At 32.5% G+C, this 64,330-nt stretch overlaps 1 pseudogene; it reads right to left on the bottom strand.

The window, feature by feature from the left end:
* Positions 1-18,448: 18,448 nt before the first annotated feature.
* On the bottom strand, positions 18,449-39,990 carry LOC126265970 (DNA helicase MCM8-like; annotated as a pseudogene).
* Positions 39,991-64,330: the final 24,340 nt, after the last annotated feature.

Here is a 64,330-nt window from a genome sequence, read left to right as displayed (position 1 = left end):
ACTACAATCTTAAGAGCGGTGTTTACTAGAAAAGGAATCACACTTTCGACCAGAAAAGGATGCAAAACAAAACATAGCCCAGTTCTAAAATGTTCGTCTGTAATTTTTTTTGTATGGAACAGGACCGCACTTGAGATCTCAAACATATTGTGAATTTACTGGTTGTAAATAGGTTATGAAATTTATAATAGTAATGAATTCTTAATATATTTTTATTAATTAAAATTATATAAAATTATATATAATACAATAATATATATTAAAAATATAATAATGTATACAGTTATTAACTTTTTATTAGTGCTAATAAGTTTTGTGATATTTTGTCGAATAGTTAGTTGTAAACCAATCACATTTTATTATATAAACAAATATAATAAATAAGATTACAAATATTTAACTTTAAAATCCATTATTAATTAAAAAAATGATCTCAAAGTTAATAGTGACCCTAGCTTTGAATTTGAATTCTACAAATCAGTGCATGCAGTGCAACTTGCGTATCGAAATTTAAGTGAAATGTGATAACATCAACAAAACAGATGGAATTTTTCTGTTCGGGTAGTACTTGATTTAGAAATTTTAGTTCAGTTTCGGTGGTTGAAGAAACATCAGTTTCAAGCAGAGAAACAAATTAGTCTTATTTTCATCGTCAAAGTGTAATTTGTTATAAATTCTTAAAGGTAAGTTTTTTATTCAATTTTTGTTTTTATATTGCTGTATTATTGTTTCGTATGTGTTATGTATATTTGTTAATTCATGTCATCAATTAATTAATTAATTTTTACTTGTATCTGTCACAATTTTGATATTATTTCATATTTTTGTGTCCTTTTCCATTGGAAGCGTCTTGATGGATTTGTATCGTGTTCATTGTTTGTTGTTGATTTTTCTCCCCGTGAAATTATGAATAAAGATTGATTTATTTAAAGAATGTATTATGTTCATTTCAAATCGAATTCAGTATATTTAAAATAAACATGATAGTTTTGGTTTTTTTATTTTTTTATTTAATACATATACATATATAGTTTTTGTTGTTCATAATATTGGTTCACCTAAAATATTAATATTCTTGAATTATTTCTATTATTTTTTCGTGTTATTGCATAACTTGTATTTGAACTATTTTGTATTATATAGTTAAATTAACTTAGACTTTATAAAATTGGAAAATCAAGTGACACATAATTTTAATAAGAAATTTAAAATTAAAGAAGCGTGTAACATTATACAGTAAAAGCTCTTTATTCGCGAGGTATATGTGCGAATACAGAAACCGTGAACATGGAATGGCAATAAAGAACAAATGTATAAAAAACAATTTAATTGAGGTTTGTAACCATACTGATGAATTATTATCTTCAGACTTTAGATGGCTTAAAGAATTGTAATTTATTCTTGCTTGGCAGTTTTTAGAAGCTCTTTTAATTCAGATTGATATTCAGCAGAAACGTTAGCAATGTGCCTGTTAAAAATAAGACAATTTTTATTTCATTTTTTGGTTGCGGTCTTCGATCCATTTTTTCTATTGCTGGATTACGAACAATTTTAGCTGATAGTGAAGTTGAAGCCACAGACGACCTTATTTTATCTTCGGATTTTTTTATTGATCAATTACTCGATCACAATTTTTGTAACGAATGGAAAGATGAAACTATAAATGCATATGCAATGCGGCTCTTACCAAAGAATGGAACTGTTTGTTTGAATTCTCATAAACAACCGAACGCGGCGAAGGCGGCGAAGGCGGCTTATGTCAAAGGCCGAAAAAATACAGCATCGATATTATTTAAAAACATACCTTTGGTATAGCTGTAATAAGGTCTATTTTACTTTTTTATTAGTCCATTTGTAAAGAAATCTTTAGTCGTGAATACAGAAATTGGGTCACATTTTTTTAATCCGCGTGTAGTGAAACCGAGAGTGTACGAGGCGCGAATAAAAAGCTTTTACTGTAATATAAAAAGTTTTAAAGTGTACAAAAAAGTTAAACTAAACACGAATTCACAAATGCACTGAATCCATAAAATTTCAAATTTCACAAACAACAATAAAATAACATAACATAGCTAATTAAGTATACAGGGTGTTTCCTAACTACAGTACGAAACTACATTTTAAGAACGACGTTTACTAGAAAAGAAATCACATTTCGACCAGATAAGAATGCAAAACAAAATATAGCCCGTAATGTGCTGCCGCCACAAATCTTATAAACATTCAGTTCTAAAACGTTCGCCTGCAATTTTTTTTGCATGGAACACGACCACACTTGAGATCTCATATGTATGACTGAATTTACTGGTTATAAATAGATTATGAAATTTATAATAGTAATGAATTCTTAATATATTCTCATTAACTAAAATTATATAAAATTAATATATAATACAATAATATATATTAAAAATATAATGACGTATTAGGGCTAACAAGTATTGTGATATATTGTCGTATAGTTAGTTGTAAACCAATTACATTTTATTATATAAGCAAATATAATAAATACAGTATACAAATACGGATGCCGATTTAAAAACTAATATTAATTAAAAAAAAATGATCTCAAAGTTAATAGCTCTGAATTTTTATTTACTTCATACTCTTACTTTCGCACCCTCAGAGTTATGAATTATACAAATCAGCGCATGTAACCTGCGTGTCCTTTTATGTGTCGAAATTTAAGTGAAATGTGATAACATCAACAAAATAGATGGAATTTTTCTGTTCGGGTAGCACTTGTTTTTTTATTTTTTTTTATTAAATACATATACATATGAATGTACATATATAGTTTTTTTTTGTTCATATTATTGGTTCACCTAAAATATTAATATTCTTGAATTGTTTCTATTATTTTTTCGTATTGTTACATAACTTGTCTTTGAGCTGTTTTGTATTATGTACTTAAATTAACTTAGAATTTATAAAATTGGAAAATCAAGTGATACACAATTTTAATATGAGATTTAAAATCAAAGAAGCATGCAACATTATATATTATAGTATATTAAAGTATACAATAATAAAATAAAAGCAATATTAATTTTAGAAAATTCCAAAAACCCGTAGATTTGCTTCTTGGTCTAAGAAAATAATTAAAAGTTTACATTTACTTGAACTAAGAAACAGGAAACTGAAGAAAATAGCATCATATATTGTGGATAATCTTTTAGAACGAGATGAGAAGTATAAAAATCTACGCAATGATCACAATTTATTATAAATGGATCAATTCAAGATTACTAAAAAAGAACAATTTAAATAAATGAAAAAGCAATAGCCAATTTAACAACCCAAATTAGTTTTAATAAATGCATCGTCTTACTGCTTCTAATTTTGGAGATGCTAAAATTAAAAGAATCTTGTAACAATATAATTAAAAAAATCTAAGAAGAAATAATTTTTCTACAGAAGCTACGAAGTATGAAAAAATTAATGAATCGGTAGCAATAAAAAAATTTGAAGAAGAATTCAATAAAATTATAAAGCCTGCTGGTTTATTTGTAGATGTTCTTCATGGATATTTATAAATTATATTGTGTATTTTTATAATTAAATTTTTATATTTTCAGGAATTATTTCTGAAGACGAAATTGTGGAAGTCTTCTTATGAGACGATTATAATATAGAACTTATAGAATATTTCTTTCAGATACAAGATCAATTAAATATTATTGAAACTAATCTGTGCTATTTTATTGTATATTCAGGTCCAAAAAATAAACTTCACGTTGAAGTAATTGATAAAGACGAAGATTTTTGGATCAACAAAATGCTTCCGAAATTAGATTCTATTTTAATTGTCTAGAACAAAAGATATTATTAAATAGAAGAGGGTGAAATTTAAAATGTTTAGAAGCGCAGGAAAAAAGAACAAAAAAATGTCAATTTAATAAAATATTAATTTTTAAAATAATTTGTTTCACTAAGTTAAATTCCTATAAATTCCATTCAAATTACAAAGTTTACGCATTAGTTTACTGTAATTATACATCAAAAAATATTGTATATTAAAAGTGTTTTGATTTTAATTTATCAGATAATGAAAATTGTATTGTATTATATTATATAGAACAATAAACCGAATTTTCTGTTTAGATTTCCAGGTTAAAAATTTTAACTATTTTAATAATTTGATAACTATTTTGATTAATGAGGAATAATAAATTATCAATATTTAAAAAAAAATATATATATTATTTTTGAATTTCTTGTGTGATACAGACTCACATGTCAATGGCTTTCTTACATGTGGCCTATTTGTAATTCTGAAATTAATAGTATTATGGATCAAAGAGTTTCTGAATTTTATTGATATAATAACTGGTATAAAAATGTACAAATTTCCTTGAATATGTCCAGTTAATAAGCCATCTATGAATAATGAGTGGAACACATGACATATCCCCCTTCCTATGCCACAATCAGTTATACTTACAGATTTCTGTGATTATTCGGTTTACGTATGAACTTTTATTATTTTGCTAATTTGGAGCAAATCTAAAAAACGCAATATTTTTCTTGAAAAATTGTCACTGTACAGTCTTGTTAAATATCTAAACTTTGACATGACATATTTCATTTACTAAAATAGTCTTTATTTTTTGAGTTATTTGCTGTACAAAAATCGTACAAAATGACCTAAGTTTGACCATTAATAACTTTGTTATTAAATAATATTACAACTTTAAAACTATGGCATGTTAAAGGTCAAATATTTATTAATCCACTCCCAAAATTTGAAATAGATTGATTGCGTATTTTTTGTGATTTTTTGTGTTTGTATAGGGAATTTAAAACAGGGAGACGCCGCTCTTAACTGCTGCTTCACGTTTCAATTTACCAGCTTCAATAAAAATTTCAGTAATGGTACAATAACACACATCATCCAATCCATTTTGAATTTTATGATAAAAGATTTTACTTTAAATAATTCCATTAAATGTGCGTACTAAAAAGGTTCCCTATACAGCAGCTCTATTAATTTTGCATCTCGTTTTCGGATTTTCTTTTGAAACTGATATTTCTTTGTTACAAACGTTGCATTTTAAAATAAATAATCCATATCGCACTGTACTGTATCTGATACCTGATGAATTGATTTCAGTTCTAAAATATTAATTATCATCGTTGTCAGATATGATTTCCAAAAAGATGCATTTTGCCAATTTGAATAAAAACGTGCCGTTCATATTCTTCATTTATTTCTGAAAACGATCATCTTTCACTTTTGCCTGAGGTTAAATAAGACTTAATTCTAACTGGATGTAATGGGAACGTAATAGACTAAGAGCTTCTTTGTTTGCAAGTGAATTGCATATATTACCTAACATCTCATATAAAATATGTCGCGAACATTGAGTAGTTCTCGTTCTAAAAGATTATCCACAATATACGATCCAATTTTCTCCAGTTCCCTTTTGCTTGTATATATAACTTTTGATTTTTTCCACGTTTCTTTGATCAAGAAACAAATCTATGCGTTTTTTTGCATTTTATAGAATAAAGATTTCTTTTATTTTATTATGTATACTATAATATGTAAATATACTATAATATATAATGTTGCATGCTTCTTTGATTTTATATTTCATATTAAAATTATGTGAGATTTTTCAATTTTATAAGTCTAAGTTTACATAATACAAAATAGCTCAGTCCAAACTTAACGCTTCAACAAAAGACAAGTTATGTAACAACAAGAAAAAACGAAAAAATGTAATAGAAATAATTCAAGAATATTAATAATTTAGGTGAACCAATATAATGAACAAAAAAAACTATATGAATTTAATAAAAAAAAATAAAATACAAACTATCATATTTATATTAAATTCATTAAATTCGATTTGAACAATAAAGGCGGAATACGCATCTATCCAGACTCATCCAATGGAAAGTCAAGGACACAAAAATACGAAATAATATCAAAATTGTGACAGATACAAATAAAAATTTATTAATTAATTGATGACATGATTTAAGAAATTTACATAACACATACGAAATATTAAAATTTACGAAATCATTATGGTCGAGATGCGGCAAAATCATCACTTCACAGTCACGTGTACACGTATGCGGGTGAGCTGAACCAGAAGACTAAAGCTGACGTAGACGCCAGCCCACTGTCAACTGGTTCGAGATCTGAGGAAGATCGGAGATCTTCCTGGGGATGGATTGGACTTGCAGGTGTTGGATCCGGTAGCTCCCCACTACCACTGGCTTATGGAGCGGTACTGAGCCCCAAGACCACGACAAGGTGGATCCGCCACGACGGGTCCTTTTCTATATGCGTAGATATCTTAATATTGACGATCGAGCAACGGTTGCGAAATCGTAAACAAAAATGAATGTACACAGTTTAATTATTATTTTATATCTTAATTTAAGTGCTTTACAATTTATTCATGTAAAGAACAAATTAATTAATTTAATAACGTTCGTTAATTTATATATACATATTTATTTTATAGATTCAGATATATTTAAGAAAACGCAGAAGCTATACATAGTAACAGTAAAACAAAATAACATTAATAGGTATCTTAATACTAGAATTAAAACTAAATCTTACATGATCTTTAATTTAATGATAAAACTTTAATATTCGGAATATTCATATTACAAATACATCAATTAATATAAACACAGTAAAGATACTATTGTAAGTATTGGACAAATATGATAACAAAGTATGTAAGAAGATACAAAAGCTCTCAAATTCAATCAATTTTGAGATACACATGTAAAACACAATAATTTTAGTAGATACCTTAATACTAGGATTAAAACTAATTCTTAAAAATGATTTTTAAATTAATGATAAAACTATCTTAGAACTAGCATCACAAATGTAAAACTAATTGTTTATAATAAGTTATTACATATAATTTTTGGGAATATTCATATTATAAATAATACATCAATTAATATAAACACAGTAATAAAAAGCACGCTAATCAGTTCAATTCATTGACAAAGATCCGAATTAATATTTGTTTCATAATTTGTGACTCATATAAAGTGGTTTACAGACTCACACACAAAGAAATTACATGTGGAATTGTTGATAAAAAATTAAACTATAATCATTAAAAGTTCAAATTAAAGAGGACAATATTCATATTTTTAAATATAAAGTATGAGAATTTCTATTCTCTATTATGTATGTAAAATAAATTGTGAACGATATTGACTTCATATTATACAAATGACAAACAGCAACGAAGACCTTGTTGCGACATTGTTTTAACGTATACGTCGGTGATAAGCTCAGAAAAAAGTAATGTAAATTGACCACTTTGCAACGAAGACATTATTTTGTAGAGTAATTGTTATATACATGAGAGTATGCCGAAATGAATATGATAAAATTAGTAATAATTCCAATCAATGTCGATCTTTAAACCCTAATTAATATAGATATTCAAACAATGTTCACGAACAAATTCTTTGCAGATTCGGGTGTCATAAAGAACATAACATAGCAAGACAAGATATGCGTCCATGTGGAATACAATTTTTAATGTTATATAAAAACATCTTAAGAACTTACGAAAAAGTGTAATATTAAATGTTGATTACAGATTGACGATTTAAACAACCCAGTACAACGACAACTGAGGTTTACATTCCTGATGATGAAGATACGAACTGAACTATTGACATTAATACACAGAAAATAATCACTATGGTGAAAATTCTATACATCCTAAAGAATTTGTTTGTAAATTCCAAAGAACAATGAAAAATAAATCAGTCAAATCATTTCATTTTCATTTTTTACGCATCTTGTAACAGCGATTTTGCACATTTTAACAATGATGACTTTTCGGGGAAAATTATCGATAATGTTGAACTGATTTATCTAAAATATTGAATGGTAGGTATTGTCATCAAAGAGTTTAAAAGTTTAATGTAACGGTTAAGGTTTATAGGTCGACGTTTCTTGGAATTATTTCCTGACAATTATTTTTTACTAGGAAAAAAAAAATCTTATTCATTTTTGTATTTGCATATTGGATCGCGGGTGCTACAGTTTCATTTAAATATTTATATGAATTTTTCGACAATTTGTATAATGCGAAAAACTTCTGTAATTCTTTTGCCATGATAATTAATCGATAATTAATCTTGTTGGCAAACAGATGCGATCTGCTACAAAAATCGTGTCACGCCGAATTCGAGTCTCTATAACAAATTGTTTTTAAAATTAGACGTCAATAAATTTATATGTTGTGTTTATTTTAGAAAAATATTTATATATAAACTAATGGAGAGAGTTATCGCCATGAAGAATAATTGCTAACACTAAAATAGTTATCATGCTGAACAAAAAAATAAACAAGCAAGTAAACTTGTATTTACGTGAAATTATTGATTTTATTCTAAAATTTAAGAAATTGATTATTTTGTTAATCTTTGTTTATTGAAAATTCATTATACCGTATTATGATATAATAATGTGATCAACACTTTAATCGGAGAGTGTATTTTAATTTTATTTGCTGTTACATGCTACATGCTACAAGAAAAAGTAGAAAGTTTGCAAGAAATTAATTCAGTTTTCGTTAAACATCGAAGGCCAATATTATTTCTAAATTATAACCAAACCAAACTTGTAATATGTAATAAATTTCATAGATTTATATTGTATATTAATTTTTTAAATAAATTTATTTTTGTGTTTATTTTAGAAAAATATTGTTTATTTTTTCATACCATGCCTAGATGATTATGCTATGGTTCAATTAATAAATTGTTTATATAGAAAAAATTATAATTTGCTTAGCATATAAATTTTGTTTGAATTTATATAAATTTAATATATGTTTTGTAATATAAAACGGCGTGTATGAAGCTGGACGAACTGGAACCCAATTGCCAAATACTGATACAACATAACTAAAACTATGCTCATTCGTGACATTGATTTAGGCAATCGCCTCGTTCTTCGTTGAAAGCGTGACAAAAGGTGAGAAAAGCTGCACCCCGCACTTTGCCAAAACGGTATAACAATTACATGGGAATTTCGGGCTCATTTTGGGCTAATTTCGGCCCAAAAGTAAAAATTTTGGGCTCGAAAAATAACCGCTTTTTTTTTCATTTTAAAGTGCGGGGTGTAGCTTTACCGTAAAGCTACACCCCGCACTGAGTTTCAAAGGCTAGGGCTATCGAATCAAAAAAATTTGCATGCAGGAATTTCGGGCTCTTTACGGGCTCACGAATGGTCAAAAGAAAAAAAATGTAGCTCAAAAAATAATGGGTGATTTTTAAAATTTTAAGATTTCTACGTACTTGCACTTTTCTCATTGACATTACACGGTTAATTCTGTCGATTCCGAAGTGTTCTTGGTACTGAAATTTCGGGCTCTTTAAGGGTTAATTTCGGCCCAAAAGAAAAAATTTTGGGCTCGAAAAATAACCGTTTTTTTTTTATTTTTAATGTGCGGGGTGCAGCTTTACCGTAAAATTAGACTCCGTGCTGAGTTTCAAGGGGTGGGGTTATCGAATCAAAAAATTTTATATGCAGGAATTTCGGGCTCTTTACGGGCTCACCAATGATCAAAAGAAAAAATATGTAGCTCAAAAAATAATGGGTGATTTTTGAAATTTTAGGATTTCTACGTACTTGCACTTTTCTCATTGACATTACAGGGTTAATTCTGTCGATTTCGAAGTGTTCTTGGTACTGAAATTTCGGGCTCTTTAAGGGTTAATTTCGGCCCAAAAGAAAAAATTTTGGGCTCGAAAAATAACCGTTTTTTTTTTTATTTTTAATGTGCGGGGTGCAGCTTTACCGTAAAATTAGACTCCGCGCTGAGTTTCAAGGGGTGGGGTTATCGAATCAAAAAATTTTATATGCAGGAATTTCGGGCTCTTTATGGGCTCACGAATGGTCAAAAGAAAAAAAATGTAGCTCAAAAAATAATGGGTGATTTTTGAAATTTTAGGATTTCTACGTACTTGCACTTTTCTCATTGACATTACACGGTTAATTCTGTCGATTCCGAAGTGCTCTTGGTACTGAAATTTCTACTCAAAATTAAAAATTTTGGGCTCCAAAAATCGATTTTTTATTTAATTGTTAATTAAGTTTGTGTGTAAGTCCACTTATTGAAAATATGCAGTTGGATACGGTGATTTGGAAATTTCAGGCTTTTTATATACTAAATAATGTTCATAAGTAAAAAATTTAGGCAGTTGTCTTGTATGAATTACCGTTTTGGTAAGGGCTAATTTTTTTATATTTTATATAAATTTATGTTACGCAGTCTCGTTGTTTTAAATTTGTTGTTTAAATAATTGTACCTTTCAGATTAGATGTTTTGAATAAAACACTCTGTTTTTCGGGTTGAACATGGTTTGAGTACTATGTTTATTCAAAAAATAATTTAAAAAAATAAAATAGTTATTTCTGAAAACCTTTACTAAGTGATTTTCGAATATATAATGACATGAGGTTGGATATCTTTATTTTTTAGAGGAAATTCGCCAATTTTTAGGTCATCGATTTCTGTCCACGTGCGATCTTCATAATAAATTGCAGCAGTGTAATGCTGCACCGAGAAATCAACATTTTCTTTGTTCCTTGATTTCCTAGTATTTTTACCAAAGGGGGCAACATATAAAATCATCCCCTCCAACTTAAATGTGTTTTGACAAACTTGAATCTTTGTCGGAATATCAGCAACGGTTGTGAATGCAGTGTGTGACTTGTAGTAAACGTCCACAACAATAATACAAAGAATATGAAATAAATGATTCGAATGATACGACTATTTATTTAGACAGATAAGCCATTATTAAAAGCATTACTATAATTTATATTTCGATATAAAAACTTTCGTGTAGCTTGACGACTCGAACTGTGAATGTTAACAATTCATTGTACTAGACAAATGTGGTGTTTTATGCCTAAGACAAAAATTAGCTTGTGAAATTCAAAATTTCTTTCTTCTAGAATATCATATTTTATTATAAATGCAGTAAAAAAGACAGGCATATATGATGAATATATGATATAGGAAACAATCAATTTAAAATCAGTGTAAATCTTACCTGGATTTGTAAGTTGAATTAAAAAATTCGAAAAGTCGGTGTGCCAACTAGAAACAACATCACCCATTATTTTTTGAGCTACATATTTTTTCTTTTGATCATTGGTGAGCCCATAAAGAGCCCGAAATTCCTGCATATAAAATTTTTTGATTCGATAACCTCACCCCTTGAAACTCAGCACGGAGTCTAATTTTACGGTAAAGCTGCACCCCGCACATTAAAAATAAAAAAAAAAAACGGTTATTTTTCGAGCCCAAAATTTTTCTTTTGGGCCGAAATTAACCCTTAAAGAGCCCGGAATTTCAGTACCAAGAACACTTCGAAATCGACAGAATTAACCCTGTAATGTCAATGAGAAAAGTGCAAGTACGTAGAAATCCTAAAATTTCAAAAATCACCCATTATTTTTTGAGCTACATATTTTTTCTTTTGATCATTGGTGAGCCCGTAAAGAGCCGGAAATTCCTGCATATAAAATTTTTTGATTCGATAACCCCACCCCTTGAAACTCAGCGCGGAGTCTAATTTTACGGTAAAGCTGCACCCCGCATATTAAAAATAAAAAAAAAACGGTTATTTTTCGAGCCCAAAATTTTTTCTTTTGGGCCGAAATTAACCCTTAAAGAGCCCGAAATTTCAGTACCAAGAACACTTCGAAATCGACAGAATTAACCCTGTAATGTCAATGAGAAAAGTGCAAGTACGTAGAAATCCTAAAATTTCAAAAATCACCCATTATTTTTTGAGCTACATATTTTTTCTTTTGATCATTGGTGAGCCCGTAAAGAGCCCGAAATTCCTGCATATAAAATTTTTTGATTCGATAACCCCACCCCTTGAAACTCAGCGCGGAGTCTAATTTTACGGTAAAGCTGCACCCCGCACATTAAAAATAAAAAAAAAACGGTTATTTTTCGAGCCCAAAATTTTTTCTTTTGGGCCGAAATTAACCCTTAAAGAGCCCGAAATTTCAGTACCAAGAACACTTCGAAATCGACAGAATTAACCCTGTAATGTCAATGAGAAAAGTGCAAGTACGTAGAAATCCTAAAATTTCAAAAATCACCCATTATTTTTTGAGCTACATATTTTTTCTTTTGATCATTGGTGAGCCCGTAAAGAGCCCGAAATTCCTGCATATAAAATTTTTTTATTCGATAACCCCACCCCTTGAAACTCAGCGCGGAGTCTAATTTTACGGTAAAGCTGCACCCCGCACATTAAAAATAAAAAAAAAACGGTTATTTTTCGAGCCCAAAATTTTTTCTTTTGGGCCGAAATTAACCCTTAAAGAGCCCGAAATTTCAGTACCAAGAACACTTCGGAATCGACAGAATTAACCGTGTAATGTCAATGAGAAAAGTGCAAGTACGTAGAAATCTTAAAATTTTAAAAATCACCCATTATTTTTTGAGCTACATTTTTTTTCTTTTGACCATTCGTGAGCCCATAAAGAGCCCGAAATTCCTGCATATAAAATTTTTTGATTCGATAACCCCACCCCTTGAAACTCAGCGCGGAGTCTAATTTTACGGTAAAGCTGCACCCCGCACATTAAAAATAAAAAAAAAACGGTTATTTTTCGAGCCCAAAATTTTTTCTTTTGGGCCGAAATTAACCCTTAAAGAGCCCGAAATTTCAGTACCAAGAACACTTCGAAATCGACAGAATTAACCCTGTAATGTCAATGAGAAAAGTGCAAGTACGTAGAAATCCTAAATTTCAAAAATCACCCATTAATTTTTGAGCTACATATTTTTTCTTTTGATCATTGGTGAGCCCGTAAAGAGCCCGAAATTCCTGCATATAAAATTTTTTGATTCGATAACCCCACCCCTTGAAACTCAGCGCGGAGTCTAATTTTACGGTAAAGCTGCACCCCGCACATTAAAAATAAAAAAAAAAACGGTTATTTTTCGAGCCCAAAATTTTTTCTTTTGGGCCGAAATTAACCCTTAACGAGCCCGAAATTTCAGTACCAAGAACACTTCGGAATCGACAGAATTAACCGTGTAATGTCAATGAGAAAAGTGCAAGTACGTAGAAATCTTAAAATTTTAAAAATCACCCATTATTTTTTGAGCTACATTTTTTTTCTTTTGACCATTCGTGAGCCCGTAAAGAGCTCGAAATTCCTGCATGCAAATTTTTTTGATTCGATAGCCCCAGCCTTTGAAACTCAGTGCGGGGTGTAGCTTTACGGTAAAGCTACACCCCGCACTTTAAAATGAAAAAAAAAGCGGTTATTTTTCGAGCCCAAAATTTTTACTTTTGGGCCGAAATTAGCCCAAAATGAGCCCGAAATTCCCATGTAATTGTTATACCGTTTTGGCGAAGTGCGGGGTGCAGCTTTTCTCACCTCGTGACAAAGCTGTTCCAAAGAATTACCGCTCCTAAATCGCTGCTTTAAAATATCGACACATCTTACTACGGTACTACAAAACTAAGTATAACTTGTTTGAATTGTAGACAATATCTACGGAGACTAATTGGAACGAGAAACGATTTTAAATATTAAAAGCCAACAGTTCATCATGGTGGTGGCATCTGGTATTGGTCACATTGTACGAATTGATGCTGTCTTATGATGCCCTTTGCGGACATTTCGAATTATTTTATATAAACTAGATTACAAGTATAAAATGTGTAACATTTTTTAGAAAAATAATTTCGTATTTTCAATAGAATGTGTGAAATCTAAGTTAAATAACATAGAAAGTATATTAATATAAAGGGTCAGCGACAGATCTGCAGTTACACTTCGAATTCAGAATGGCTTGTTACTGTGCATTGTTATTCTCCCTACTAATTTTTTATTTTAATTTTTAAATGTGTGAACTTTTTATTATTGTTGTTTATAGAAATATTATATATTTCATTAATGTTGATAGAACATTTATTGGTTAGAATTTATTTTGGAACTTCTAATGTCGAATGCGATATGGTAAAAAACTGTAATACTTTCGTACGATATGAATATAATTCTTAGTTACCAATATATTATATCATAACTAATTAAAATTTCTCTTAAAAATAAATATGTTAGAAGTAAGACAACAATTAGCTGCTATAATAACGAATTAAACAATCATAATCGTAACTACAAAAGTCGTACACATTAATATCCGATTCAAAATGCACTTCAGTTTAATTAAAATTTCTTAAACTACAATATAAAAAATAAAAAATTACAACTCTCATTAAATATTTAGATTTTTTTACTAGAAGTATGAACTAAAACTGTCTATATACAAAATTGTCTGATTTACGTTCTACGCCTCTGGATGAATAATATATACATGTTATGAATGTGCTAAAGTGTATTCTACTCACCGAAAAACTGAGTGTTGGGTTAGTTTCTTACGGACCAATTGCGTAGAATTTGGTTCACCGAACGATCCTTTCGTGACCACGGAACAACCTTAACTGAACAATCGCTACTTTGTGGGGGGTTTTGAAAAGATTGCTCAGTCGTCAATATTATGAGCGGCGTTTACTAAAGGATGCAAAACAAAACATAGCCCGTAATGTGGTGCCGCCACGAAATCAAACAAACATTCGGTTCTAAAATGTTCGTCTGCAATTTTTTTGCATGGAACAGGACCGCACTTGAGATCTCTTACATATAGTGAATTTACTGGTTTTAATAGATTATGAAATTTATAATAGTAATGAATTCTTAATATATTTTTATTAATAAAAATTATATAAAATTAATATATAATACAATAATATATATTAAAAATATAATAAAGTATACAATTATTAACTTTTTTTAGTGCTAATAAGTTTTGTGATATTTTGTCGTATAGTTATACAACTAACCTAACCAATCACATTTTATCATATAAACAAATATAATAAATACGTTATACAAATACGGAAACCGATTTAAATTCTATTATTAATTAAAAGAATAGAATATATCTTTCAGATACAAGATCAATTAAATATTATTGAAACTAATCTGTGCTATTTTATTGTATATTCAGGTCCAAAAAATAAACTAAAAGACGAATTTTTGGAATAACAAAATGTTTTCGAAATTAGAAAGATTCTATTTTAATTGACTAGGACAAGAGATACTATTAAATAGAAGAGGGTGAGAAGCGCAGGAAAAGAGGACAAAAAAATGTCAATTTAATAAAATATTAATTTTTAAAATAATTTGTTTCACTACGTTAAATTCCTATAAATTCCATTCAAATTATAAGGTTTACGCATTAGTTTACTGTAATTATACATCAAAAAAGTATTTTGATTTTAATTTATCAGATAATGAAAATAGTATTGTATTATATTATATTGAACAATAAGCCGAATTTCCTGTTTAGATTTCCAGGTTAAAAATTTACTATTTTAATAATTTGATAACTATTTAAATAATGAGTTTAAAATATATATCAATTATCAATATTTTTTAAAAAAATATATATTATTTTTGAAGTTCTTGTGTGATACAGACTCACATGTCATTGGCTTTCTTACATGTGGCCACTTTGTAATTGTGATATTAGTAGTATTATGAATCAAAGAGTTTTTAAATTTTATTGCTATAATAACTGGTATAAAAATGTACAAATTTCCCTGAATACGTCCACTCAATAGGTCACTATGAATAATGTGTGGAACACATGACATACCCCCCTTCCTCCGCCGCAATCACTTATACTTACAGATTTCTATGATTATTCGGTTTACGTATGAAATTTTATTATTTTGCTAATTTGGAGCAAATCTAAAAAACACAATATTTTTATAGGAAAATTGTTTCTATACGGTACTGTTAAATAGATATTTAACTTTTATATTTAAGCTTTGACGTAAAATATTACATTTACCAAAATATGCTGTATATTTTGAGTTATTTATTGTACAAACATGGTAGAAAATGACCCAAGTTTGGCCATTAATATATTTGTTATTAAAGAATATTACGGCCTCAAAACTATGTCATGTCAAAGATCAAACATTTATTAATCCACACCCAAAATTTGAAATAGATTGATTGCGAAGTTTTTGAGATTTGCTTCAAGTCATCGACGGCGTTTGTATGGGGAATTTAACACAGGGCAACGCCTCTCTTAAATTATAAATTAATAATGAACGATTACACTTAGTACTTGGCTTCTGGATTTAAAACAGAATACGGTACCAAGCAGACTTATTAGTATTTGCGAGGTTTCTATTGAGAGTCTCAATATTTATCTAACGCTTCCATGTGTTCTCATTAAGGTTATATACCAGGGGTGGCCAACCAGCGGCACTTTGAAGGATTATTTGTGGCTCTCGATAAATGTACTGGAGTTCCCATTTCATTCCAGAGTTATCAAGATAAGTGAAAAAAATATGTTTAATTTTTAATATTTAAATTCAATACACATATTTTGTACTTTTATTTATTTGTTTTCAATAAATTTAATTTCTGTAAACAAATTTATTTAATACCTTTTAAATACGTATTTAAGAAAAAGTGCACCCTGGCAGAACTCGTGTTGGATTTGACATAGTTAGTTTAAACGGTTAATGGACTTCTATAACCAGGAAAAGGTGCAGGTTTTAATAGTAAATAAATATCATTTTTATTTTTATTTATTCAACATAAATGAAAATTTGCCAAAAAATTCTCCACAAGTTGGTCAATACTCAGTCTTATTAAATGAGTTTGAATGTTTAGTATTGCCTGTTTTAGAATCTGTAAGATAAATTTCAGTGTTAGTTACAAATTTATGCATAAAGATGTTTCGGGACAAATCAGTTTTAATAATTGACAAGATTGGGAAAATGGAATTGCACAGCAGAAAATTTGAAGAAGCTGTAAGAAACGCGATTTTAAAAGAAAATATAGTTTGCAACTGTTCCAGTAAAATGTAATCTACACTTAATTAAACAATTAAAAGGCAATTCAAGAAACCATTTAATAATGGTACATTGTGCAAAATTACATACTTCAATTTAATGATTAATATTAATTATAATTTTTAGGTTAATGAAGCCAAGAAATTCTTTGACAAAAGAGGATATCTGACCTTATTGTAAAAGAATATAATAAAATAACCACAAAATAAAAAATTAATATAAAAATATTATATTTATTAAAAAAATTATAATTAAATACCACAAATTTTATCAGGAATAACTTTAAATATCGGCACTAACTAACTGATAAATTATTCTGCCCTTTGTTTAATAAGTATCCTTGAATATTTAAGCTTTGTAACACTTTGTAAAATTTTTTTTTACCAAACCAACTTGTTCACTTATAGTTTGTATTTCTTTTTTGGAAAATATTGAGTTCTTTTCCACTTCTGGCTTGAGCTGCAATTGTCTCAACAATTTTGAAATCTAAAATACATTTATTTTGTTTACCACAAAAGTAATATAAAAAATAATTATAATATTCAACGTATTAATATTTATAATATAAAATTATATATTTCTGCAATCACCTGATTGGAACTGTTTTCTTAATGTTAAATAAAACTTCTTTAGCCTTATCACTCAATTGTGGGTTGACGTATTTTTGTGTGTATGCTATATATTTTCTAAACAATCCATGTGGTAACGAATCTAACGTTTCTCCAGGTTCCATTCGAAGTTTATCTATAAATACAATATATGACGTATTTACAGTATGTGGCCTGTATGTAAGTAAAAATTTTACCTCAAAGTGTGCCTTTCTAAAGTACTGGCATCAGCATTATAGAAAATACGCTCGATCTTGATATCTGCATGGGGAGCCAATACGTGTCTAGAAAGCAGCAAATCCAGTTTCTATAAAGTCCATAATGCTAAATAGTGCTAAAACATGTATAAGGTAAACTTCATTAGGTTGATCCAGCAATATGAAGATCAGATCGAATCGCGAAAGCATTGGCGAGCTAATTTTCAAGTTCTATGCTATTGTTTTTGATTTGTCATAGTGCCCACCGGCAGGATGGCTGCCGCTAGAATAGTAGTTCTTGTTGGTAACGTACAAACTATGCCTGCCTTGGCTATACTGATACTCTGTTGTTCCATGGCTTTAAGCAGACACTATTAATTTAGTAAGAATTAGATGATAGATGTAATACATAATTTATAATCATAGGTCTGTTAAATGAAGTGAATGTTTCAAGATTATTAACGCGTATTGAGAAGGTATTTGTCGAATTCGTCGATACAGCAATAACCGTGATCGGCCAACATCAAAGCAGCAGCTTCTAGAGCATATTCTCCGTCCACTTCTCTAGTCATTGTCACCGTCAAACCAGAATTAATAATAATGATCTCTAAATCATATATTTTTTAAAATTCATTTTAAATAAGTAATTATAGACAATTTCTCTTACTTTTATAGCATAATAATCTTTAATGTTGAAAGTAATTTTTCTGATGCTCAACTTTGATTTTTGTTATTGACTACAGAAATAGCATGTAGGTACAACAAGAAAAGTGATTGTTGCTTTAATTTTCCAATCTGTTCAGGGTTTTCCACTTTTATTATGCTAGTTATAGTTATATCATCTCCTGGTATGTATGTTTTGACTAAATTTTTCATTAAAACACAATCACACAATATTCTTGGTACTCGTCCATTTTCTGCCTTAAGTAAAATAAAGTTATTTAAATTATTATATATTTTGAACAAATAAACTACCTGTTCAGTCCCAATCAGTTCTTGTATCCTTATGGATAGGTAGCTGATTGTTTTTGTATATACTGATGAGTGTCGGAATATAAAATTTGATTGTGCTCTGCATTTTGTTGTTATACATTTGCTGGATAGTTGTGTAGTTGCCATCTGTTTGTTGAACTGTCTGAAGACTAGAACATGTTAAGGATAGAAAGCTCATGTAACTACAGATTATTTTAATGTTGTCTGATTTTATGACAGTACCACGTACAGACACCAGCTTTCCTAAAATAACTTATTTAGTTAATTGATAATTTACGGTTTAAATTAATTCACCATAATAATTCACTCTTAAATCTTTAAACTGCAAGCTGGGTTCAAAATTTACAATTCTAGGTCTGATTATAGAATATTCTTTTTCTTTGAAATCTCAATAGACAATCGTCTATATTATTAGTAGTGTCTTGAAGTTTCTTGATCAACTTTTGATGAAGTGCTAGTCCCATTACATTTAAGTAATACTGAGTACTATTTTTTATGTCAGTTCTGCAGTCAGTCTACTTTTTTGATAAATCTACATCATTGATTAAAAATTTATAATGTACAATAAAATATTTATTCTCCTCGATAAAATCTAAATTAAATGCAGTGTTATGTTTGTCCACTTACTGTTGAAAAGCATTAATATTATTTTTCAATTTTTCAATATCAGCATCATCTACAAGGTTAGTTATAATTATTTTCAAAATGTACCTTTTTTTCCATCTGGAAAACACTTAAATCCATCAAAACCATGTAAAAATGTTGTTCCTATCTCAAAAGGAGCCTTTTTAATGTACTGATATTTACTGTTCATGTTTACTATTAGGCGGCAATATTAAGTTGTCACAGTAGTACTGCAGTGTGTACTGCATTAGTTTGTTTTGATCCGAAGTGTAGTGTTGTTCATAAGGTGTATCTGCTTGTCTTAACTAAAATTACAATCCTGTCTACCAGTATTTACCATTGATCAACATTTGCTTATGTGGTTGTGAATATAATTTATTATTTTTATGTATTTAATAAGCGTATAAAAAATAATAATATTATAAGATTAATTATTTATTTAACATTCTCCTAATATATTATATGAGGTGTGTCTAAAATAGGTTAAAGAAAAAAATCTAAATATATTTTTTTTCTCCTGGAGAGATACTGTTCCTCAAATTTAAATTTCAAAAATGACAACTGAATTCACAACTGAATATTTTTTAAAACTATTATTTTTATTTATTATTTGCAGGATTTAGAAACATCATTTTTAGTTATCACCGCTGTTTTTGAGATACATATTTCAGTTTTCAATATAATATAATATTTAAAGAAAGTTAAAGTGACTGTACTATCGCGTTCATAAGTGGTCTGCCACTTTCCGAAGCGCTTGACCTCGACCGTCACATTCTGTTACAGTCTATTATTTCGGTCCGCGTAAAAATTAAAAACTGAATCTGTATAAGTTTTGACACGGTAAAAGGGGTATCGATTTTACAAAACAACATGCTACACTATAAACAGGGTTGTAAGGATTGGATCACGGCAAATTATGAACTAATTTTGTAAACATTAGTTATTCAGAAAATATTTGTTGTGTTTTGTTGAAATTGTAATGATAACTACAATATTTAAAACGATTATTTAAATAACAAATATTAAATTAATCTTAATTAATAAAATTTTGATTTTTTACTAAGTAAATATTTTTAAAAATGATTTAAATTAGTATTTGAGCTAATGTTTAATATTTAAAAGATTACATACAAGAAATAAAAATTAACTATTTTCATAACAAAACCAAGTATTTACGATATGTAAAATAGTGCATATTAAAACATTTCAAATGTTATGAAATAATACACACAGTTATATTTTAAAAACTTTATTTTATGGACAATTTTGTTCTTAATTTTTTTATGTAGATTAAAATTAAAAGAATAAAATAACAATAGTTATTAACAATATAACTAACTAAATAACAGAATTCGGATACATGAATTCAAGAATGACACTGGTTTGTTCAAAAAGATCCTCACTCTTGTTTTTCGTTTATTTGAACATTATTTGTTATTGTATCTTATAACTCATCCATGATTTGTAATCTGTTTCTATAAATGGTATTCTTTAAATGTCCAAACAAAATGTAGTCCAAAGGAGTTGAGGGGATCTCGGTGGCCAAATTTATCTACCAGTGGCTCATCAGAGTGTTCTTCAAGAAAACGTTTATTTAAATTGTTTGAGATTCTGTACGTAATATTATACAAATATATAGATATTTGAAAAAATAAATAAATAAATGGAATTACTAAATTATATACTACTTAATTTTTATTATAATTATAATATTTATGTCTATATGTGCATTTTGTATTCGGAACGTTACTGCTGTATATATTAGACGCGAAGTAAACAAGTGTTTCTTTTTGTCTTTTTTATATCGCATTATTAAAATTGAATATAAGAAACTAACTACGAATCCACAACATTGTTGTTGATACATAATTTGAAATTAATATATGATATATAATTCACAAAATTCATGTCGCGTTTCGATTCGAAAACCAATACGTAGTTAAACTAAAACGAGCACTCGTTCCTAAATCTAAACTATCTCAGACCCCAGAAAGTCGGTTTGCAGAACGGCCATAATGTTTCCCAGTTCACAATTCATTTTATAATCACAAAATTGTATTTATTTTATTGTATGGAACATTCATTTGCAATATAAATTTTTAAAATTAAAATACTTGATAACAAATGTTATATTATAATGAAAAACCTAAAACATTAAATTATATATAGAGATTCTCTTCCTCCGCTACATATAAAATTCACTAAACTCGAGATCTTTTTTAAAAATATCATGCAGTTTATCCCTGAACTATATGTAGAGGCTCTCTTCCTCCGCTACATATACTGTACCAAACCGAAAAACAAAAAAAAAAAACGACCCCAAACTTTGATATCAACAAAGATATACAACCTTGGAGACAGCAAAAAAATTATAAAATTACTTATAAACATATTCTCCCAATTTTAGTTCTTACCGAAATATTTAGCTCTCTAGCTATTTCAGAAATATTTTTTCCCTGTTCATTTAAAAAAATTATTCTTAGACGTTTTTCCTCGTTTAAATTCATTTTATTCGTGATCATGATGCTTGTACTATAAAGATTCACATTGAATTGACAACACAATTAGGAATCGCATCTTACGATGTGGCGGGGAGTCGGCACTGCCGAGACGGTAGTGCACGGTAATACAGAATGTGACCGTTTACGGCCTGACGTCGTTGAAGTGGCAGACCACTTATGAACGCGATAGTACATTAAGTTGTCATGTATTTTATATCGTACAAAATCTTCAAATTTAGGAAAACTTGCGAACACAATTCTACAGGTATTTCCACAAAGTCAATAATTATAATTATTAATAACAATATTCTAAGAAAAGTAGAAAGAATTCTATTGTTGCATATATACAATGTCAGTTTTAATATAGATATGATCCAAACAATAATGTTATACAGTGTAAATGACCTGAATATTGTATTATAGTCAGACCTATTTACAGATTATGTACTATTAAATTCTCACATAAGGTTCCTTTTTATCGCATCCATATACCCGTGTCTACTTGAAGCCGTAAAACTTAAGAAAATATCAATCGTTCCAAGAATAATTGATGTTAGTAAAATCTCAAAAAAAATGAGAGTCTCTAAATATAAGATAAAGAAATAAATAAATGTCCACAACCATGCAAATAAATTTAAATGTACATGATCTCTTGACTGTGTAAAGAAAAGCTCCCCAAAGATTTCTTGGCTTACGTAATTTTCTATCTATATCAAGTAAATCGAATAGATGTAATAACAATCTTCTGATAATATGCTAAAAACATTAAATTAAATCAAATATATAGTACTGGAAGATTATTAATTACATTGCTTTGTTTATTTCTCTCTTATTATTACCCTATATGTAATTAATAATTTTCCAGTTCTGTATATATACAGTACTGGCAAAAAGGAGAGCAACTTTGAAAATATATAACTTGCTACCGCCCTGTATATGCATTCTAATATAATTTATACCAAGTATGAACACACTGTACACAAACATATCGAATCAAAAAACTAAATATTCGGTTGACAAAAATTAGAGCACTAATCTCTACAAAATCCACAATAATGTTTAATTTTACAGTATACACCAAAGAAAACTGAGTTAATGTAATGCCTCGTGGAAATAAATTAGTTTCCGAATTAAAATCATGGATCGTATCGTTCTTTCATTCCAATGGGAGAAAAGTCAATATCACTTGATTTTAATTCGTGCTTTACAACAATTTTTTACATGATGTGGAAGGAAAAAATAAAACTGGAAGGCCAAGAAAAAAAATACATTTCAGGATAAACAAATTTCATCCTTCTTAAAAATAAATTCTTTCCTGTCTTCCAGCCACAACTTGGAATTAATGTTTCTCTAAGAACCGTAAGAGATAGATACTAAAAGGGGGTCTTCATGCGAGAATACCAACACTACTATCAGAGAAGAACATGCGAGTCAGAGTTGAATTTGTTATGGGAGATAGTGAACGAAAAAATAAGACACAAAGAGAATAGTAATCAGCAAGATTTATTGGCGGTTTTGCAGGAGCCCTGGCAAAATATGGATTCAAATATTATTGACCATACGTTGCTTTCCATGAAAAAAATGTGCTTGAAAGTTTTTGGAATTTATATTTAGTGTATTATATATTAGTGTAGATTTAATTAGTTTACTAATTCCAAATTTTTTGTAGTAATAAAACTTAAATAATAGCATAAGTTATTCTACTTTTTGCCACCCCATAACAAATAATCATCAGTAAAATTAAACTATTTATTTTTTTATCGTTTAACTACGTAATTGTAAAAATATATAAAGGGAAGTTAATTTTTAATATAATAACCAGGACAAAAATTATTTGAATTTTAAAAAAGATGCTCTACTTTCTGCCAATACTGTATATGCATTTACTTTTAATGATGTTAACTCCTTTATGTTATTTATTCAGTTAATTATCATCTCTATTCTATAATAAAAAAATGAAAAGAAAACCCTCGAAAACCTCTATTTGTGTTTTCTATCATAATTTTACCTTTTTTTCAAAAAGATTAAGGATACTTTCGACTTTTATCATTTGAGATTTTGACATGTTTCTTGTATTGTTAACGAAATTCTGTAGTGTAATAAAAACTGGCGGAGTACACAATCCTGTTTCGTATTGTTGACGGTATGACATTTCCAGAGCATTTAGAACTCGTAATCTTGAATATCTAAAATTATGACGAAATCACATTTAATTCTTATTATACAACGAATCATAATTAATAATTACGATTATTACATCACAGAGAAAAATACTGAATTTATACAAAATAAAAATTTATTTTATTTTAAAACTTAAATTGTTTATATTATACACCAGGGGTGGCCAAGCTTCTTGATGGTCTGAGTCATTTTTCAAAATTTGAAATGTTTCGCGAGCCGCAATTAAACACATATTTAAAAGATATGCATTAAAAAATTGGCAGAAATTATATTTCTTCAAAACATAAATAAAAGTACAAAATATATGTATTGAATTTAAATATTAAAAATTAAACTCATTTATTTTACTTCTCTTGATAATTCTGGAATGAAAGGTGGCTCACGAGTCACAGGTTGGTCCCCTCTGTTATATACGAATCAATTTTCTTTTTTTTCTGTCTAATTTTGTTATATCTCATTTTGTAGCTGTAAAAGTCAGTAGACACCTTAAGTTTACAATAAAATTTAGATTGCACCAATGTAACTTTATACATTCTTTCAGTATCATCTTTTTCACTTCACTAAAATTCTTTGGTCTCTCAATACATCTTATCCTGTTAAAGAGAAATACAATATTCCTTAACAATCTTTGTTCTAAATTGATTGCGTTAATATATTTTATATAAAATATTGTTAAATATTTTTAGAGCATGATCCAAGTAGCCATAATGGCATCAAATGTTGCCGTCAATCAGTACTGAGTCATTTCGTTATGTAGCGCTGCCATGTTTGTAGCGCTGCCATTTGTTTCTCTTAAAACGTTTCCACCTCAGGGAGTAGCTCTGTCGTGTACTGAATGTATGTATGCAAGCGTATGGTTCGTAAATTATTTTTACTATCCAGTCTTCTCTCTAAATACTCTTCTATCTAATTCCTTCATTGAATAACGAAAAGATACCTTGACTCCTTTTTTACACTCTATTTCACCTTCGTTTTTACAATAGCGTAATGATAATAAAACAGTCTTCTAGTTCATACTTCAACTCATCAGATGAGGAACTATTAAATTAACATCTTGTCTTTATGAAAACGTAGTGATGTATGTTACATGAAAGCACTCTCTCGAAAACGTTAATCTACGTTAATCAACGTTAAATACCACGGTATTACGATATAATAATAAACAAATGACGTACAATAGTGTAATTATTAGGCCGATGGCGTTAGTTAATATATAAAAATAGTTTGAATGCCAAAATGCTTCGTCGTCTTGATTTAAGTCTGGTGATGAATATTCAATATATTTATATAATTAATAATTTTTTGTTTAAAATTTAATAGTCATAGATTTCATTAAAAATAATACCGTACCTCAGTAGAAGTTCATAACTGTACGTGGACTTAGGCTTTGCCGTGTTACCTTCATCGTCATTCACAGCATCTTTTTTTTTGGGTGAGCTATTAAATTCTGTCCATTTTTCTACTACTTCCCAATTTACAGGACCAGGATTCCTAAAGTTATAAATTGATTTAATCCTACATAAACTGAGACTCATTTAAAATGGAAACTCTATTCTATTGAACAATAGATAATGAAACTATCATCCAACAGGAATATGCTATAATTTAGTTTGTAGTCAAAAATTAAAACAAATATTAAGGCCGTTATTATAAAAATATGAGAAATAAAATTTTAAAATATATTTATTTTTTCTGATAAAGCGATCCATAGAACAAAATGTTAAAGACATCAAATCATCCACGGCCTAGACGAGTGTATTTTGAGTAAAAGCACTCAATCGTTGTAATTATTGATTTTCAAAAATTAATTAACTTAATGTGTATTCTAAATTGTATTAGTCGTTTTGTTTATATTCTTATATTTTAAAATATTTTTAAAAAATAACATAAAAGTACAATAATTGATATTGATTAGTTAATTACAACTTAACATTTTTTCAGTTGAATAATAGGTGGTATATTTTTCTTTCTTGATTCCAAAATTGTAGGTGAAAGTGACAGATGAAAATTAATTGTATTCATAAAAAAAGAATGCCTAGCAAAATATGGATCCAAATATTATTGACCAAATATTGCTTTCCATGAAAAAAAAGTGTTTGGGAGTTATTCATAGTAATGGGAATTTTACAATATATTAGTGTAGAATTAATTGAAATACTAATTACAAATTATTTGCTCCACTTTTTGTCAGCCCAAAACAAATATTCATCAGTAATATAAAAATATTTTTTTATTGTTTAACTAAATATTACTTTTGACTAAAAAATATGTTATAGCAAGCATCTTATTCTCTATCTTTTGAATCATTATTGATTAAAATAAAATAAAATGTTGGACGACTTTCCATCTCAAATTAGCCAATGTACATAAATTTATATTTACTGTTTTCTTTTTGCAATATCAATTTTGCATTTGTTTATTTCCATAATATGCTTTCCACAGTTATGCATATTTAATTTATTTATTCCTTCCATTGTCTTGTCTTTTAGAAGTATAACAACATAAGGGATCAATGAAGAATTTATAATGTTTGATAATACGTATTGCATACTATATGTTATAAGTACAATATCGCAGTTACGAAAATATTCTACTCTTACATCAGAAACAATTAGCAAAAGTGCCATTTGAAGTAGGTCTCCATGTATATTTATAGTCTGTTTTCAAACATATTTACATAATAACTATTAATGAGTTTATTATGTACCTACCTAAAAAATATAGAAGCGGCCAGCAAAAAAATACACTGACATATCGGCTGATAGTCAAAAGCGGGTAAACGAGGAAGGACAATAAGACGTTCTTGAGAGTAATTGGGTGCAGTGAGTAATGAGTTATTCTGTAATACATTGGCAACGTCACTCCAATCACCATTATTATGTATACACAACATATGAAATCTATCATGCAAAATAAATAATCGTGTGCTTCGGTCAACTCGCTGGAGAAAGTTCTTCTTTGTCTGTTTAGTAAAAATCCTATGACCAAAAACACAATTGTTCCATTTAAGTATGCTATTTCGTTAACATATTGTATAATTAAAGGCATGGCACAGTTTGTCATCATGACACAAATTAATTCACGGTTGGAAATTTTGTATATAATTATTATAAATTTCGCCAACAAATAGCCGGCTATAAGAGCTAGAGAAAATAAATAAGAATATTATATACATTCACACATAGAAACGTCGCAATGTATGTATATGTATATATGTAATATATGCGAATTGTCTGTTTGTATTCCAATTCGTAAGTGCGATCGATACTTTGCTCCTTACTTACAAAATTAAATTTAATATTTTTTAAAAAGAATCTTTGTTAGGTAATGTTATAACACTATTTTTAAAATATATAGAAACTTGATCAATACCTAGATAAACATTTCCCTGTGCATCCAATAGAAGTAAAAATACAAGAAAAATGTTTGTTTACAACAAGCTATGCAAACATGTCTAGTTTAGAGGGTCTAGAGGGTTATTGTTTTATACCTACCAATGTAGAGTTTATCTCAGAAATTAACCCATTTACAGAATATTCTTTTGGTCTTCTTAACAAACAGTCGACTGAAGTGTCAGTTTACCATCACACAAGGTCTACGAAATCTTTTGTACTCCGAAATTGCAATAGTAGGGCGCATGATGCTAATATGCTAAAATAAACATAATAGATAAAAAATAATTTAGAATTCCTTAACACTGATACAAAACCACCCAATTTTGATGAAAATATTAAATAATTTCGATATTAAATAATTCGTTAATAATAATTACCTAAAACCCAAATTATATATATTTTTAAAATATTTCATTTACATTTGATTCAAACAACAGTTATTCAGTAAAGAATAGAATAAAAAAAGAAACCTATATATAAGAAAACCTTATATTCACAAACATAAAGTACAAACCCAATTTAAGAATATTCTAAAACAAGGGACCATCAAACCATTAGAATCTCCCTGTTCATCCCCTATCTGGGTGATACCTAAAAAGAAAGAAGCGCTAGGAAAACTCAATTAAGCTGTGAATTGAGTTTCTTTGTTTTTGTTATGTCTGTGGAATATTTAGAACTTGAAAGAATTCAAATTACATACCCGCAACATGTCTTTTTACAAAGTTAATCATGTCGAATTTTGTGCTTAAAAATAGCGATATGCAGTCAGCATTGGTTTTTTGTTACCATTTGAAGAAAACTGCTGCTGAATCGCATCGAATGCTTGGGGAAGCTTACGGCGACCAGGCTCTTAGTCAAACATAGTGTAAGAAGTAGAAAATTCAAAAGTGGTGATTTTGATATTAGAAACGAAGAACGTGGTTGGCCGACCAACGCAACAACTCGCGGATCATCTAAATGTGACTCAAGAAACCATTTCCGGACCTTTCAAAGCTATGGGAAAGATTCAAAATATTGGAAAATTAGTTCCACATGAACTGGAATTGGAAATGCAGCAGAAGAACCGAAAGACCATTTGTGAGATGCTGCTCCCCTAGTACAAAAGAGAGTGATTTCTTCCTTGGATTGATACTGGAGACGAAAAGTGAATCTATTTTGAGAATTCTAAGCGTAGAGGATCATGGGTATCTCCAGTCTCTGTAATTGGAGAAACCAGGATATTATCTATTATGCGTCAAAAAAAACCAGACTGTCAAAAAAGGCAGCACAAAGTCATTTTGCTGCATAACAACGCACCGTTGCAATTCTTTCTCATGCGGCCTATTCACAAGACTTGACTACATCTGATTATCATTTATTTTTTTCGATGGGACACGCGTTGGCTGAGCGACGCTTCGCCGACTACGAATATGTGTAAAATGGCTCGATGACTGATTTGTTTGCCTCGAAAGAGGCAAAGATTCACAAATTGTTGGAAAAATAGGGAAGTTGTATTGTTATCAATGGAAATTATTTTGAATAAATGATCTTTTCATACTTTCATAAAATATACGTTTAAGTGTACAACTCAAAAAGGTGAAAATATGCATACTCTTGGTAGATACATAAAAAATCGCTGTCTTCCTAGAAAAAAGTCATTATAAATTCGTAACAATGCCATTTGGTCTTAAAATACTTCCTCTATTTTTCAATGTTATGAACTCTTACATCAGAACAATAACAACAATATTTTAAGAGGAATACAAAATGATCCGTTTCGTATAGATAAGTAATATGATATACTCTACATACTAATTAAATTAAATCCCATAACTGCAATAACTGTTAAAAAACTACTAAATAATTAAATGAATTTTTAGGGATTACTCGTCTATTATCGGAAATTTATAAAAATATTTACGAAAATAACAAGACAATTAATTTATTCAACTGTTAATTATATAAAATTGTGTATCCAATTATGACACTAAACGAACATAAAATAAACTACAGCATTGTTGTAGTAGAATTTAAATTTATGAATAGTATGAGTACACATTCCTTTCACCGGTATTTATATGAATAAAGATAACTAGCAATAACAGTAACATATCATAAACTTTTACAATCGTCATTTATTTAGCTTGAAAGGACCAAATTTAAAAGTGGTGTGGTGGGACTCGGGACGAATAAGAAAATTCGATTATGACATTATTTGCAGATAAACTAAATCCTAATACAGATACACCTAATCTGAATATTCTTGGAAAAAATAGAATACTATTTTTTAATACACGCAACATTTTAATGAAAATCCATGTGTTGGACTAACTTACGTCTATTTAATTGTCCACGGACTTTCTGTGAATGAACAGCAAATAGAAGATGATAATAATACAATTCACATTGCAATCGGAAATCCCATTTGTAAAGTACCAATTAGCATTACACTGTATGAACAAATCTGTTCAATATTAGAACGAAACTTTAATAAATTTAACAAAATGCCAATGAACTACTATTTCTATAGATAAGTTAACACATTTATACCCGTTAAATTAATTATTAAACCAAATCATCATCATTTTGTATAATAGCAAAACCAAAAATTGCTAATTATGATACTTTTCAAATCTCGACAGCTTGTGAATTTTCAATTGAAAACTACTATAAAATGACAATTTCTTCAAAATTTTAATTTAATGTAATTTTTATAATACACTTAATTTCTTATTACATTTAATTTAAGCGTCTTCAAGTAACAATCGATTTTAGGACTATTTTTTTAATCACACCTCTATCAAATATTATATATAGAAATAAAATCAAGATGCCAACATATACTTTAAGTCGGGTTATATAATATGAAAGATCTAAAATGATTCTTCCATAAATACAGTTAGGGATTCCTGAATGCCACACTAAAACGTACAAAAAAGGAACCCAACTCTATTAAATTTTGAATTGGATCCTATCTGTTGGATATACTGAGTATTTGAATATACATACCGTCTAAATATATATATACAAATAATATTGCAACGTCCAGAAGGTATACGAATTTGGACACAAACTGGTATAATATGAATAGCTATAACTTACAAAAACAAACATCCTTAAAAAGGTCAAGTAGGATTTCTTCCCATGTCTGATTTGCGTACTTCAATATCTGTAGAGTGGCAAACCCTTTTTTAGTACTTATGAGTACTTCGAATTCTAATGTGTTTGTTAACATTCCTCGTTGAGCTCCCACATTTACTTCGACTATAATATTGACTGGATTTTTCACCAAAATTAAAGTTAGAATACTTGCTAAAATATAAAGAATGTTTTATGAATTATAAATAAATTAAAAAGTAATGCATAAAAGTGTAAGTTGTGTGCAGAATAATAATAAAACTATTTATCAAATCTGTGCATCTAGGTTAGGAGTTATAGGAGAAATATCCAAATCTACATATAGACTTAAACAAAATTTTTATGTTCGAACAATCTCGTTTCATCGCTTGTTAGATTTGGGTGTTTAAACAGCATGTGAATTTAGCCAAACAAAGATGCTGCGCTTTCTTGTACAATAATTGTTTCCATCAAAATAATCCTGGAGAGAGATTTGAGCAACCATGAAAAAGGAACACAGGTATCCAATTGTTTTTTTACCAAAAAGTTGCGACCAGAATCTGAGTGCGAAATCAACAACAAATTATTTATATTAAATAATTAACTATTGTGGTATGGTGTCCGAAAATGTTAAAAATTAAACTTTTTTATCGTAATTCTTTGAACTTTGATGAAAAAATTAACTAATTTAACTTTTATTCGTTTACGATTATTTAATTTTCTGGCAAATTTAAATACCATGTATTAAAGTATTTACTAATAAACCATTTAATTTGTTGCATTGAATTAATTAAATAAATTAAAATAAATACTTCATATTAAATTACAATACACATACGAAAATATATGTGTCTTTGAGGCAAGTACACCGCGGATAACTAAGGAACGACTTTACGTCCCCCAGTAAAAAAAAGCAGCAATTGTGGCACTTTACAATTGTTGTATATATTATCAGAAAAAAAAAATTGTCCAAAGATTCACATACAATTTTGAAAACAAATATGTTAAATATGTTAATACATAAAACAGTTTTACACTATTTGATTTTTTTGAGTTTTTTCAATTAGAAAAAACGAATATTTAAAGAAAACCCATACAACAGTTATTCCCTACTGTCTTTCATATCAATCTTTCTCTCTAGGACATCCTTATCAATGTATATGTAAATGTATATTTTTAATTAAATTAAGCTTATAGATTAGGACTTACCAGATTCCAAAGTAAAATTAGGAAATTCCTGTAAAGTCCACCAAATGAAAATTGCGACTCCATCAAAAAAAAACATCTAAAATGACAAAATAATAAAAACCATAACATAATAATAAAATTGTGTAACATGGTTCTATCTATACATTTAAGAAATGTGTTCAATTTTTTATAACTCACAACGCCACAGAGGAGTAACTAAATTCGTTATATTAGAGGTGTGTATATATACATACTCAGTGACAAAGAAATTGCAACACCAAGAAGGGAGTGTTTAGTTTCGACGTTGTGTCACTTTTCACTAAAGTTCCAGTCAACGTGATATCAGAAATATTCCCTCCAGATATAGTGGACCTTTTCCATAAGTATCTTACTGAAGCAATGGACAAACCTCTTAGTTCTGTGATCGCCAATTTCTTTGTCGGAAAGTTTGAACAAAAAACGATTGAGGCTTCCAAACACAAACCTTCTGTTTGGTATCGTTGCGTGGATGCTACTTTCGTGTTATGAAAACATGGACAAGAAAAACTAGATCAGTTTATAAACACCTAATCTGGGTGAGCATTTAGACCATTCCGTATATCGAAAACCTACATACACCGATCGGTATCTACATAAACTTTCTAACCATCATCAGTCAAAATCAAGGGGTCTCCTCCCTTTTGAAACATTTATTTAGGAAAAACAATTCAGCAAAATAACTTTGAAAGAGAGTATTGAAGTTTTTTATTAATAATTCCGCCACATTAATAACTAAACTTCTCAATACTTTTATGAAAGATATACGAGTCTTTTAAACCCTGTATCTAATCATTTAGCTTTACACAGCCATCTAACCAAACAAATATGATACTCGAGGAAAACCAATACCGAAGAGCACAATTTCCTACTCCTCTTTCTTGTTATCTATACAAACCTTAGAATAATTTGATTATAGAAGAGTGCACAATAATAACTCCATAATAAAAATGTTACGCTGACGGGATTTTGTTATTGGATATTGTTTGTATTACAAGACATAAATTTTATTTAATTTTTCTTGTTAAGTAAAAGAAAAAGAAGAGGTTGAAGTTCTGCGAGTTTTGAATTTAAACTAAAATTTTGAATGACAAACATAATTTCAAATAAAATATGCCATTTTGAAAATAAAAATGGATGCCATTGCAACTTTGCCAATGTTATTTTACAAGAGGATGAAAAAAATTTGGAACCACACGTCCATGATAACACAAATAAATAAATGCTTTGATCATGAAAGGTAAAAGGTACTATCGCTTACAGAATTGCATTACCACTTTCAATTCAGTATCGCTTGGCACACTACTCACTTCCCCCACCACGAATACGATTTGACCGTCTCGCGTCGCGCCGAGCACACCAAGCAGAATGATCCCCTCCACAAATATCGGTCGTGAGCAACGACGAACACTGCAAGCGAAAATGAACCTTGAGGTGGTAATGCAATTCTGTAACCGATAGTACATGAATATTTAACAGTGAGTATGACAGTATGACAAAATGTTAAACAACTTGGTGCCAGATAAATGAAAGTGATTGGCAAAAATAAAACAATTGTGAATAAGAAAAAAGAAATAAAATATTTCAACAGTAATCCTGTACTGGTATGCTAGAGATTAAAATCAAAAGAATTTTAGTATTTTGAAGATTTGGCAAAGAAACTATTAAATTAAATTAAAAAACTGCATTTTTTTAAACTAAAGGATTCAAGTTCAAGTAGTGTTTAAGTTTGACAATCAGAAATATTTTAATTAACTACATACTTACTAGTTGCTGTGAGAATGAAAGAGTGCACAAAACATACTTTCACTCCTTGAAGTGGCATATACAAAATCCTTTTAAAATAAATAGTTGGTAAATAAATAAATAATAAAAAATAGGGGTTGTTAGATATAAGCCTTTTCTGTATCACATAAAAGTGTTTGTTGTCTTTCAACAGTAGGGCCAAACTAAAGGATATTAAAAAAATATATGGCATCACTGACGTACTCATATTACGCAGCTAAAATATTTTGAATTAATTTAAAACCTCATTTGTATTCATTTATACTTACCAAAAATAGAGTTAATATTATCGAACTAATAAATATACCTGAGAAAATTGCACCAATATCACAATATTTTTTTGTTAATTCAACAAATAGAAAATTGGGATATGAAATATCTGTCAGACAAAATACAAATAGAACTTTTATAACCAATAAAATATATATCTTATATATCAAATTCATTTCTATATGAAATAGAAAACTGAAACCAATATTAATGAAATCTACTAATGACTAAAAGTCATATTGTTATAATGTTGTCATAACTTCTAAACAAAAAAAAATGAAAATCACGTGTTCCCTACGATGGGAATGGGTAAGAAACAAATATAAAACATTCTTAGCAATTTGTTACTTAAAAGTCATGCGGGTCAAGTGAAAAGGATCAAATAGAAACAGCCGAATGTCCCAGAAGTTACACTCGTTTTTTAAAAATGATATGTTGTTTATAATATTGGTATGACAGTTGGTAATGGTTATTTAACTAGATCTGCTGATGTATTTTTTGACCAATCGCAGTGCAGTATTTTAAATATTGCGCGTTTGTTTTCTATCCGAAAATTCCTGAAGGATGGAATAGAGCCAACGAATTAAAATGTATTGGAATTTTTGTTTTAGGTAAGTTATTTCTTATATTACATTACTAACTCAAATCGTAGTTGTATTTTATTGTTTGTAATTCAATAATTCAGTTCATAATATGTTTATTTTAAACCAGCTGTACCCGCGACTTCGTCCGGTATAAAAATAAGCCGTTCTGTTTCTATTTTAGCATATACGTCAACTAAGTATTGATTAAATAATTGCTGCTCAGTGACAGTTGAATGGAATTTAAGCGTACTTTTCCAATCGCTAGTTTTGAATGTTGGTTTGGAGTGATTAAAATTCAGTAGATATTTTAACTGATTTATTACACTAATAGTTGGTAGGTTACAATTAGATTGTTACAGTTTAACAACTAAAAGGCAAGTGCCGGTATTACTGCTGCCGGGTTCGACGTAAGTTCGGTACGTCCGGTTGTCCAGGGTAAAATGCCTAGTCAGCGGACGTAATTCCTCCCTTCTCAGACTTAAGCGCAGATTCCAGAGCCTTAAGAGTAGGCCTCTGCTTAAAAAGGAGATGGTTGATGCGGCTTCTTTTCTTAATTAGTATGACTGTAACAATTACTATTAGAAATATAATTATTATTAGGATGGCCCAAAAAGTGTAATGAACTTCTTTTTGTAAGTGGATGTCTTCTAACGGTTTGAGTTCAAATTCTGCAGGGATGTGGATCTCATTCAGATCGGCTATTCTTCGAGCACTCAACGGAACTGGACGAATCAACGGTATCCTCGTCAATATATTTGTGTTGTTAATAGAGAATTTTTCGTCATCAATCAGGACATCACAGGGGCTAGTTACTATGAAGGCATTACACACGGGGATGATTTTATCTCCAGTGCAAGCTTCATTAAGAGACGTAGCTTTGTATACTAAGACTTCATTAGTTTGCAGCTGATACCTGATTGGGTGTTTGATGTATACTGTTAGACAGTCTTCTGGTTTGACGAGTGAACATTTGGAAAAGATTTCTTCGGTGCAAATAAATTCTTTAGTCCCTTGGTAGCAATTCTTAAACCATTTGTCGTTAGAATAGTATTTTGTCGGTGGAATAATCATAATGTCGTCAGTAGAAGGAAAGGATAAAATTTGGGATAATGTGTAACTTTCTTTTGTGAGAATAGGAACTTTTAGAATTATTGAGATTGTCTGATCCGAAATAATTACAGTAGTCTTTGAATTTTCAATAATTTCGTAAGGGTGTCGTTCAGAAACTGGAAGTTGTTCTTTTGAGTATAGTGACTTCAATGACGATTCTATTGAAATAATTTCATCGAGTTCAAAAATTTCTACGTTACTGTATCCCAATCGTGAAAATGAAATAGTACGAAAAAGCATTTCAATAAAATTTTGTAAATGATTATAATTTTGAATTAACAATTGTATTCTTGGCAATTCATCAAAATCGTGTCGGTATTCTGACCAAATATTTTTAGAAATATTGTTAAATGTCTGAACAATTTTGTTGAATCGATCAGTGGTTTCTTCAGCAAGGAGAACAAGACTGTTAACCTGATGATTCAAGTTGTTGTTGGCATTCTTCAATGTTTCAAATTTTGTGTTAATTAAATCCAGATCTGATTGATCTAGGTTACCAGTAACAAATTTAATTGTGGAACCAAGTGCATTGATTAAACCTCTTTTATTTCTATTTTTTGATAATTTTTGAAAGGAATTTCTTAGATTTTGGAGAGCATGATCGTGAAGTAAATTTAAGAATTGTGAACTGGTATTGGCAGGGAAAATATTAGAAATGCTGTCTTCGATAGTGGAAGTGTTGAACTGTGTAATGATCTTATGAAAATGTTTTATTTGTCTTTGTTGTCCGATTTTTTCTTCATAGTAACCATTACTTTGAAGACATTTGCTGTGTAGGGCTTGGGTTTGAAGAGCTACTAGTAGCAGAATCCTGTAACAAGGTGTTTTTGTTACGAACTTTTACATATTTTTTATCAGTTTCAGTATTTTTGCCAATTAATTTATTATGTTGTTGTTTTTCAACGACAAGAGGAGAAAAGGGTGCAGTTGCTTTGTTTCTGGCTTTGTTTTTATAATATACGGTTAAAGGTTTATCAGAATTAATTTGGGAAGAATAATCTAAAGGAACATCGTTTCTACTTTTGTTAATTTTTTCAAGACGGTTTGTTGCTTTTTCTCGAGTCCAACCATATACGTGGTCAAAAAATGGTAAAAGTTCCTTTTTCCGTTTTTCAACATAGTCCTCGTATATAGCAGAATCGGTATCTATTTCAATTAATTTTTCATATGGGCCGTATAATAGTGTAAAAGGAGCGTAATTTGTGGAAGAGTGGATTGATTGGTTATAAATGGTTACTGCGGTGATGACAAGATCTTCCAACGCTTCTCGTGGATTTATTTCGTGAGGGATGTTTAATTTTTCGATGAGAGTACTATGAAATCTTTCGATAGGAGAGTTTGAGGTGGAATTTCTAATAGTGGTAATGTGATGTTCAATTTTATGTAAATTTAAAAATTCGTTAAATAAGCGACTAGTAAGTTCGGTTCCTGCGTCAGATGTGATTTTTTCGGGCTAATTATGGTGGGAGAAAAAATGCCTTAGTTTTCGTAAAATTTCAAAACTAGTGCGATCTTGTAAAATATAACATTGTGCATATTTGGTGAAGGAATCTAATATTGTTAAATGAGATTTACTTTTATAAAAGAAAATATCGATGTGTAAATTTTGGAATGGTTTATGTGAAATTAATGGACCTTGAAAGGGGTATTTAGGGGGTCTTCTCTCGTATTTATTTTTTAAACATATAGGACATGAATTGATAAATTTAGTTATTTCGTTCTTTAAATTTGGCCAGTAATAAGTTTGTGATAAGTGTGCGTATGTTTCGTTTATACCATTATGCGAATTTTTATGATAATTTGATATTATAATTTCTTGATCTTCCAATTTGGTAATATCTTTTAAACAAGTTGTACATAGTATAATTTTAAGCGAATTTGTGAAAATATTTTTTAAAGATTCTTCAATGATTGGACGAAGCAAATTTGGTTGGTGCAGAAAAAGGTGATAAGTTTGTGATGGATCAATGACTTTGGTAAGTTGACGAACCATTTGTTGGGAGAGTGTATCGTTATCTTGTAATACAATATGGATAACTCGGCGGTCTTTGAATTTTATTTTTAGAGAATTACTTTCTGTATTCCCAGTTGTTATAAATATTTGATTTTTAAAAAAGTTTATTGGTTTATCAGTTATGGGTAGTTCAAAAGAAATGTTATCTGCCTGTGAATGTACTGTGCTAACTTCAAGAAATTCTTCTGGATCGGCTGGGTTAGGTGTTTCATCTATATTTGGGAGAATCGAATCAGTTTCATTATTGTTAATTTCAATTCTAGAAAGGGCGTCGGCTACAATATTATCTTTTCCTTTTTTATAAGTAATAGTATAGTCGTATTCTTCCAACTTTATCTTCCATCTAATTAACTGAGAGTTGGGTGTTTTCAATTTTGAAAGCCAAATTAAAGGATTGTGGTCTGTTTCAATTTTAAAAGGGCGGCCAAATAAATACGGACGAAAATGTTGTACAGAATCGACAATAGCAAGAAGCTCTTTTTCTGTAGTGGAATAATTTCTTTCGGCAGAATTTAGTGTTCGAGAATGATAGGCGATTGGAAGTCCTTTTTGGGAAAGTACGGAACCAAGAGAAATATTAGATGCGTCGGTTGTCAATATAAAATTGTCCTGAAAGTCCGGATATTGTAGTATAGGAGAGTTGGACAAAATTTCCTTACATTTATTAAAAGCAGATATGTATTGTTCGTTATTTATGTCTATTTTTTCATTTTTTCTTGTGTACTTATTAATTGGATAGGTTAATTTGGCAAAATTTGGTATGAATCTTCGATAGTAACCAATGAATCCTAAAAATGACTTGATTTCTTTAACAGTTTTTGGGATAGGAAAATTTTGGATGGCTTTTATTTTGTTTGGATTCGGTTCTAAACCATTTTCTGTTACAATGTGACCTAAAAATTCAACGCGTTTTGTGAGAAATTCTGATATGTCCAGTTGTACTTTAAGATTAGCTTTGTCAAGTGCAGAAAATATAAGTTTTATGTCGTGAATATGATCTTGAAGTGATTTTGAAAATATAATAACATCATCCATGTATACGAAGCATTTATTATATAAATATGGTCTAAGAACTTCATCCATCATTCGCTGAAATGAGGCAGCAGCATTGCGTAGACCAAAAGGCATACGAACGTATTCATAGTGCCCTTGATTAACGGTAAAGGCGGTTTTCGGAATTGAACTTTCAGACATTTTAATTTGATGAAATCCTTGGGCAAGATCAAGGCATGTAAAATATCTACAACGACCTAAATTATCTAAAATTTCGTCTATTCTAGGGAGGGAATATTTGTCTTCAATCGTGTTTTCATTTAATTTTCTGTAATCAATTACCATTCGAAATTTTTTCATTCCTGAGGCGTCGGATTTTTTCGGAACAATCCATACCGGCGCACTGTAGGGACTTGTAGAAGGGCGAATTATTTTTTGATCTAAAAGTTTCCTAATTTGTTTGGAAATCTCGGTACGCATAAGCGGAGGATGCCTAAACGAGCGAGTATAAATTGGATTTTCATCTTTAGTTGCAATATGATGTTTAGTTGTGACTGAAGATGAAAGTGGTGTCGATTCGTTATAAAAAATATTTTTATATCGTTGACAAAGATCAATAATTTTTGCTTTTTCTTCAGAATTTAAATGGGTAAGACGTAAATTTGAAATGTCTAATTTATTATTGGTGATAGGAAATTTAGTTTGGAGATTAAATAGATGCAAGGGATAGGCGGTAATTTGTTTAGGAGCAAATTTTGTAAAAGGGATCGTTATGAAACCGTTTTGGAGTCTGTGAATAGAAGAAGGTATTATTTCTTGATTGTTAATGCAAACAGTGGGAACGAAAACATCACCGTCTGGTAAATTGATTGAAATTTTGGATTTTTCGGGTGAAAAGTAACGAAATTTTATGAAAGTATTATTAATATTTAGAGTATGAGTATGATAATCTATGTTTGCATATAAATTTTGAAGATCATTTGATCCTATTAATGCGTCAAATTTGTCGTGCCAAGGGATTATATGAAATTTAAAATTGTAGTTAATATTGTATTCTTCGAAAATTGGATATTTTAAATTTTGATTATTGGTAAGTGTATTATTAAGAGACTGTACAGTAAATGTTTTTTGAAAATAATATTTTTCAGCAAATAAGGATGCAGCTTTAGGAGTAATTATAGAATTGGTTGCTCCGGTGTCTATTAAAACTTTTAGGTTAAAGAGTGAAAGAGTAATGACCGGTAATTTAGGTAGATTGGCAATATTGTTTAAGTCTATGTGACATTCGATTTTATGTTGACTTTGCAAAAATTTTCACACATCATTTCTTCAACATCAGCGTTATCTGAACACAGTGTTACCTGTTCGGTCTCTTGACCGGAATCGTTATATGATTCGCATGGATCAGGTGCATTTCCGTCAAAGGTGTCGTCTTCGAAGCAATGACCGTGATAATAGAAATCGTGATTTTCAATGTTGTAAGCATTTTGTCTGTAATAATTATTGGGAGCATTGATGGTTTGTGTGGACATCGGGGTTGGTCTAAAATTTGGATTAGAATATTTGGCAGTTTGGACTGACATTGGTGTCAAAGAATTAGATTTATTTTGGAAAGAATTTTTGTTTTGTGAAGGTCCGAAAACTTGTCGATTTGTCGGTAACTGTCTTTGAGGGATGGGTTTATTAATATTTCTGAAAGGTCTGGGATTATTAAAATTTGAATGAAGAGGTTTTGAAGGTCCGGGTAGATTTAAATTATAATTTTGGGGTACATGGTTGGGGAATCTCTGAGATTGAACTATACCGTATGTTTTATTCCTTTCTAATTTAGAGTTTCGTAGAGTTCTACTAAACGCTTCTTCATTCTCGAATTCAGAACAACGCGACAGGCATTCTTCTAAACTCTTACATGTACTATATTTTAATAAATCCCGATAGGGTTGAGAAATCCCCACTTTAAAAGTAAGTAGAGCTTTTTGTTGGAAAAGTTCGGTTTTAATACGAATAACATTTGCATCACTATTATGTATATTAATAAGGTCAATAAGTTCATTTAATTTTTTGTCTAAGCGTAAATAGTAATCGGAATAATTTTCGTTAAAATTTTGAACACAAGTTGTTAACTCTCTTTCTATAGTAGATTCAGATCTACGGTCGCCAAATTTTCTAAGAAGTTCGGTACGAATTTTCCTCCAAGTATCAAATGAATTTGGAATAAAGTTGTCGAGTTTGTTTGCAGTTATGAATGACTTTGGAGGCCCGCGAATTTTATTTAAAACATAGAGGTTGAATAAATGTAATTGGATATTTGAACACATTGCAAAGGTACCATGGAATAATTCAACAATTTTGTCTACGGCGATAATAAAATCACTAAGGGATGCTTCACCATCACCGTAAATTGGAATAACTTTACAAAATTGTTCTAATTGGTTATCAGAAATTTGGGGAATTGCGGCATTTTCAAGAGTCATATTTATGTTAGTCGTTTCAATTTCACGATTGGTAATACGAGTATTTTGCAGTGAATTAATTAACTGTTCGATTTCTGGATCAGTTAATTCCGATAAAGTAATTTCGTCTAAATTTTTTGACATAAAAAGGCGTAAATGTAAAGATAAAAATTAAACAATTAGAAATAAGGAGGGTGCAAAAGGAACTACTGAACGACTTACTTGATTAACAGTAGAACGTTGTTCATCCTCAGTTGGCTCGGGGGACGAAAAGACGAGTTTCAGTTGAAATCGAAGTTGTCCAATGAATCTTCAGGTGGTCCAATGGCAGGCTGAAGACAGGTGACTTCCTCTTAGTTACGGATTGGTTTAGATTCACCACAAGTTGTAGAAACAAGCCGAAAATTCAGATGATTTCCGTTGATGAATCCTGTTCGCAGCGCCAGTTTTGAATGTTGGTTTGGAGTGATTAAAATTCAGTAGATATTTTAACTGATTTATTACACTAATAGTTGGTAGGTTACAATTAGATTGTTACAGTTTAACAACTAAAAGGCAAGTGCCGGTATTACTGCTGCCGGGTTCGACGTAAGTTCGGTACGTCCGGTTGTCCAGGGTAAAATGCCTAGTCAGCGGACGTAACTCGCTGCTCTCTTGAATCGTTCGATTCTAGGCTTCGTGAGATAGCGTGTTGAATACGATCGTTTTCTAGACTGTGATCTCGAGATTTCAAAGATTCTTGAGTCCTTAACAGTGAATGACGTGTTCTATCTAATTGTAATCGTTAAAGGGAGCGATTTAAATTTTTACACAAGATATTGATGAGGTTAGACTATACAATTCTTACTCTATAATTAATTTCAATATCACTAACCTTTGTTTTTGTTGAACAGATATTCTTCAATTAAGGTGACGTATTACACTCAATACTCACACCTTTCACCAAACCGAAATATTAGATAATTTCTACTCACTGTTTTATAGTTCTTTAATTTATAATTCGAAATTAATTGAAACTCAATTTTAATCAACGTAACTATATTAACAAAATAAATATAAGAAAAACAAAACAAAACAAATATAAATATAAAAATTGAATGATTTAAATTTACTTAAATTCTTGGCAAAAAGGTTGAACTTTGACAAACAGTAAGTAAAAACAACTAAAAGAACTTCGATCTCGACACTTGAAAAATTCGGGTAAAATCTACCGAAATAAATGAATCCCAGAGTTTTATAAACTCGGATTCTAGGAAGGGAGTGAAGTAGGTGGTGACTTAAGACCCTTAAGAATCTGAATGTCTCCAACAACGATCCTACTTCAACCAATCAGATGAACTAAACAAATGTTCCTTTTCTCAACATTGTTGCCAAACTAATTTAAGAGTTTTTCTATATGAAACCCTAATCTAAATAATAATAATGTACTTGGTCTAAAAAACCTTAATGCAATTCAAAATACAATACAATTAATTGTTTCAATAAGATTACAATTCTGGTGTTATTTGCATAAGGAAAAACCATTGTACTTACAAATATTTTCAATCATTTAAAAATCAATTCATTAACATAAGTTTACCAATATTGTAAAAACATAAATAAAAAGAACAGAGTTACAATTCTCTAAAATTTCAGGTAAGAGTAATATATTAAACCTTTTAATTAATTAATTTAATTTAAGAATATTTTAGTAAATAGTTCTACATAAAGACATGTAGAAATCCAGTCATTTAATCTTCGAAACCACGGTGCGACAACACCCTGGCACTTGGGGGTTCGAAAGGAAATCCGTTATGTTAAAAATCAACTAACGTAGACATTAAGATAGGAATATTTTAAAATAAATTTTGTGTGATTTTACGACTATTTTACGACAAGATAAGTTTTATGAAAACCATTCAAAATCTGAAAAAAAAATACGTGAGCACCTAAACCAAGTGGTGGTCTAAAATCCTCCCACGAAGCAATTAAATAACGGTTTTCTAGCTCTGTTACACTTGTTCAGATTCATTTTCACGTCGCAATCTTTGACTTTTGGCCTTTCTCATGTTTATAGAGAGATTTGACTTTCTTTTAGGAATAACTAAATATTAGAAAAAAAAAACTATCTACGTTATTATCTAAATAAAATAACCTATAAATAATTTATTAATTTCAATGTAAATCTGAATATTGAACACAAATGTATTGAAATTTATAATTATTTATAATTATTACTTAAAGGTAAAAATGGAAAGCACTAAAAATATAACAAAATATTTTGAATTAAGATAAGATAAGATAAGATAAGATAAGAATCAAATCAAACTATCAATCAGTCGTTGATGGGAGAAGTGGTGGAAGGCGCCCGACGTGACGGCCCAGTGGTGGCATGCGCGTGAGCTGCGCGTGATACTGGACAGTACTTGGACATTGCAACATTACTTTATTTTTCTAAAATAAAAGAATTTTTCTAAAATAAAAGTAGCCTAAGTTATTCCTTATTACATCGGCTACCTGCCAATAACCCGTCAAAATCGGTCCAGCCACATCAGAGATTAGCCGGAACAAACAGACAGACAGACAGAGAGACAAAAATTGTTAAAAATGTTATTTTGGTGTATGTAGCGTATTTATATTCATATGCATGTAGTAAAAAATGGGTATTTCAATATTACAAACAGACACTCCAATTTTATTTATATGTATAGATAAATTAAAGAATATAGTATAATTTATATAGTTATTTATTGCGTCATTAAATGATAAAAATAATGACTCATATACCGTACGAAAAATGCTCTTCGTGTCTGAATGTTGTAAGAGATGGATGCACGACAAAGAGAGAAAAGTTTTGCCCGGTAGTAAGAATCCCTACTCTCAGAGACAATGCGCCGTGCTGGTGCGCGCCGGAGCACAATGTAAATTAATCTTTGCGAATGCATTTAGTAACTCTCCGTATGCGTAGGGATGTAGTTCGAGTTCTTCGGATGCTCCATTTAAATTCCGTAACTTTGTATAATTTTCAATCTGTAAAATGAAATATTTTTTGAGGGTATATCAAAAACAAAAATAAGTATTCTAAAAATAAACTACTTTTTTCAAAATAAAAATGTATCCCAAAAATTAAATAAAATATACTAAAAACAACGTCTGCGGAGACGAACCGCATGCTAAACGCAGCAAAACCAAATGATCCCCTCCAGTCAGTTCGGCCCGCCCACATAATTGCATGTATATCTTTCCTTTTTGTTTACAAAGGGGTATTGATGTTCCGTCTCAATATGCGAGTAGACACGCTCATCATTTTTGATACGGTATATATATATATATATATATATATATATATGTCGTAGCGCGGTCAGGATTATCGGCCATTTCGAATATTAAATAACACGCAAATAGTCCTTACAATGTAATTGAACTAACAGGCACAGTATTACAACTAATAGTCAAACAATTAGGAGTCGTATGAAACGCGGTGATCCCGACGGTTATGCCAAGCCAAGACTTCTACACAGCTTCCCTGACGGAGCTTGACTGTCCGCCCTCGCAGGTCTCCTCTACCGTCACCCTCGGTTCGAGTACCATCCCCTGCTTAGCACTTCCGCTGATTCCACCCAAGTACTATAAGTATGCAACCCATAGTACTACTTGCGTTTCACATGAACCCTCCGACACGGCCATTCTGACAAGTCACACGTCCTCGTGTGATTTTCCTGCAAATTAAGTTCAAACAGTAATAGTTCATTCGGCTTTTCCTGACTAATATCAGACAATCGTTAGTTTTATCAACCTTTCAAATCAAATGCATAAAAGTTTGCCCCAATGCGTGTTACATCTACGATATTTTCGAATATAAGACTAGAGTTTATCTATGGACATGAAAACCTCAAGATCTGCATCACTTAACAGACTCGTCATCACTTAACCAGCGATGACTCTCAACAGAAATTATCACTTAACCAGCGATAAAATCTCTTCGCCACTTAACCAGCGACGGCTCTCACTAGAAATTATCACTTAACCAGCGATAAAATCTCTTCGCCACTTTACCAGCGACGGCTCTCACTAGAAATTATCACTTACCCAGCGATAAAATCTCTTCGCCACTTTACCAGCGACGGCTCTCACTAGAAATTATCACTTAACCAGCGATAAAATCTCTTCGCCACTTTACCAGCGACGGCTCTCAACTTAATCAGTGTCCACACAGTTTTCAGTCCAATGATAAAATAATAATAAAAATATAAAAAAAAATGAATAAAATTAAGATTTTAACTATTATTTACGTTGATTCTTCTTCTTCAGAAAAAGTGATTAAATCATCGTCATTGGGTACAAAGTTTTCTGGCATTTTCTTTATGCGGTCATGAGCATACTTATAAGTACGATTCGAGTTAAGACTTTTTAAATTGTATCTATCTCCATCTAATGCTTCAATTATTTTAAAAGGGCCTTTGTATTTTGGTTCAAGTTTCGTTTGGTTTTGTTCCTCGTTTTGTAACAATACGAAATCGCCGACAGAGAATTTGTTTACTCTTGCTTTAGTGCTATCGAATCTCTTCTTATCATAAGCTGCAATCTTTTGAATATTATTTTGGGCTTGTTCCCTCACCTCAGCAAGATCAACCTCAGATTCCCTGTCGTCACACCACATTAAGTTTAATGGTCTAGCTACTTTTCCTATCAATAATTCGAGAGGACTGAACTTGGTCGTGCGATTTGTTGTACAGTTGAAAGCTAATTGTATGTCGAATAGTGCGTCTTACCAAGAGCGATCTTTACTTGTTTCGACTGCCGTTAACATGCTTTTGAGTGTACTCATAACACGTTCCACTTGCCCGTTAGCTCTGGAACTGCCTGTAGCGATCAAATGCAACTTAATATTACTACTTTGACAAAATTCTCGAAATTCTTTGCTTGCAAAACAACGACCTTGATCGGCAATAATTCGGAATGGGGCTCCAAATATTGAGATTGATTTCTTTAAAGCATTGATACTACTAGGAGTGTCTATATTTAAAGTATGGTGTAATAGAACGAATTTAGTAAATGCGTCGATTAAAACAAACACATACTCCTTTTTACTATTTTTACCGCTTAATTTCCCTGTTGCATCAATATGAATTGTATGCCATGGAATTGCTACTTTAGGTATAGGATGTAATTCTGCTTGAATCTTGCCTCAACGACTTTTAGAAACCGAACAAGTTACACAATTTTCAGTAAATTTTCGAACATATTTTGACATATTTTCGAACCAATAATATTCATAGACTTTTTCAAGTGTTCGTTCCCAACCGAGATGCATTATAGATTCGTGAATATTATTTATGATAGACCATCTAAGAGCTCGGGGAATAATAGGTAAACAGCGAGTTTTTCCATTCCTTTGTATTTTTCGATGCAGGACTCCAGAACATAATTCATATGTGGCGGCTATTTCATTATTTAATTTATTATTAGTAAGGTCATTTATTATTTTCGAACCAGTTGTCTGATAATTCAGTAACATTAACAATTTTTTGCTCGACTTTTCGAAATTCCTGTACATCATTTACAGGTAGAGGATTTCTTGAAAAGAAATCTGCATGACGCATACGTTCGCCATTTTTGTAAGTAATATCAAAATTGAAGGATTGCAAAAATGCCCACCACCTGTGCACCCTTGGTGTTAAATCTAATTTTTTGCGTGAAGATTGGAGTGAATTACAATCAGTCACGACAGTAAATTTTCTACCATGTAAGTACTGCCTAAAATGTCTTTTGAGTTTACAACTGCTAGAGTTTCCAATTCGTACAAATGATATTTCGACTCGGCTGTTGTTGTCCGTTTACTAAAATAAGCAACAACACGCAGTTTATCAGCCTTTTTTTGCATTAAGACGGCCCCGTAACCAATTGAACTCACATCCGTATGTAACTCAATTGGACAATTCGGATCAAAAATCATTAGAACAGGCTCATTAGTTAGAACAGTTACTATTTTTGACCTGATATTTTCATGAGAAGGTTTCCAATCTATGCAATTTTTACTTGAAGTTAAAGCGTACAATGGTGCCATTATTTGGGAAAATTTTGGAACAAATTGTCTAAAATATGAGGCTAAACCTATAAATTGTCGTAACTGGGTTACTGTCTGCGGTGGAGGTAACGACGTTAACGCTTCAATTTTTTTTGAATTCGGTCTGATTTCTCCACAACTGACTTCAAAACCAAGAAATTCGACTTTTCGCTTTAGGAACGAACATTTCTTAACATTTAACGAAAAACCTGCTTGAGAGAGCACCTCCAAAACAATGTTCAGCCTGTGCAGCGCTTCCTCGACAGTGACTGATGTTATAAGTACGTCATCCATGTAGACAACAACAAATGTATTGGCAAGTTCACCAAGAGCTTTGGTAATTGCACGTTGATAGACAGAAGGAGCGTTGCGAAGACCGAATGGCATTGTTAGGTACTCGTACTGACCATCAGGTGTAACAAAAGCAGTGCGCTCAATGGAGTCTGGATGGACAGGGATTTGGTGAAATCCGCTGGCCATGTCTAATGTAGTAAAAAAATGCCCATTGTGCAGTTTGGCTATCTGATCGGATATTAATGGCAATGGATATCTGTCTGGTATAGTATTATCGTTCAATTCTCGATAATCGACACACATACGATCTGAACCGTCTTTCTTTTTAACAAGAAGTATGGGGCTCGAAAATGGTGACGAACTTGGTCGAATAACTTTAGCATCTAAAAGTTTATTTATCTTATCTCGAACTACTTTTCTTTCTTCTGTGCTCAGTCGATAAGGACGTCTATTAACAGTTTTATTTGGATCTTTCAAACGAATTTGCATTGGATCAGTGTTAACTCGCCTCTCGGGAAGGCCTTCAACAAAGTACTCTTTGTGTTTATCTAGTATAGTCAATAATTGATTTTTAAACTCTAATGGAACATCTGTGTCTAAATTTTCAAAATTAATTTCATTGGAATTGTTTAAAACGCACATGTTAACTACATTGATTTTCTTTATGGTAAGTTCTTCAGATGTCATATGAACAGCTAATCCTTGACTCAAAATTTCTCGACCAATCATTATGTCATGTTGCATACAATAATCCGGTAAAACGTGAAACAATACTTCAAGAGAGATATTATCAATTTCAACAACAGCCAAAATTTGTTGGGTACTGTTTATACTCGTCTGTCCGATGCCAGTCATAACAACAACATTAGAGAATCGTTTACCATTAAACTTAAGTGATATAGATTCTTTAATGAGCGAACATTCCGACCCGGAATCATAACAAAATGAAAACTTCTCACCCTTATGTTTTAAAGTGCCTGAAGGTGTGTTTACCAAACACATGTTGACGCGACGCTCGGTACTTGATCCCTTCGATTGCGGACTGGCGCCTAAGTGGTTGGGTACAGTACAACGTGACGCAAAGTGTCCTTGTCGTCCACACTTGAAACAGGCAATCGATGGCTTCGTCGAATTTGGTCCATTGAATGATGGGTGTCCACTCGAGGTACTGGGTCTCGACATCTGGTTCTCATTATTTCTTGAGCTCCGACACTTGTCCGATTTATGACCCAATTTCCCACAATTATAACATATTGTTGAAGCCATTGGTAATTTAGGCTTTTTATTGGGGTTGTGGTCGAGGTCGTTCGTCGTTGATTTCCTTTTCATATAAGAAAAAACGGTCAGTTCTTTTAGCAGTTTAGCTCTTGTATCGATGTCGGAGGTAATCGCAAGTCAACGAGTCCTGGGTTCGAATGATGCGATATGTGCAAGAACTGCACTCGCTAGAATTTCTTCTCTTGTCAGATTCGAACACCTAGTCATTAGCGACGTCATTTGGCGAGCTGCATACGATGCAAGACATTCATCATCCTTTGGCTTACTGTTTTGGAAATATAGAAAAACAGTCGCTGTCGTTTCGGGACAATGATATCTTGACGCAAAAATGTCTTTAAATTCCGACCACGTCATCTCCGGGTATGTCACTTTTGATAGCCAAGAGGATGCTTGACCCCTTAAAGCTTTACTAAGCAAAATTATCAAGGGAGCACCACTCATTGATTTGTCCGAAATGCACATATCTGCCGTCGAGATCCAAGCTTGTGCATCAACGTTTTCTGTATCCGGATCAAACTCTGGCAATTCTACACTGACCTGATTCGACGGTAGCCGCAGAGCTTGTAGAAGAGCCAAAAAGTTCCTATTTTGTTGTTCCAATAGCGACTCCCACTTCACTTCACTTCCACCTGATCCAGATCCTCATTCAGATCCTGATTCAGATCCCACTTCTGATGTCGCAGCGCGGTCAGGATTATCGGCCATTTCGAATATTAAATAACACGCAAATAGTCCTTACAATGTAATTGAACTAACAGGCACAGTATTACAACTAATAGTCAAACAATTAGGAGTCGTATGAAACGCGGTGATCCCGACGGTTATGCCAAGCCAAGACTTCTACACAGCTTCCCTGACGGAGCTTGACTGTCCGCCCTCGCAGGTCTCCTCTACCGTCACCCTCGGTTCGAGTACCATCCCCTGCTTAGCACTTCCGCTGATTCCACCCAAGTACTATAAGTATGCAACCCATAGTACTACTTGCGTTTCACATGAACCCTCCGACATATATATATATATATATATATATATATATATATATATATATATATATATATATATATTATACAGAGCACTTACATAACCATTTTTGAACATTTAAAATTTGTAATATTGATTTTAATATGATGAAAATTTTAAAATTATTAGATTATATGTTCAACTTTATTTAATTTTCTCTCATTGTATGTCAGTTTAATTTTCATATGTCCTAAGGAACTTACAATTTGATGAAAAACTTTTTAGTTTCTTGATTAAATGTTATCTAATTTTTTCGAATAATTTTATAAAATAATAAAGTTAAAAAATATTGTAACAATTTCAAGGGTTCGGACAGTGTGAAAATTAAAAACCGATACTAAATTAAACTAAACTATATTTACAATTACTTAAAAACTAACACACACTACTTTTAGCTATTTGTATCTACGGCACTGATATTTATTTTTAACCCCCTTATGGTTATTTATTTCCAATGGCCCGTTATTACGCATGCTAGTGTGACTCTCTCTGGCTCTGCTGTTGGTCAAGCGTGCGTTTATATCCTCAGCCGGTTGTTCTAGGATATTCGATCTCGATCGAGTCTGGAACTTTATGCGCTGCACTCAGCGTTTGTCAGCAGAGATGGGACGCTCCCAAATTTTCTGGCGCGCTGTTGCTTAGCCCGCTGCTCGCTACAATTTAGTATAATATAACTTATATACCAATTGTGACAATATTTAAAACAGAAAAGACACTTTGGAGGTAACTTGTGATATTTGATCATATTTAAATAACCAAAAATAATTTTCCAATATATAAATTTCTATTAATACAAATGCACAACAATTTTGAGCGGTTAAAATTTATAAAATTGGTATAATACTATGCAAAATTAGCTTATAGTAAATGTGAGATTGAGCTTTTATATTTACGTTTCAGATTCATTTCATTTCCTTTCCTCACAAAATAACATCTCAGTTTAATTTGCTATTTGTCCTAAGGAACTTACAACTTGGTGGGAAGTTTTTTAGTTTCTTGGTTAACTGCTGAAAACGAATCAATATTATTCAATTTATTAGAATAATTTATTATAATAGTTTAGTTATAAATATAGTAGTATAATTTGTATACTAACTTATTGTGAGTGACAAATATTTTAGATTGATACCCATTGTGATTACATTTAAAACAGAAAAGAAACCCTGGAGGTAACTTGTGATAACTGATAATATTTAAATAACCAAACATAATTGCCCAGCATACATATACTATACACATACACAACAAATTTGAACATATTTCCATTTCTGATTTGAAATTTAATTTTATATAATAGAATGAAAATTCATATTTTTGCAATACATAACTGAACGATTGTAATATTGTACTTAAAAGCACTCAATCGTTATCACACAAAGCAAAATTAGTTAACAGTAAATGTGAAACTGGCCTTATATTTAAATTTCTGATTCGTTTTATATCCTTTCCTCATAAAATGACATGCTGTTTTAATTTCTCATTTGTCTTAAGGATCTTTTAATTTGGTGGGAAGCTTTTTAGTTTTGTGGTTAAATGCTGAAAACAAAAAATCGATATTAGTTATTAAAGTTATTAAAATAATTTTATATAATGGTTAGTTATTAATACTAATGAAAATTTATATTTTTGCAATACATAACTGAATGTTTGTAATATTATACTTAAAAGCACACAATCGGTATCATACAAAGCAAAATTAGTTAACAGTGAATATGAGACTGGCCTTTTATATTTATATTTCTGATTCGTTTTATATTCTTTTCTCATAAAATGACAATGCTAGAATTGTATGTTGGAGGAGAACAGGGGCTAAAATATATATTCAGATTAGATTTTTCAACAAACTTTTTAAATATATTAATTACCTTACGTTTTGAGGTCTTTTGAAGTTGTCGCAGTACTAGAATGATATGTTGGAGGAGAACAGGGGTTAAAATATATATTCACACTAAATTTAGGTTAGGGTAAGGGCTGAAATAAATTTTGGTTTAGAGACGTAGGTGCGTGCGAGAGTTTCGATTTATTCGGTTTAAACTAAATAATGTAAATATATATTTTAATGTGGACGATTTGCGTTTCGGTTACGTTAGAAAAAATGTGTAACATAGGCAACTTAAAATGTTTAAAACAAAAAATTCTTTATGTTTGTAATAAAGTTTAATGATATAATTTTTAAAACAAAATAAATGTATACAACTTATTAGTACTAATATATATATATATATATATATATATATATATATATATATATATATATATATATAAATATTATGACAGCTGTAAGTTATTGTGGAAGTTTTATATATTTATGTAATAATTTTATTTTAAATAGCTTATTTGAAAATTAATAATGGATAAATTAATGGGTACATGTCATCATACTTCCTTACTCTTTTAGATCCTTCATCCATGATATCCATGTTTAAAATATTAATCATTTTTGCATAAGAGCGGTTTACGAGGTAAATATTTTATTTTGATATACAGAGAGTAGAAGTTAAATGCTTCGATATACCTCGCCACCGTTGCCGTGTTTTCAAACGACTGTAGTTTACGACTGAAGTTTACTTTAATAACGTTGTTGAACCTGACATATCTAACAGACAACCTCAGGCCCAGCATTTCTAATGGAAATTTTTGTGTATAATGACTAAAGCAATAAATAAAATAAAAATAACTTTTATAGGGCACACAGAGGGGAAAAAAAACTCTTATACTAATTTTATGTATTAAATAATAGCTACGAGACCCAGATAAATAAACATACTTTTGAAGCCCTTTGTATAAAACCTAGGTACTTAATCGACGCTACCAATCTCGACAACGTTACCACTTTTTAGGATTGATTGCGTTTAAAAATTTAAACTTTTAAATTTCTATCTTATAGTGAATTTAAACATGAATTAACGTCGATCGCATTGTCTTGTCGCTCTCTCGAAATAACAGAAAAATCTAAAAGAAAATAAAATAATTGAAAAAAAAAAAATTTAAATAAATTATCATTTTTTTGAAAAATGCAGCAATATAAAATAGTAGAGTATAAATTGTGATTATAGATGTATAACTCGCAACATCGATCAAAAATGATCATTATAACACTTTCGAACAATTTAGCACTCCAGCAAAGCCTGTTGTATATTGCTTTTTAAACAAAACTCTATTATTTCAAGATTTAAATCACGAAAAATGATATTTGTCAAGTGCGAGAACTAATAACTAATCATTGGTATAATGATGCAAGCCTTGCAAATAAGGTTTTGAAAGAAATCAAAAAAAGTCAAAAGTCAAAAGTCAAAATTGTTACTTTTAAAAACTTTTTACGAAAAATAGCCGATAAATCCTTTAAAAAATTGAAAGAAAACGAAAGTATTTGCTATAATTATAAAATACTAGCGGAAGTTCAATTTTTGGATATTTTAACTTATAAAAGAAGAATATCACTTGTAAAGATTTTTTAAGCACACTTTCAGAATTTGAAAAAAATATGAACATACATTTTAAATGCGTAGTTGTCTATAGAAAAGGCCAATTTTATTCACAAAACGTATGCAACCCTATATTGATCTATTAATTAAAACTAGAAAGACCGCCGAAATAGTTCCCAAAACAAATAAATACGTTTTTACAAGACTACGTTCCAGAGATAAATGAATGAACAGATCAGGAAGTTGGTACAAAAATCTAGTGCCAAAAATCCAGAGCTTTTGACTAGTACCAGATTTAAAAAGCAAATAGTAACAATATTGCAATTGGTAAATTTTGAACAGCATGAAATGGAACAGGTAACAAGATTTATGAGACATTCAGAGAAGACTTATTATCTTTATTTTTCTGTGATTAGTTATCTATCGTTAATTGGCTGAAGGTAAATCAATATAAAAACATTCCCAAGAACATGAATTACAAGAAGGGTGGTGAAATTGAAATACCAAAATGGTAAAGATATAGAAAACATATCGATAATTTAGTTTGATCATCATGTAATTTTAGCAAACAAAATATAAAAGGCTAAGGCTCTAGCGTTATTTAATAAGAACCTAGAAACAAAAACAACACAAGAAGAATGAATGTCTCGAATTTATTTCCCAGAGTGAAAGTTTATTTAAAGTAGTTACACGTCGAGAAAAGAGAGTTATTTTAAAATAAGAAAGAATTTTTATACTTTGTTTTTAATTAAATATTTTATTTTTGTGTTTTGAGCTTGTCATTACCTCTGCTATGTCTTTCATTGTCCAAGTTTGCAGTTTCGTTTGTGTTCCTTAATCCTAGTCCCCATTGAACGTACTGTAATACCATAGGAGCATGGTATACTGTCTATCTTTCCTATCTGAGACTGTGTTGAATTTTCTTTGTATGGACATTATGTTTTAGTAAGATTTTTCTAATTCTATCGGTAACTTTAGATATACGAGGGTGGTTTGAACAGTTTCCAACATAACAATGATACAACAATTTTTTTCTTAAATTATTTATTTATTTTTCCACATAGTGTCCTTGAAACTACACATTTCTCTCAGCGTTGCTCTCATCTCTCTAACCCGTCCAAATAATACTCGGTGTTTTTCTCTGCAAAATAATTGTTCACAAAGGTGATTGCCTCCTCATTTGACGAAAATCTCTGTCCTCCGAGCGCACTTTTTAGATGAGGGAACAAAAAGAAGTCTTGGGGCAAGGTCTGGTGAGTAAGGCGGATGGTCAAGTAGTTCAAACTGTAATTCGTTTTGGTGAAATGTGGCTGTTTTTCCGCAATTTCTGCCTTCAACTTGTCAAGTAATGATGCATAGTAAGCTCCTGTAATGGTTTCTCCTTTTTGAAGATACTCAATTAAGATAACTCCATGACTATCACAGAAAATAGTCGCTATAACTTTCCCAGCCGGAAAAAACAGTTTTTGCTTTTTTTGTACCCGGTTGCAGTCCACTGTTTTGACTATATTTTTGTTTCGGGCATATAATGGTGTATCCACGTTTCATCTACAGTAATTAATCGGATTGCTTAAATTGCGCCAACAGAGCGCTGAGCATTGGAAATGTTCATTCGAACACGTTTTTGGTTTAACGTGAGCAAACGCGGCACCCAAAATGCGGAAAGCTTTTTCATATCAAAATCTTGATGTAATATGTGACAGACACGTTCTTTGGATATTTTCATTACCTCTGCATCCCTCTCACTTTAATTCGGCGGTCGTTTAACACTATTTGGTGAACTTTAGCAATGCTATCGTCAGTAGTTGCAGTTTTTGAATATACATATTCATACATAAAAGGCCATAAAAATAAAGATAATATTATTTGGTAAAACAAAATATGAGAAGACTTCTGCAGTATGCAATAATCTAGAATTCTGAAGTTAAGCAGCTTCTTAATATCCCCCGTCCAAGGTATCTTCAATCAATAATCGCGAGAGTTAGTAAAATGGCAATTTATAAATCTGAAACGGAAAAGTCTCTTTGGTACTAAATTTTGACACGTTAATAAAAAAATATTGTGACATAGCGTACATCCATCTCGTCCAGATTGAAAATACAAAAGAACAACAAAAAGACCTTAAAATATTAAAGAGACTTATAGAACCATAATGGTGTGATAAAGTTTCAGCATAAGCAGGTACCAATTTAATTGAAAACAAATGGAACAAGGAACAATTGCTACCACGTACTAACAATTTAAAGAAGATTAATCTTTCTTTGAAATCAAGTGCAGATGAATCATAAACGCAAGTTATCCTATTGAAATTATTTTTATTAAGTTAAAAGTTAACACGTTTCCTAACATTATTTTTGGCGGAGAATCGATTTGGACAAAAACTGGAATCAAGGATTTGACGCATTTGAGTGAAAAAATAAAAAACAAGATTCTTCACAAGAACACCTACAAAATGTTATTAGTTTGTCTGTGAAAAGACACGGTCAACATTCGTAATCAGTCAGATTCTGTGTTTTGAAACAATATCCAAAAGTATAACGAGCAAGTTGATAAAAACATGTATATTTCATCACTTCTTATCGATTGTGTCAAGTTTTGTAGTGCATTTAAGTAAGCCTTGCGAGGTCACGATGATCCAATTGGACCTAGTAATGATGGGCTGTTTCGTGGATTAATAGACCTTGTATCAGAGTTGTAACAGTCTTCAGAGGTACATCAACGATATTTTGGACTCAAATTTATGCGTATACCACAAAGAATTGTCGGATATTATAAAAAAATGTGAATACGTAGCAGTTCATGCTGATGAAACTATCGATGTATCGTCCACTATACAGATGGTATTGATTTTAAGATACGAAGAAAACGGACAGGTTCACGAACGGTTTTGGAAATATCTTACGCCGCATTCCCATACTGCTGTTATTACAACAGAATTACGAGCACTTCAAATAACTCTGTAACTATTAATAGCACAATGTTACGATGGCGCCTCTGTGATGAGCGGTAATGTTGGAGTACAGGCTAAAGTAAAAGCCGTCTATCCAAATACTTCATTCGTTCATTGTTGTACCCACCAACTAAATTTAATAATAGGGAATAAAGTCAAAACAAAACCGTACAGGAATGTTTTGCTAACCTTCAAGTTTTTCCAAAGCTTTTTTCACAATCACCGAAAATACATTACAAATACATTTTGAAAATTATTGTATCAAGAAGATTCCAGCTGCTCCGCAAACGAGATGCAACTTTAATTCGCGGACGGTTGATTCAGCAACATAGCTACAAGGAGCCTTTAAAAGAATGCATGACCACCAAAATGATACCAATTCTATAAGTCAGACAGATATGCATCAAATATATTTGAACGACAGTACTTTTTTAAATTGGCTTGATTTTTTCAATCTATTCTGGCACATAGTGAAATTTTATTCAAACAAATACAAAAATGAAATATTAATTTGGTTCAAATAAAAAACAGTATTAATCATTTTGAAATCAGTATACAGACTGCACGTAACACCATAGATCAACTTGAAGAACCGCCTCAAAAAAGGCTTAAATCATCTAGTTATGTCGTAACAAAAGAAGTTAGCCACTGATACCAATACAACACTTATAAGAAACTTTTCTTTTGATGCAGATGCTGCTGGAATTTTTTTGGATATAGACGAAAATGTTTCTCCAATTCAGGTTCTCCATCGGGAATCAGTTCTGAAAAGCTATAACACCCTTCTGGGGACATTTTCAGACAACCAAGAGAGAGATCCTCTTGTACTTGGCTGGGTAGTTCCGGGGGCGATAGTTCACCAGTCCCGAGATTTCGGGATTGGGGTGGGCAAGAACAGAATTAAAAGATTTTTGGCGAGAACCTGAACGGTTTCTGCCAGGGAAGCGATCTGGAACTCAGATGCCCAGGGAAGTCCTGAGCAATCGCATATATATTCCTTGGAGTCGGGGGAGACTTTCTGTGGTTCCCTATATGGGGATCTCGTAAGTGGCAATGGAGCGGATAACTGCGTTGAAGGCACGCAATTTAGTGTGATGGGAAATCTTCTTACACATGAATAAGAATTTTAGCCGATGACACAGAAGAAAACACTCAAATCAATGAAGCTTCAAATCAAATGGCTCGTTCTACCCGCCGAATTCGACCTCCAGCCAGATTAAACGATTACCATGTAGGTTCTCAACCTCATAGAAGTTGTCAAACGAATGTTGCGTTAACATATTTGGTTGGAGCAGTTCAACAAGACCTTGAGCCAACCAGTTTTCGTGAAGCCATGGGGAGTCGCGATTCTGAGAAATGTTTGGAGGCAATGGGAGAAGAAATGGAGTCTTTTAAAGAGAATGAAAGTTGGGATTTAGTGTCTTTGCCTCCAGGAAAACGGATCATAGACAATCGATGGGTTCTTAGAATAAAATATAAACTAGACCGTTCGACTCATCGATATCGAGCTAGCTTAGTATTTCAACGCGCAGAGTTAGATTATGATAAGATTTTTTGTGCAGTTGCTCGTTTTGATTCGATTCGTGCTTTAATTGCAACTGGAGCTGTTGCTTTCTTTAGGATGACATCGATATAGAGATCTACATGACTCAACCATAAGGTTTTGATGATGGTTCAGGTACAATCCGTAGTCTAAAGAGGTCATGTACGGCTTGAAGCAATCTTCACGATGCTGGAACGAAAGGTTTCATTCGTTTATAGTGAAAAACCACTTTACTCAATCGACGACAGATCCTTGTATTTACGTTCAGAAGGGAAAAGAAAATTCAGGAAAGTTAATTGTTGCCACATATGTCGATGATGGTCTCATCGGTGGGTCTTCAAAAATTGAAGTAGACTCGTTTTTGAACTTATTAACTGAGTTTGGTTTTTGCGTTTTACAACAAGCATACATTAAGAAAATTTTACAGCGTTTTTGGATGGCTAAGTGTAATCCGTCAAAGACACCTATTAAACGAAGCTAACAGTGACGATCTTGATGATACCATTCCGTATCGTTCCGTTGTGGGTTTCCTTATGTATTTAACCTGTACTACTCGCCCGGATATAGCATACGTTGTATCAAAAGCTGCTAGATTAACGGCTAGACCAACTATAGCAGATTGGGTCTCTATTAAGGGGATATTCTGGTATGTAGAGGGTTAGAAAATAATGGGCTTTATGAATTATATGAATAATAATAATTTTATTAATTTGTTTACATACAAAATTAGTATAATCAAACAATATTAAAGTTTAAACTGTTAATGTTTATAATAACTTGCTCGATGCAAAAATAAATTCTAAATTCTTTTCGGAAAAATGCGATTTTTGGCCCCGAGATGGGCCGTTGTGATTGTATTTGTTAATTGTAAATGTCTGGGGATGATACCTGTCTTCTTGTTGTCACGGGCGGCGTTGCCTGCCAATTCCAAAACTTTGGCGGCCAAATATTCCATGACGGCTGCCAAATAAACAGGAGCATCGGCACCAACACGTTAGGCATACGAAGAAGACGATGGCGTCCGATTGGGAACTGAAGAGTGGCACGACTTGAACGTGACTTGCCCTTCTTTTAACTTTACCGCCTTAACTTAGCGCGTCCGGACATTTTACGTGCGTGTGTGTGGATAGAACAAGAAAATCAAAATTCGACAACTACGTCGAAACAGACACCGTCAATGCTCGCTTGTGAATGATGCGGAGCTTGTCAGCGCGTCTCGTCATGTAATAAAAGGCTTCGAAAAAAAAAGAGGCCCTCTCGAGCCATAGTCTTGATGTTCCCAAAACCTGGGAAGAGTCATACCTTTCCGCAAAATTACCGACCCATTAGTCTCCTGCCTGGGTTGAGTAAGGTTGTAGAAAGGGTGATTTTGAAGAGGTTGACGGATGAGGCAGAGGCGCTTCATGTGATCCCAGACCATCAGTTTGGTTTCAGGGCTGGCCATTCAGCGGAGCACCAAGTGCTGCGAGTGGTCAGCCAGATTGCCTCTGGATTTAACAGGAAAGAGGCCACCGGCGCAGTGTTTTTAGATGTAGCCCGAGCGTTTGACAGGGTGTGGCATGACGGCTTAGTTGCCAAAATGTGCAGCCTGGGGTTCTCTGGCAATATAACTAAGCTTGCAAAGAGCTTTCTTAATGGCAGAGAAGCCATCATAAGAGTAGGGAGTGCGCACGCAAGTGCGCGTAAAATTGAGGCTGGGGTGCCCCAAGGGGCTGTACTTTCGCCCATGCTGTATAGCATCTTTGCGTCTGACATGCCGGCAGGCAGTAACATCCTAATGGCGCAATATGCTGATGATACAGCTATTGTGACCTCCAACAGAAATACCTCCATCATCTCCAGGCGACTGCAGGCTGCAATGGATGAAATCCAGAAATGGTGTGTCAGATGGAAGATTAAGCTAAACCCGGGGAAATTCCAGGCAGTTCTCTTCCAAAAGAGAAGGCTTGGCGTTCCGGTCGGCATAGCGGTGAACGGCAACGAGGTGGCATGGGCCAAGGATGCCAAGTACCTTGGAGTTCACCTCGACTCGCGGCTCACTTGGCAGCTCTATACCAACAGAATGAGGAACAAAGCAAAGGCGGTTCTAGGGAAACTTTATCCTATGATGTGTCGCAAGAGCCGGCTGGACTCAGCCATAAAGATACTGCTCATCAGGGCAGTGATAAGGAGTCAGCTGTCTTACTGCTCGTCGGTATGGGGCTACGCAGCTAAAACTCACATCAAGAAGCTGGCCAGAGTGGAGAGCGTGTGGTTGAGGATGGCCATGAATGTTCCCTGGTTTATACGCAACAGCCAACTGTTCAGGGACATTCAGTGGACAGAATTCCAGGAGTACATCAAGAAGAAGGCTACTAAGTTCTATAAGACCGCGGCAGACCATCCTAACCCAGCAATAAGAAAGGCGGCGGAAGGGCCGACAGAGGCAGAAATAATATGGTTTAATAGGACCGTCTATAGGATGCCGTTGGATATCCTTCGGGATTAAAGTAGCTGTGAGGGTGGTCTGTCAGGCAGGGCGGAGACAGGTTTTTCTTTCAGACCTGGACTTAGTGTGTGGCAGCTGCTGAAGGGACGTTAGGTGTTTGGGACAGCTACGTGGACTCCGGAAATACAAAAGAATTTAAGAAATTATATCCCCGCTGGGGGGGGGTTGGCGATGGTCGTGTTGGGGGCTGAAGTTTAACTTTGGCCTCTAGCGGGATCAGGGCTGATCCTTTTGCAGAGGGTCGAGGTTATTTTTATTTTTATTTTTTGTCTTGTTGTTTTAGTTTCAGTTTTGTTTTTGTTTAGTTTTTGTTTGTTCAATGCTAAGGTAGCAAAGTTGTTTTTAGGATAAGTCGTCAGAGTTGGTACCCTGTATCCCGATGTAAGGATACAGGAGTCGTGTGATGCAAATGCACCCACGGCGGAGGTGCATGAGATGAGGCACGATTATTTGAGAAGTAATCTAGGTTTTAAAAAGGTCTTCAACCTGTAAAACCGAATCCCTGTTGCAAAGAGGGCGCGTAGGTGGTTAGAGGTTTGGTGGGTAGGTCCTTAAGGCCAGCCCCACACTACTCAGCACTCGGTGCTGAGTGTGCGTAAAAGCATTCCCCCACCTTTATAAAAAAAAAAAAAGAGGCCCTCTCCTGGGGACGGATTCGGGTGTCACGATGGATAACATTTCCATTGAGCTGAGCACTGCAACTGGTCCAGTTAAAATTACCTCTCTGTACAAGTCCCCCCAGCAACTGCTGGAGAGGGATGATATACAGTCACTGGTTGGATCTGATGTTCCGACGATTGCGCTGGGAGACCTTAACTGCAAAAGCCCAGCGTGGAATAGCCGCATGGCAAATGCCAACGGCAGAAGATTGGAGGAATGGGCAGACGATTTTGGGGCAGTGGTAGTGGGCCCGTTGGAGCCTTCCTACATCCCCTATGGGAGGGGGCTGCCAGACGTCTTAGATATTGCAGTTGTAAAAAATGTCATGACTGATGTAGATCTCCGGGCGATCAATCTTGGTACGTCCGATCACAATCCAGTGGCCTTCACCCTAATAGCGGATCGTGACACGAACATGACGCTGTTCAAGAAGAGAACGGCTTGGTTGGATTACCAGGCGGCGCTGAATGCTAGTCTAAGGGCAGTGCCTCAGATCAACTCGTGTGCAGAGTTGGAGGTAACTGTGGAAGAGTTTCAGGCTAGTATCTCGTCTGCTTACGAGAGATCCACTACGGTGTCACCGAGGGCGCGTAGTAACTACTATGACGTTCCTCGTGGCATTAGAGCGCTGATCACGGAGAATAGGCGGCTCCGAAGGAGGTATACTTCAAGTCACTTGGACCGGGACAGGTTTGCCTTGAATAGGCATAGCCATCAGCTGAAAAAAGCTCTGAGGGACTTCCGGCTTGAAGTTTGGAACAGGAGATTGGAGGAGTTGTCTATACGTGATCACTCTGCATGGCGCATGCAGAAAGTGCTCAGGAGAGAGAAGATGGTAATCCCGCCTATTCATGGGGTGTTTGGTATCGTATACAGGGACGAAGATAAGGCGGAGGCGTTCGCGGAGACTTTTGTTGAGGAGTGTTCGCTGAACGTCCCGGCGGAAGTCGAGGATGAGCAACATCTTGAGGATGTGCAGGTCCTCTGCAACAGGATTGCGCTTCACTCTCCTACGTTAGGTGGCCTCAAACCAGCTTCTTTAAAGGAGCTGAGGGAGATTGTGAAGCGCCTCAACAAGAAAAAGTGCCCGGGTTACGATAGCATCACCAATGTCATGATCCGCTTCCTACCGAAGATGGCCATGTGTCACCTGGTCAAAATTGCTAACAGCATCCTGCGTTTCTGTTATTTCCCAGAAGTATGGAAACGAGCTATTGTCCTGATGATCCCTAAACCTGGGAAGAATCATACCTTCCCACAAAACTATCGGCCCATCAGTCTCCTGCCGGGGCTAGGTAAGGTTGTGGAGAGGGTGATCCTAAAAAGGCTGGCGGAGGAGTCGGAGACGCTGGAGGCCATTCCTGATCATCAATTTGGATTTAGGGCTGGCCATTGCGCTGAGCACCAAGTGCTCAGAGTGGTCAACCAGATCATTTCTGGGTTTAACAGAAAAGAGGCCACCGGCGCAGTGTTCTTGGATGTAGCCCGAGCTTTTGACAGGGTTTGGCACGATGGCTTAGTTGCCAAGATGAGCAACCTGGGGTTCTCCTGTAACCTGGTGAAGCTGATCCAGAGCTTCTTGTGTGGCAGAGATGCTGTAGTTAGAGTTGGGAAAGCTTACGCTAGTGCGCATAGAATTTCGGCAGTGGTGCCTCAGGGTGCAGTGCTCTCTCCTATGTTGTACAGCATCTTTGCGTCTGACATGCCAGCCGGCAGTCGTGTTCTGATGGCGCAATATGCTGATGATACAGCTATTGTTGCTAGCCATAGAAATACCTCCGTTATCTCCAAACGCCTGCAGGCAGCTATGGTAGATATCCAAAAATGGTGTGCCAGATGGAAAGTTAAGCTTAACCCGGGGAAGTGCCAGGCGGTTCTCTTTCAGAAGAGAAGGCTTGGCGTGCCGGACAACATAGTTGTAGATGGCAACGTGGTGGCATGGGCTAAGGACGCGAAGTACCTTGGAGTTCTCCTTGACTCGCGCCTCACCTGGCAGTTGCATACGGATCGTGCGAAGGCTATTGCGAAGAGAGCTCTGGTGAAGCTCTATCCGATGCTTTGCCGCCAAAGCAGGATGAATCCTGCTGTGAAGATTCAAATCATCCGGGCGGTTGCCCGTAGCCAGCTTTCCTACTGTTCGTCAGTGTGGGGCTACGCGGCAAAGACGCATATCAGTAAGCTGGCCAGAGTTGAGAGCGTGTGGTTGAGGATGTCCATGGGTGCCCCCTGGTTTGTCCGTAACAGGCAAATTTTCAGGGACATCCACTGGACGGAATTCCAAGAGTACATCAAGAAGAAGGCTTCTAAGTTCTTCACCATCGCGGCGGATCACCGCAACGCGTTAGTGAGGAAGGCGGCTTTAGGGCCGACTCCGGAGGAGCGTGTTTGGTTCGCCAGGACAGCTCACAGAATGCCCAGGGACATCTTGAACGTCATGGAGTAGCGCTTGCGGTTGGACGGCCTGGCAGGGCAGGAGCCTGGCTTCAGTTCTGGCGGGGAGCTGCAGTGGCGGCGGTCTACAGTTGGTCTTGTGGCGGTTGTTCGGGTTTGGGCGTTGTGGCCGAAGAGCAAAAGAATTTAGGAAATTATACCCCCTCTGTAGATGGGTTGGCTGTGGTTCGGTTGGGGTACTGGAGTTTTTCTTCAGTCCCTGGCGGGGCTGCGGTTGGCCACTCTGCAGAGGCCCTCTCCCGGACGTGTAGGTGGTTATAGGTTTGGTGGGTAGGCCCTTATGGCCAGCCCCACACTACTCAGCACTCGGTGAGTAGTGTGGGGCCCTCTCCCCCTTTGTTCACCGCGACCGCGTCTACCAAGATTTTCCATTCTCTCGTCCCAAAACAAAAAAAAAAAGGCCCTCACACTTTCCGACCGGATCCCACACTGACAACACCTCTGTGCTGCTCCTGATCAGAAAGTGATTTCAGCGGACATATTGATCCAAATCATTATATTTTCGTTTCACCCTATAATATTCACCCCTATCTACCCCTCTGTACAATTTTATTTTTAATTTTGCACGTTTTTCCCGTTTTTCTGGATTATTTTTAATTTCATATTCAGGGTATTACCCGGTGACTTTCTAGTCACAATTAGGGTATTTACCGGTGTAAACAACTTGTTTACATCAAGTATTTTTTCTTTTTGCACACATTTAATCATTTTTTGCATGTTTATTTCTGTAAACATTCATAACTAGGGTATTCATCCGACATCTGATTTCTGTGATCAGGGTATTCACCGGCATAAACAACTTGTTTACGCCGAGTTTCTTTTGCTTTTTCGGAACATTACCGTTACTTTCTGCATGGTTACTGCCTTTTAGGCTAATTTGGCATTAATTTACTTTTCTTAGTGGATGACTAATCACCGATTAGTCATCCAATTTATTATTTCGTCTGTTCGTAAACAACTTGTTTACGGGCAGTCTTTCAGCAACTCCAACCAATCTCCTGGTTTTTGGGCAACATGCCCAAGAAAAAGGAAATAATAAGTGCCCAAAGGGACACTATTGCGGCCCTTGAGGCCAAAATAGTGGCCCAAAATGCACAAATTCAGGCGCTGTTCGCCGGACTTCGTTCGGTAAAGGATACCATCGCCGGCCAACCATCGGCCAACCACCACCAACCAAACCGGTGACACCTGGAGTCTCGTACGCCCAGGCGGCCACCG

The sequence above is a fragment of the Aethina tumida genome, chromosome 6 (assembly GCF_024364675.1).
Source record: "Aethina tumida isolate Nest 87 chromosome 6, icAetTumi1.1, whole genome shotgun sequence".
NCBI lineage: Eukaryota > Metazoa > Arthropoda > Insecta > Coleoptera > Nitidulidae > Aethina > Aethina tumida.
This window is presented reverse-complemented; position numbering and strand designations above follow the sequence as displayed.